Below are 72,089 nucleotides of genomic sequence, written 5' to 3' on the forward strand. Positions count from 1 at the left end.
ACTTTGTGTGGGTTGTCTGTTCATAATCGACTGGTCACTTTTTCTAGGTTATCCTGCTATTGTGAAGTTGTTGCTGTGATTGGCAGCATTGTTTGGGGTGCTTCTCTGTGTTGCACTACCATGTGGCAGGGTATGCTGATTTCAAATAATATCTCTCAGTCCATTTCCATGTCTGTAAATAACTGTCTGTGATGTCCCTTAATGGCAGTGTGGGGTCGATGCATAGTATTGTCCTCCACTCCATTCCTTCCTCGTCTGTGCCTGTTAAGATGACTGTGTCTTTCCTCATGATCACTGCCTCTATGTGTAATGTAAAAATTGCCCCAGGGCTGTCTGATGTGGTACTGCTGGTCTGAATAGGATTTCTGCTGGTAGGCGGAATATTACATTCTGCACGCCTGGTAACCAGCCAATCAAAATAGTCACTGCATATGTGAATAGAGTCTCATGCAATGGCAGGGCTAGGATTGTGTTTGTGCTACAGAGTGCTTGCATTACTGTAGCTTCTCCGGTGTAATGCATGCCTGGTGTAGAGCACATGATTCCCTTGTCAGTAAATAAAGGGTCATATTTATCTTTTGAATGATGTCCCTCATTGAAGGGCATTTTTTCCCATGGTACTTTAATTGCTTGGGATGGAGCATGATGGGTGACATTCTGCTTGATATTTGGAATTAGGTATTTTATGGGTTGTCCCTGCCTCGGTGTGGTTAATTGCACAGGAAATACATTCTAGGGTGGTGCATTTCCTGGGTCATACATCTGTCCTGGGGCTATGGCTTGGTTTGGAATATAGGCTCCCTTTACTGGTCCTCGCTATGATGAGGCTGGTGTATAATACAGAGTCAGGGGTGCTCTTGGATTGTATTGCATGGGAGGTCTGCTTCGGCAATCTCTGGCTATGTGCCCCATCTTTCCACATCTCCAACATGATCCTCCAAATTATGGTCATAACCCCCCAACTCCTTCCCCTTGCCCCTGTTGCTTCTTACTCCTTGGACCCCTCCCCTGTCTCTACAATTGTTATCTGGATTATATGACCATTATTGTGATGATTCTGACTGCTGTAGGGTATCTGTGGTATTGGTTGCTTCTGTGCCTTCCATACTTATCTTTGCCAATTACAACTGCACTAATTTAGCTTCTGTGCGATGCCCCTATTCTTCCACTGCCCTTTCACTCTCACGCTAGCGTTTAAAGAAATGTCCTATGTGCGCCTGTATCTCGCCCCATCCTTTCACTTCCTTACATGCTATTCTATCTAATTCTATTTGCAACTCTGTAGGAAGACCCTTTCGTAGTATATGGTAGAAGAAGGGTAAATGCTGTTCCCATGTATCCCCTGTCTTCGCTCGCCATGGAATGGATATATGAATCTGGGTCCTAACATGTTTCTTTGTACATGCCATGATTGAACCTACGTCAGGTTTATCTGGGTATGCCCTTCTCAATGCATCCCACAAATGTGCTTGACAGCTGTTAAATGAAGCTCCATTGTGTGTATAACTCTCTAGTTAAACCCCTGAATATCTTGCTCTTTCCCAAACAGTATTTGTTGGATCCCCTATTATTCTGGCTAATACACTTTTCATATCTCCTACTGCTAAAGTGAACCCTGCTGTGTGTTTTTCTAATGCATAGATCCACTTGAGAGTGGATAGGGTCTATATCAGATTATTTTTGTCCATGTTGAGACATGGTATGTATTACGATATAACTACCCACTTTTGTATTCCTGGAAATAGCCTCCCCCTTTGTGAGCTACGATGTGTCCTAGCCTTCTTCTTCCCTCCAACTACTGCCATCAATCTGGGGTGAGGGGCGAGCTCTTAATATTCTCTCCCATGCAGTTCTCTTTTCCTGAACCTCCTCGGTTTTCCAATTCTCTTCACTCTCTTCTTGCTTCTCTTCACTCTCTACTACTTAAGAGTCATACTCCACATCCTGTTGCTCTGGCTCTTCTTTTTCCACTTTCACATTTGTTATCACTGCTTTGTTCAATTTCAATCATATTTCTCACACTGCCCAAGTGTCAGCATCTAGGGCAAGGCCCCTCCCTCTTCCTTGTTGCCCTCCGCAATTCCTCTTCTGTTTTATGTATTGCTGCTTCTAATTCTCTATGCGCTTTATTTTCTATTTTCACTGTAGCTGGATTTTGCTTGTCACTTCTCCCCAAAATGTGTTTGTTTCTAAATAGGTTGGGGGTTTGTACCAGGGTTTGTATACCCTGCTGCAGGTTTTAGAGGATAAGTTCCGGGTGTGGGCGGGGCTGTCAGCTGCACAGGTACTGAATCTTGCACTGTAATTGGTGCTTTCTTCTGAAGCTGTCTGAGATGACCACTGTACAGGCATCAAAGCCTGTGTTGTACTTGTGCTGTCTTTTGGAAGGGGCAGGGATGTGGTACTTTCTGTATCCTCTTTTTTCTTTATTCCCACACTCAACTCTGTCATATGACTTCCACAATTCTAGTATACTCTGTCTCTTTTTCAACTTTTTACCCTTCATGTGGACAATAAATGGGTGTACATTGTTACGCTCACCTGGCTCCCACAGGGCGTCAATCTGAACTGGACAGCTGCGGTCTGCACCAATGTGGCACGTAGTGCTGAGATGACGGACTGGACTGGCCCACCTAGCTTCATTTGCTTGGCCCGTAGGAATATTCTTCTGCAAATGGAGAGAGGGAATTAACCACCCGTGGAGTTGAGCGTCACACCCCCCACTCCCGCTGTTCTCCCCACTGATCACCTTTGACGTCCCCTCTTATAGTCTCACCTGATGGTTTGGAAAGATGACCTCTCTATCCTGCATTGAGCGCAGGTGCGCGTAGATAACCAGTATCTTCACTGGCTCGAAGGAATTGGTGAGTTCCAGAACAATATTGACTCAGAGATTCCCGGCAAGACGCCGTAAGTATGCAGTTCGTAAGAGTTCAAATGTCTGACTTTCACTCTTGTCCAATTCCTTGCAGGTTGCAGCTTGACCCTAGCGAAGAGTTCCTTGTGGCAACAGGTAATATTCAGGTAAGGATTTGTATTATCCAACGCAGTTCGATGAAATAATGTCAATATGTAACCTGTTGCTTTCTCCCTTATTCAGGCGCTGAGAGAAAGTATGAAGTCTTGGGGAATAATGCCTCCGGTGGTAAAATCAGGTAATTCTATTGCGGTGAGGAGGTTTCCCCTTGTTTGTCCCTTGGTTAGCCTCTTTTGGCTTGGAGCTCTTGCAGCATGGTCTGCATCAGGTAAGTTTGGAGCATGGTCTGCATCAGGTAAGTTTTAATCTATGAGCCTGGCGCCTATGGCGCCAGGACTGACTCTCCATATGAGCCTGGCACCATAGAGGCCAGGACTGCACCCAAATAGCCCCTAGCAGGGGTTGCTGGGCTTGTTTTGGATAACTTGATGCCTGCTTCCGGGGTTGCTGGACTTGGTCTGGGTCCCCGGGGGTAGGCATCATGACATACATATGATGGATTATATTTTTATCCTGTGTGCCTTCCACAGGCCACGCTGTAAAAATGTTCACTTTGTTTCCCACCACCCACTCTTTATTATACTCAACTGTCTTCTCCTTGAAGCAGAATTAAAAACCAGAGGCTGGCTCGAGGGAAATCACCCGTGCCAAGAACCAGAGGAGCCCAGAAATGTGACAAATCACTTCTTTTATTCTTACATTTTCAAAAGCAGGGATAGGCTCACCGAATACTGCATTTACAATGTATTCACATATCATTACAGTCTGGTAGTGAGGTTTTCTGCTGCTGTGAAATCACAACCAAACGTTACATTGCTGAACGTTAGATGGAATGGGATTGGGTGAACAGTATTGGCATATTTACATCTTATAGGGGACAGAGGATCTGATTGGTCGGGCCATATTCGGTAGCTCCACCCAGTACCACCCACAAGAGGCCAATGTGAGCCTTCTCGACTTGGTACATTTACCAGCATGTGAGCAAAATGATGGTTGGGGAGAATGGCCCCCAGAATACCACCTTCTTCCCACTAAGTTACCCACTTCTCTGACTCCTCTGGCCGTGAGCAAGGACGTTCCCGCCTCCACCTTCATGCTGTGTTACATTATTGCATCTGCTGTCTTCAGTTTGATGGGAACAACAGTTCCTGCCTCCCATGGATGGATGGGCCTTGTTGCCCAGGTTCAAATCACGTGTGTAGAGACAGCAGAATTGTAGTTTCTTTCCTTTCATTCATGAAGAATTACAGCTCCCAGCCCTTGCAAGTGTTTATTTTATCTTTCCTACTGACTGGAACACTTTCTCCCAGCATCCTTGGCAAGGTCCGGCACAGTGACTGCACTGCCAGTTCTGCTTTGCGTTTCTCAGGAAATTCAGTATGTAATGTCTCCCATTCATTTCATTGCAGCTGTGGTTTCCATCTTTATTTTCATAGCCTTTCATGTTAGTTAGTTTTAGGTTTCTGCAAGTAGTTCTTGTGTGCTCTTTTGTACCTGGATAATGTATCTACGTGTGTGTATCTACGTGTGTGTTCAGCAATGTCGCCTCTTCATGATTACTTTGTTGATGTCATCTAGTTATGGTCTCTGTAGCTGCTTCAGTGGGTTGCATCTGTCATCTTGGGAGTATGCTGGGGGGCGTTGAGGTCCCCTCAACATCCCTTTAAGTTGGAACTCCTTGCACATATGCTCTAATGGAGTGCCCATGATCAAAATCATGATCACAACTGGCCAGTAACTACTACTCGCAAGAGACCAAAACAATATCTTCAATAACCCATCCAAGGAATGCCTCCTATGGCGCACCCCTGAGTTACCTTTTAAACACAGAACAAAAAAAGAAGAGGTGGAAAAAACACTGAACACAAGACCACAGTGTGTTTTCGTGCAAGAATAATATCACCAAAACCACGCCCTCACCCAAATATACTCCCTTACCCAACCTTTTCCCCTCACTCAAAACCTTACATTAAATACTTGTGCCTCTGATCACCCAATACCTCTTTTATGTACACTTTATCCAACATAATTAGAAATGACACTTATTTACACAATTTTTTATGTTTTCTGCCTCTTGACCCTTACCGTGGACTGAGGGTACAGTACTCGCTAGTGCAGGACTCACTGTATTTCTCAAGTAGCGCTGCCCTCCCTCCTCTTATTGAGGGATGTGTACACTACACTGACCAATTGCATAACTACTGTGATGTCACCGCTCCTCACAATGGAAGCCCTGTTCAGTTTCTACTAAAAGGAAAAGGGAAAGGCAAAAGACCATGTGGTTCACACTGTCACTCACTCCACTCTCGCATTAATTTGTACTCTCCCACTGTATTTCATGGATCAGGTGCACCGGCTCGCTATGGTCTTCTGAAGTCATGCACTTTTGGGGGCGGGGCAGAGGCCTAGGGCGATCAGGCAAGCCTCTGGTAACTCGGGTGTTTGGTCTTTGCAGTTTTCTGCTCCATGCAGGCGGGCCCCGCTGGCCCAGGGGAGTGCAGTGGAGGAACCAACAACTGTCCAGCTGTCCCATAGAAACCTGAAGTCCCTGTATGGTCCACCCGAAATGCAAGGCAAGTCCCAAATCCAAATAATAAATATGAATCCAATGAGCCAAACATGAATGCATGAGATGTGAGCAAAACAGAAGTTTGATGCACAGCCCAGGCTGGGGAATAATTAAAAAGACATGCAACACTGCATCAAAAAATGGCTGCATTTATAGTATGAATCAGAGGTGAGCTGAAAGTGAATGTTGCCTATGCTTTTGTAAAAGCCTTGCTGATATTTTCTGCTAATTCATGATGATTCTTCTGCTTCTGGGATGGCTGAGTTTGTTTTGAGGCGCACTTCTATGTTGTTTATTAGATTAGTGTAAAAGCCTTCCTTTCAGTTCATATAATTATAAGTACCCATAATGGTTTCCTGGTTAGTGTTAAATGTTAATATACTTATTAGCAATATGCGGGTATACTCATGTACATGGTCTGCACATTATAGCTTACCTTTCCTCAGGGACATGCTTACTGAAGGACGATTGTTGGTGCATTTTGGAATTACAAAAGGAGGTGAGAGGCAGTCTGCCGCAGTCTACCCATCTTTCCACAGTGGTAATTGTGGGTGTTCCCTATTTCTGCACCTCACACCGCGGAGCGGTAAGCGGAGCTGAGAGGCGAGGTGAGAGGCAGTCTGCCGCAGTCTACCAGTCTTTCCACAGTGGTAATTGTGGGAGTTCCCTATTTCTGCACCTTCACACCGCGGAGCGGTGAGCCGAGCTGAGAGGCGAGGTGAGAGGCAGTCTGCTGCAGTCTGTGGCATACGTGGAAGAAATGGAAAGCCCACGTGTACAGAAACCTTGACCCGTCACGGCCAACCCGGCTGTGCAAAAACTCCAAAGGCCTGAGTCAATAATGACGCTTATGGCGGCTAACCAAGCCCAGGAGATCACCCCCAACATCGCCCCAGAAGGGGAAGTGGACTCAGGCCGTCACCGTCTAAGGAGCAACAAAAACACACTGGATCCGGAAGCAAGTCTCCCATAATCTGGGGGAGTAAACGACCTACCTTCAACACCTTCAACACTGCAGGCGCAGGCAGAGCCGGGACCCAATGGTGGAAACTTGAAATACGAGGAGCCAAGGAATGAAGCGAGTCCTCCTGAAGTGACCAGCTTCCCGCATACCGCTGAGGCAAGTGAGTTTCCGGCAGAGGCGGCAGGAGGGCAGCTCCCGCAGGACTCTGCACGGGTTTGCGGTTGCAAGGAGGCAGGAAACAGTGGCTACCGGTTGGCTTTGCCTCGGACTCCGACGGGTGGATCCCTGGGACACGCCACAGACAACACAGATAACAACAATGACAAGGAGCGAGCCCGGGCAGAGACAGGGAAGGTCTGCAGTGGGGGAGCAGACTCCCCATATGCCCAGGAGCATGTCCAGGAGCATGAGCCAGGAAGAGCTGGAGAGGCCCTCACGAAATTAACATCAACACTGGAGGACACTTGTAAACAAATCCCCCCATCAGCGGACAACAAAACAAGTATTAAAGCGATGGTACATCCAAAACCGCAAAATAACAGCAGGGGTGAACATTGTCTGGAAGCCCAAGGAAGTGAGGGGGAAAGAGAAAGTGAAGTGGAAAGGAGTCAAGAGGAAAGAAACCCGAACCCAGACACCGACGTGGATTCGGACATGGACAAGGAAGCGGAGCGCAGCCGTACCCTCCTAAAAACCAATCCACAGGGAGATAAGTCCAAATGCAAACTTCTAACGAAAAAGCAAGCGAAAACTCAAAACCGGTGAACACTAAGCCCAGCAAGCAGAAGCAAACCATGAAAGTTACGGCTCCTAACAAAAGGAAGACAACAATGGTGACATTACAAAAATCCCCCCAAAAAGGTGCAATGATGGGACAGTTCTTACCAAAGCCACTCTTGTACTGTCCTTTGAAGTCTTTTTTCACTAAAATACCAAAAGAGAAAACTGGATACAGACACCGAGTTATCAGATGCGGAGCTGCTGGAAGCCATCCTCGAAATCACGCCTACAAATAAACTCGGCAAAATTGATATTGCAACAGCGAAATCACCAAATAGTGAGAAACAAAACACTACTCTAGAGGTTCCCTTGCCAGTAAAAAAAGCTTGCCAGAACCACCCACAGACGAGGGAAATCCAGCAGGCGAAGGAGTCCCCAACACATTCAAACATAGGCCATTCGTCTGCAGTGGCGGAACCGAGAAAGAAAACGCCTCAACAACAAAAGGACATTCCGCTGCAAAACACAAAGAACACAATAACGCCAAAACAGGCGCCAACGCCACCCAGGCAACCTTTTGCAGAAGAAAGCGCTCCAGCAAATGGAGGGGACCACCCACAAGACCAGCAGGAAAAGGTCCAACGCTGCGCGTGGACAAAAGCTCATATAAATACAGGACAAAATTTGCACCAAAGAGGCAAAAAGGGGGATAGGGAGGCAAGGTCACAAGAGGACCTCATCAATAAGAATTTGATCCCAGCCCAGGTAGCGGAACTCCGCCAGGAACCAAATGCCTCAGTTATTTGGGAAGCTTTGGATTCACCCCGTGGTAGCAACAAACAACCAGATACCTTTACATCTCCAAAGAATCGGCGCTTCAGCGAAATTTCATCAGCAACTCCAAAAGATTCACCATCCAAAAAACCAGATATGTTGATGATAATGTCGGCCATGACAATTGCCTTAGCCCCGTTTGGCAAATTGTATGAGTCGATAAGAGAAAGCGTGCAAGAAAACACTGCAGTCCTCGCTAACATGGACACTAAAATTAAGTTCATAGAAGGATACATAACAGCAACAGAGAGCAAAAACATCAACCAACAAAAAGCCTTGGAACTCAACGTGTCAATGCTTGAAAAATTAGTGGACACGCTACAAGCAGAAATAAAAAATCAGCTCTGCAACGGGGACAAAAATCTGAGGAAAGTTTCTGCTACGGCCTTACACAAAGACAGCACCGACGCCATGAAAATCAAAAAACGACCTAAAGAAGTAGTGGAAATGGACAATACTTTAATAATGGACAAAGCATCCCAAGATTCTGCACAAACAGGGAAACAACAAACAGTTCTGAAACTGTCAAACCAAGTGGAGGAGCCAGCTAAAATCAAAAATGACCAAAAATCAACAGTGACAGGACTTAAAAGTAGTCATGAAGAGGTTGGAGGACAGGACGACACACGGTCCGTCCCCAAAGTTGTAGACCTAACAAGATTGCCCAGATCGTCGGACGAATTCCTGGTCGCAGCATTGGTAAAGCGATCCCAAGATAAGAGAAAAATCAACCCCGATAAGGGAAGAAGAAACTAATTAATCGCTGAAGGACAAAGACAAAACCAGGCATGTACCCGCAAAAGGGCACAGGAGTGAGATAGAAGCAAAGAAAACTCATAACTCCATCTGCCTCCTTGACAACAACACCCGGAGTTGCCAACATGATAAAGACCTGAACAGAGAACACTCAGATTCAAAGCAAACAAAAAAAAATGGGCAACGCATAGCAGCGGAACAACAAAAGACTCCCGCAAAAACTAAGTGTGGATCCCCGAGAAAAAAAAGAAAAAAGGAGCCGTCTGTATATTTAAACTAGAGCAATCTAAACGATCAGAAGGATATATAATCCTCAACAGAAAAAACGTCCTAGCAATAACAAGGAAAACAAACTCCCTAAGACAAATAAGGACTGAAGATCTCAAACTCGTGGAACCTTATCACAGAGGGGACATAGCAAAAGCGTACCTCCATGTGAAATCGAAGAGTATTCAAGACTTGTCGAGTGCAGTGTTCCAAGAAATTGAACAGTTAGGCATTTTTCTATCGGAAATAAGAGATCCAAAGCCACCAGAAAAAAAAGACTCTACAAAGAAAGAAGATGCACTCTCTAAACAGCACTATATTTCAAGAACAGAATACCTCTATAGGCCTTATCGAAGCGGAAAGTGGCAAGGGCGAAACAGACAGTATTTTACCGAGGAGAATATAGACCAAGAAGAGAAACGCCACCGGAAATACAGACCTGAAGTCGAGGATGAAAAGTTCCGGGATCCCTCGGAAGGATATAGAAAGAGCAACAAGCAACAAATGCGTGACTATTCCCACAAAACAGATGATAACCAAAGTAATTACCGACCTATTCACTCTCCAAGCCTGTGCTTACAAGAAACCTGGCTGGCGGATAAACCATCCCTTGATGGCTTTACGGTAGAAATATCACCAGCAACGAAGGTTTTTGGGGCGTCCGTCGGTGGGGCTCTCGACCAAAATTAAAATAGGCTTGGGCTTCACCATGATGGCAACCCTGAAAAAATTATACGGGATTCTGGCTATTCTGGTAAACTGGACTCGAAAAACAACCAGCAAACAAGCAGCTCACCAAACCCAGTTGGCGGTCATAAATATCTACTGGAACCCCCAACTCAAAACAACCAAAGCGTTCTGCTCAGATATGGAGGCAACAATCGACAAGATCTATGAGACATACGAAAACATTGACATTATAATCTGCGGCGACCTGAACGCAAATTGTGGAAGAACCACAGATGATCCTTTGAACCCGTTCCCAAAAGGCCAAACAACAGAAAGAGGAAAGGCCTGGACAAGTCTAACAACTCCAAGAAACCTCCACAATATAGCATCTCTGTTTCCAGAGCAAAACACAATCCTGACGTGGGAACGGTTAAACACTAATGCCACACTGGACCATATCTATGTGAGCCAAGAGTTGCTCCCAATCATAAAAGCCTTCGATGTGCAGAGAACTGTGAACAGTAACCATAATCTTCTCCACTGTGTCTGGCAAGGTAAACGTACATTCAAACGGTTTTACAAACACGATGTTGCAATAAATAATCAGCTATCAAGGCTTCGCCTTACTGCAACAGAAGTAAAAAAGATAAATGCCAAATACAACATCGAGGGTATTCTGGCAACACAATCAGATGGCTATGCAAGACCCAACTATCTACCTTTCCTGTTGGCCCACAGAGTAACAGCGACTGCTCAGAAAAAACAAATAGAACAACCGAAACATGTATATGACAAGTTGGTGGTTGAAAAATGGAAAGCAATGTGTAAACTGAAGCGAATCGCGAAGGAAACAAACACTTCCGAAGCCTGGTGTCATTGGGAAGACGAAGCAAATAAATACTCCAAATGGATTAAACATCGAAGAGCGGCACTGTACCAACACGATTCAGAAGAAATGCTGCAAAGACTGAGTACCAAAATATCAGGCGAATTTTGGTCCTTGATTAAAACGATGACATCTCAATCAGAAAACGAGATCTCTAACTCTGTCTTGGAAGCCCAATGGACATCACATTTTACGTCCCTTTTTTGACTTCCCCAACACTAGGCAATCATTCAGAATACGGGATTCCACCAATCCGTGGGCAGACGTGGCGAGCAGTGATGAGATCGAAAACTTGATCATCAAACTCAAAAACTCAAGAGCACCGGGCCCTGACGGCTTGACAAATATTGATCTGAAACAAGCTCCGAAAGAGTGGGCAGCAGTGATCAGTAAAATCTTTAGCCATTGTGGTAGAAGGAAATCGATCCCTGAAACATGGACAAGGGCCATCCTATTGCCGATCTTCAAGAAACGAAGCAGAGAAAACCCGGAGAGCTACAGGCCCATGGCTCTCTTAGACATCATAAGGAAAATCTACACCTCCAGTCTACTTGAACTCTTTAGAAGGTGGTAATAAAATGCACCATGTAATGATCCCTTCCAGATGGGCTTCCAGAAACATGGCAGTACGGCCGTCAACATTCTGCTACTTAACATCTTAAAGCTCAAAGTGAAGGAAAGGGCACAGAAAGTATATCTTGCTTTTGAGGACCTATCAAAAGCTTTTGATAAAATCAATCGAGCAAAACTGTGGGCTAAACCAGAAAACTGGGATTGCCCAAAAGAGATCCTTGAGCCAATCATCGCCCTCCACGCTGACACGCAAATCAGAGTAAAACTCACCAGAAAAGGCACCCTCTCCGAGGAAATTCCTGTCAACAGAGGAGTCAAACAGGGCTGCCCTCTGACGCTGGTGCTCTTTATTTCCTTCTTAGGTGATTACCAACAGTGGGAAACAAAAGCAAGGCCGTTCCCCCCCTAAATAGAGTCAACACCCATCTCAAGACTGATGTAGGCTGACGACGTGATATTGATCGATCAAACTCAAATTGGGCTACAAAGAAAACTGGACAATCTGGCCAGATACATTGAAGATAATAATTTGGAAATCAACAAAACAAAAACGAAAATCCTTGGTCTGGATAAACTGGGCAAAAAAGCACAAAAAAACAAAACTGGTATTTGGACAAAAGTTGAAGTAGTAAGAAACTTCAAATACTTAGGAGTGACATTCAATAGCTTGGCTAAAGAAACTTCAATGCAAGACACGCTGTGGGAGAAAACTAAGTGGCTGACATCCCCGACTAAGCTAGTCAATAACAAATATGGTACATTTTCACTCCTTCCTGAGATCCAATTTTACAGAACAAAAGTTGTGCCGTCCCTGATCTATGGGATGGACGCATCTGTCAACATGCCTCAAACCATCTGGATCAAACTCGAGGGGTACATCTGGAAGGCTAGTTTAGGACTACTAAATTCAACACAAATGGCAGCAATCAGACGGGAACTGGGGCTAGTCTCCCTGGCACGCTTAGTGGAACAAAGTGCGATGCTACTATATAGAAAAATTCTAGTAGCAGACTCACTACCCATCTACAACATCATTGCGGAAGAACTGAGGAGCGAAAAATGTAAGGGCATATACATATGGGTAGCACGCCAAAAAGAAATATTGAACGAGGTGGCATGTTCGGAGGAGGATTTGAGATATAATCCACAAAGAGTGAAAAAAAAAGATGGAACTGAAAGACTGGATTGCAACCATCGAGAAAGCAAGTGAAAACAAACTTCTGACACACCTTCCCCCAACTTTTAACAAAGTCAAAGAACCGCAACATGTTTGCATCAAATTTCCTAATAAAGTGTTGCGAACGTTATTCATGAAAGCCAGACTCAACTTGCTCCTAACGCGTGAAATTACATCAATCAGATCATCATCAGCAGAAACCGGATGCCGTCTGTGCAAAAAACAAGACTGCCCAGAAACACTCAAACACCTTGTGCTGATGTGTCCAGAGACAACCCAGAATCGCTGCTACTATTTGGCATCGTTACTCACCGATTCTGGAATGGTAGACCTGGATTTGCTCTGGAATAGATTGATATCTGGGGAAACCAGAAAATGCACCATAGCTGCTGTGAAACTTATAGATCTGGCGCTAAAAATTACAATTCAGTCCACAAATGAGATGTCGGGAAATTTACCAGCTCAATAACCCATTTAAACAGTCATCTAGACTTTAGAGACATTTATCCAGTGGAATAACAAATGCAGAAATACACACTGTAAAACAAGTCTGTGTGTCTCCTTTCGGTCCTTCTTAACCTTGTAAAAATCATTTTCTTGTGATTAAATTCAAGTAATAATAAAAACATTTCGAAAAGGAGATCTACATGGGTGGGATTGCTTTTCCTTCAGAGGGACATTCAGAGCTTGTGTGTCCATGCATGTTGGGGGCATTGGACCTACTCCCGGACACAAGTGTGTTGCCACTAAGCTACTTTTCTACCCCCTCCTCCCAGCTATGTTCCCCATAATTAAGCTTGTAGCAGTTCAGGAGGCATCAAGTACAGCAGAGATCATGTCACTCAGCACAGGGTCATGGGCAGCAGAATTTTACAGTCACGTGACTATCATTCAACCTTCTGCACTCAGCTGACCGGCTTCGTCACATAATGCCTCCCACTCTTAGTACACCCACATGTCGACTGAAGCAATGAGAAGGCAAGTCTGTTCAGACTTGCCATGTGTATCCTATTGTAAAGGTTGAGTTGACACAAATGTATGATTTGTAAACCACAACACTAACCACAAAGCTTGAACCCCTTTGAGAAAAAGTGGGCATATGAAGTAAAATTATACAGAATATTAATAAAGGGGGCAATATATTTGCAATAGAGCAAATAAAGACATTACTGGTTTATTTAACAGCACCTTCCTTCCCACGGTCTTTGTGTTTTGTGGGGTCTGGAAGGGAAGCAGAACAAAGTTCTGGGAAGGTTAAGAATTTAACCTGCTGCAATTCAGGCTGATGCCTTGCTGTTTGCATTGCAGCTCACAAAGTATTCAACCTCTCTCACTGGACGGGAGGTCTATATATTTCTCTTAAATAGGTGAATAGACCTCACAAACTATTTGGGCTATGAGATCTACCGCTTGGATCCCAACAGTATTACCCCATGATTAAATAGGAGAAGTTGTAAAATTCCCCAGTAGTAATGATAAACTACTCCTGCACCCACATCAATCCCATGCCTTACGTCCAGACCAGACTTCAGAGTTATCTGCCCATAGGTGCCTTCTGGGAGCTATACTTTTAAGTCAGTGGATAACATATCCCAGACTGATGCTGATATAGCAGTATTCTCAAGAATGTATACCTCAACCGGGGGAGGCCTTGGATGGTAGCATTGCTCATTTGGATTATCTTTGAGCAATTCTGATATAAATGCATTTGCTGGCCTTTCCAGATCCCACTTCTGAGACCATCTATCACAAAGGACAAGTGAATTTCACAAATGACACAACCTATAATGGAAAGTGGAAAGTATTTATTTGGAGTTTTACAAGGTTTTGGAAAAAATTAAAAACATGTGTAACTCATAGCAAAAGTCAGGATAGTTTTGCAATCACAATGATGTAAACGTGTCTCTTAAAACAAAGTCCCTTGTGGGTTACACACCAAATCATGTATGGTCCTAGTTCTCTGTAATCCTTCTGGTTCTTAGTTGGTTCTTGTATATCTAGTGTACACTGTCCACATCTCATTGTTATACAATCTCATTACTGCTGGTTCTTCCAGGGGCACAACCCAGAGTCTCAGCCAAATGGGGGGCTACCTTTGGCCTCCTCAGGGATTCCTTCTATGGTGCTTACAAACTCCCTGTTTTATGGTGATGGCACCCCTGCCCACCAGCCCAATCTCTCTCTCAGCCTCCTAGATACCTCACCCTCTGCTTGTATGGACATTTCTCCTATCCCTTATCAATCCCTTATCAATATTTGTGTGTGCTCTTTCTTGATTCCTTGCCAAGTGCTCATTTGTCCACCCCTCTCAGGTTCCCCCCGGTTTATTTGGGGCTTGACTACTTCCTCTGATGTTCTCTACTTGTTCCTACTTCTTTGGGGTCAGATACATGCCTCACTGCAACCTCTATACTTAAAAGTACAATCCTCCTGTCTTACTCATACAATTTCTTTATGATGTTTTACTTCACCCCGGGGCAGGGGGAAGGGGAAAAAACGCAGACCCAGCCAGATACCAAGTGTGGGGTTTTGGTATTGAGCCGTAGTGGAGAGTTTGAAAGAGGGTGGTGACCTAGTGACATTTTGAGTAGTGAGGAGGTCACATGAGAGAGTTTGAGTTTTGAAGGATGACATTTTTTTGTTGGAGAAGCTGTAGCATCTAAAATGTCTTTTGATTTGTAAGAGAATGGTTACCATCTGCAGAGGTAGTTCCTGGAGTAGCAGTCTAAGGTCCTGCCATTAGTCAGCTAATAAGAGGCAGCTGGGGGAGAGAAGTGCCCCTAATGATATGATATGATATGATAGTTTATTTATATAGCGCCTATACACAATGTGTTTTAAAGCGCTTCAAGGCAAGGGAGGGAACAAGGGAAAATACAATACCATTCTTACAGGCCATGAACAGTAAGGATGTGAAATTAACTATCATACTCGGCCTGATGACATTTCAGATAGTGCAAGAGCTAAGACATAGATAAGGAAGGGAGGGGGAGAGTGGGAAGGAAATGGAAACAGACAGGTGACTACCATACTAGGCCTGACGACATATCTGGTAGAGCCGGAGAAAAACAAAAGGTGATGGAGAGGGATGCAGAAAGGGAGGGGAGGAACAAAACAAGCGACTATCATACTAGGCCTGACAACATTTCAGATAGTGCTGGAGGAGGGGTGGGGAGGAAAAAACAGCAATGGGAGGGTGGAGGAAACAGACAATGTTGCTAGCATATTAGGTCCAGGGAAAAATCTGATAGAGTAAGTGCATAGAAGAAAGTGAGGGGAAGAGATAGGAAAAATGAGAAGGGAAAGGAGGAGAGAACAGAGAGTAAGCAGTCAAAAATAGTGGAGAAGCAAGAGTGGAGAGCGAATACAATTGCAGAAGTCAGTAGTAACACATAATGTTACAATCCAGGATAAAATATGAAGATGGGAACAGCATGATTCAGGGCCACCATGAGTACAAGATGCAAAGGAAGTCCAGCAAGAGAGTTGAGAAAGAGTGACGCACCGTGAACGAATGAAGTCCATAAAAGTCAAATCCAGCATTGGCCACAAGACGGTGATGGTGAAACCAGAATGTGTCAGGACAGACTCCTGCAGAAGTAGGCTGGAGGAGGTTGAGGGGGAGCAGGGTAGAAGAACCAAGCAAAACAGGCAACACCTGTGTGCGAGAGGGGGGGCACATGGGAACATCACATGGGGACTAGAGGGGGTGGGGATGACCTGTGCGGACAGAGGGGGTAACACATGTTGGTGCATGCTTACCTGCTGTCTGAGCAGGGGGTCTCGCCCTTTGTCCTACTGGTCCGAACAGGTCCAAACAGGAATTGCCCTTCTCTTCGTCTGCCCTTCACTGCAGACACCCTGGCAAGAGACGCCCTTGATCTAATAGTTAAGAGCAGGAAGGAAGAGGCAGGACTAAGAAGGTGGGTGATGCTTAGACCAGGTGACCTAGATCCACTTGCACCTGCTCCCCATCTGCCAAGGAAAAGAGGATGGAGGGCTCCTTAAGTAGGGAAACATAGCGGCAAGCAGGAAGGCACCAGGTGGGCGGGGCTTGCTAAGTGGTGAAAAAGAGCGGCAGGCAGAAAGGCACCAAGTGGGCGGGGCTTAGGCCAGGTGGCCTAGACCCACTTGCACCTGCTCCCCATCTAAAAAGGAAAAAAGGCTGGAGGGCTCCTTAAGTAGGGAAACAGAGTGGTAAGCAGGAAGGCACCATGTGGGCGGGGCTTGCTAAGTGGTGAAAAAGAGCGGCAAGCAGGAAGGCACCAGGTGGGCGGGGCTTGCTAAGTGGTGAAAAAGAGCTGCAGGCAGGAAGGCACCAGGTGCGCGGGGCTTAGGCCAGGTGGCCTAGATCCACTTGCACTTGCTCCCCATCTGCAAAGGAAAAGAGGCTGGAGGGTTCCTTAAGTAGGGGAAACAGAGTGGCAAGCAGGAAAGCACCAGGTGGGCGAGACTTGCCAAGTTGTCGAAACTTGACTCGTCGTGAACAATATATGGGCCTCTGTCCCCAAGTTCCACACAGAGAGAAAGAAAAACTACTCCCTGTGCGAGCCTTGAGGCCACAGGTGGTTGTTGTTGTTTCGTAAGACCAGACGCCGCCGAGGACCCCAGAGCTGTGGAATGAATTTAGGTATTAGTACAAACAGGCACAGTACTGTCAACAATATAACTGTTATTGAAATAGGGCTTACCCAAGGGTGATATTCTAACTGCCAGGAACTCTGAGGCTGTGGTGCAGGGAAGCGTTGGTAATCCTTCAAAGCCAAGACGCCAGAAACTCAGCGTTGGCTACCACCTGATGATTCTTGGAAGTATTCTTAACACTGTGGTAACGTAGCAGTTCGAGGAACTCTGGAGAGCGTAGAATACTTGACAAAGCAGAAGGGTAATCTAATCAATCCGTGAAATGTTTAGCTAAAGTCCAAAAAGGTCTGTAAATCCAAACAGAAACCAAACGCCAAATCCAAGGAACAAGAAAAACCAGTCCGTAATCCGTAAGCTTGAGATCTGTAACAAATGAATCCAACGTGAATCGAAAATGTCAAACAGTGTTGCGAAACAGCTGTGAAGCGATGATCCATTCAAAGTGCGCCGCTTTTATACCTGCTGATTCCTGATCACGTGAGCGGAGTTCAGGGCACGTGACCGAGAGTTCGGCCCGGAACCAGGAAGTAGTTGTCGTTGATTACTCCTGCTCCAGCCCTCTGGCAATCTCCATGGCAGTTGCCAGCGGAAACGAGGGAACAAATATTATCGCCCTCTGGCAGAGCCTGGAAGTTGCTGACGCTTCCCTCGCACCACAGGTAGCGTGATCATGTGAAGGGCTGACTGTGACTTGGAGATTCTCGCTGTGTTATGTGTCAGGGAGTGCCTGAGGGTATGAGTGTTCTGTAAGGCGGTGTGCCTGGTGTGCCTGACCTTCCTACTGTGCATGACAGAGCCCCCCCCCAATGGCCCACGACCACGTGGGCCTGCTGGATGGTCCAGTTGAAAACGAGAAACCAGCCGCGGGGCATGGACATCTGCCTCAGGAATCCAACATCGCTCCTCCGGGCCAAAACCCGCCCAGTCCACAAGATACTGGAGACCACCCCTAACCACACGGGACCCCAGAATGTTCGACACCTCATACTCCTCAGAACTACCCACAGAAACGGGTCCCGGGGCAGAGCGAAGACGGGTAGGAGCGGGGCAAGGTTTTAACAAGGAGGTATGAAACACAGGATGGATGCTCCAGGAAGAGGGAACAGAGAGGCGATAAGCCACCGGGTTGATCACTGCAGAAATCCTATAGGGTCGCACAAAACGGGGAAGTAATTTGCGACACCCTGGTAATCGAAGGTGACATGAAGAAAGCCAAACCCTGTCCCCCACAGAATAGGAAGGTGCCACAGCCCTCTGTCTATCAGCCGCAGACTTTGCCGACGCCTGAGCCTCGCGAAGATGAGTGAGTGTCTGGGCATGAATAGCCGATAGGTCACAGGCACAAGCAACCGCAGCAGGATTAACAGAAAGTGTGAAATCAGGAACAGGCAAGGTACGGGGATGTTGACCATAAAGAACATAAAAGGGAGAAGAACCAGTGGAGGCGTGCAAAGAGTTATTGTAAGCGAATTCAGCAAGGTGTAGGACATTTAACCATGATTGTTGGTGCTGTAAGATGAGACAGCGTAAATACTGTTCCATGGCCTGGTTCACCCTCTCAGTCTGGCCATCCGTTTCTGGATGATAGGCGGATGAGAAACGGGACTCAATGCCCAGGAGACCTGTGAGCGCCCGCCAGAACCGAGACGTGAATTGCGGCCCTCTGTCCGAGATGATAACCGTGGGTAGCCCAAAAAGACAGAAGATAGATTTAGGGCCTCATTACAACTCAGGCGGTAAGGGGTTTACGGCAGCGTTAACAGCGCCGACCCTTACCGCCTGATTACGAGGTCCCCTAGCGCCATGGTGCTTTTAACACCTGCTTTTAGCAGGTGTTAAAATCCATGGCGCTAAGGGACCATGGAGTTAATTACGCCACCGTAATTTACGGTGGCGTAATTAACGCCTTCCCCACTCCCATTATGCCCTATGGGGCAAAAATGGGAATGGGGAAGGGTAAATGGGGATTGGGGACTTACCGCCCCGCCTAGGTCGGAATGGGGCGGTAAGTCCGCCAACCACCATGGCATAAACGTAGTTTACGCCATGGTGGTAAAGTCACGGCCCAGGCGGTAACTTACCGCCTGGGTCGTAATGAGGCCCTTAAAGAATAGGTTGGCCAGGGTTGGGGTGGACGGTATGCCAGAACAGGGAATAAATCGAGCTAGCTTAGAAAAAGAATACACCACCACCCAAACTGTGTTGAAGCCCTTGGTTCTTGGTAAATCCATCACAAAATCCATTGACACTGTGTGCCAGGGTCGAAGGGGTACAGGCAAAGGATGTAAAATGCCCACTGGACGCCCTCGACGATGCTTACACTGGGCACATATTGCACATGTGTTCACATAGCCCTCAACATCGTGTTTCATGGATGGCCACCAACACCAGCGTTTAAGGAGATCCAACGTTCTCTTTTGTCCAGGATGTCCATTGATAGCACTGTCATGGGACCATTCCAGAGCAAAGTTGCGGGTCTCTGCTGTTGGTAACTATAATTTATTCTGGATGAAAGCTAAACCATCATGAAACACTGGATTCCACTCTGAGACTTGTTCAGGATGTAGTGGAACCCATGTTCGAATCAATTTCAGTAGTGGTAAAGGAGGTGTACACAGACAAATGACATGTTGGTCTAATAGAGTTTCCGGAAAAACATGTAGGGAGACTCCGCCAGGAGAACGTGATAGTGCATCTGCCTTTCCATGGGACAAGCATGATCTATGTTTGATCTGGAAGTCGAAGGCCGCAAAGAATAAATGCCACCGCACCTGCCGGCTATTGATACACTTGAGTGAGGCTAAGTCCTGGATATTACGGTGATCTGTGAATAACGTGATAGGATGTCTGGCCCCTAATAGATGATGTCACCAAACTTGAAAGGCATCTTTGGTGGCTAATAATTATTTTTCCGTGACAGTGTAATGGCTTTCGGTAGGGGAACATTTTTGGGAATGAAAAGCCACTGGATGTAATTGACCTGAATAAGGGCAATGCTGGGATAACACTGTGCCAAGGGCAAATGAGGATGCGTCTGCTTCCCCTATGAAAGGGAGTTCTGGATTGGGATGTTTCAGAACGGGGGCAGTGGTAAACGCTGTCTTTAATGCGTCAAAAGCTGTCTGATGTTCTTCTAGCCATACAAAAGGTACTTTGGGGCTGGTTAGTGCAGTCAGGGGTGTTACAATGGAGGAAAAATCCTGAATAAAACGCCTGTAATAATTTGAGAAACCCAGAAATGATTGTAATGCCTTAAGATTACTGGGCTTCGACCAATCCAACACAGCACGAACTTTAGAATAATTCATGGATAGACCCCCGGGCGTAATATGGAATCCCAAGAACTCCACACTGTCAGTAGGAAACTGACACTTCTCAGGTTTAGCAAAAAGTGAATTTTGGCGAAGACGGGACAAAACCTTGTGGACGTGTGTCACATGTTCCTTTAGGTTTTGTGAAAAAATGAGAATATCATCAAGATATACCGCTACACATACATCCAGCAAATCATGTAATATCTCGTTCATGAACCGTTGAAATGTGGCGGGGGTGTTACAGAGCCCAAAGGGCATAACCACATACTCGAACAGCCCATACCGAGTACAAAAAGCAGTTTTGCATTCGTCTCTGGGGCGAATCCTAAGCAAGTTATATGCTACCACGGAGATTGAGTTTTGTAAAGACAGTGGCGTGACTTAATCTATCCAACAATGGAGTGATCAAAGGGATAGGATACCATTTTTTTATGGTGATGGAATTCAAGCGGCGGTAATCCACACAAGGACGTAAATCGCCCTCCTTTTTGGGAACAAAAAAAATAGGGCTGGCCGCTGGAGAGGTAGAAGGGCGTATGTGACCAATTTTTAGGGCCTTTTGGATGTAATCCTTGAGAGCTTGGTCCTCCGAGGGAGATAGTGAATAAATGTGCCCCGAAAGAATGATGGAATCAGGAATTATGTCAATAGGACAATCATAAGGGTGATGCGGAGGAAGAATTTCAGAAGAACCCTTATTGAAAACTTCCTGAAAATCTTGGTATTCAGAAGGAATGCCAGTTACAACCGCCCCCTCCAAGTGTGGCTCTGATAATGAAGAAGAAGTGTCATCGTTCAACGTGAGTTGTGCTATGGCCCCCAAAGCACGTGGGGGTGAATCAATGCCTTCAGGTGCGGTGAGGCAAATATTTTGACATATTTCTGACTCAAAATGAACATGTCCAGACTTCCAGTCAATCAGTGGATTATGTTGTTTCAACCACGGAATACCCAATATCAACCCGAACTGTGGTGTCGAGATCAAGTCAAAGGAAATCACTTCCTGATGGGTGTTCTGTATATTCATGGTGATTGGGGCAGTTTGTTGTCTGATCGGACTGGAAATCAATGCCGTGCCGTCAACTGCATGTACAGGTTCTGGGTGTTGCTTGGTAACCAGGGGTAGATTCAATGACTTAGCCAATATTATATCAACATAATTGCCTGTGGCACCTGAATCAATAACAATAGAAACTGTGTGAATAACATCTGGAGTGGGTTTCAAAGTAGCCTGTACCACCACTGGCCTAACCCTCCCAAAAGCAGGTATCATTTCCGAGGGAGTGGATGAACTGCTCGATCCGGCCCTCGAATCTAGGGTCGAGCAGTCCGAAAAACCGAATTTTTAGTCTTGGGACGCCGAGGACAGGTCTTTACAAAATGACCGTTTAAGCCCCAATAATAGCCTACTTATTTGTCAGCCCGCATTAGCATTAAATCCAACGCGAGGAACCTTTGTTCATCCTCTGCCACTATTCTCAAGCATCCAAAATACAGGACAGCCAAATTTGGAGGTATCACTCTTGACGCTCAAGGTCCCCTTCTATGGAACAAACTCCCAGCCCAGATGCAGCAGATCCAGGACTACACTGTATTCAAACGTGCTGTAAAAACCCACTTCTTCAATCTGGAATAACTCTTTGACCCTTCTTCTTTCTCTGCCATGTGTGTCTGTTTGTTTTGTCCAGTTTTATGTGCGCCCTGAGGCCTACGGGCATGTTGGCGCATTACAAGAATTAAAATAAATAAATAAATAAATAATAACAGGCGTTGTCTGTTCTACGGCGTTCTCGCTCGATTTGGGAAATCGGACTGCGGATTCCACCTATTTGCATGGGTGTACCACCTGTATCTGTGGAAGAGGAGGTCTGAACTATATTAGGAAACCCTGCTTCATTTTCACATTCAGAACGCCGTGCGTCTATCTGTAGGGCGAGGTCAACTAGTTCAACATGTTGTGTGGGCGGGTATGACAGACATAGCGTCCTTCATGGAATTACTGAGTCCTCTATAAAACACCACTGCTTTCTTTGCTTCAGGCCAAGAGGTCTCAGCGGCCAATTGATTGAATCGGGCAATATATTCTATGAGTGAGCCCTTTCCTTGAGATAATTCCAATAACTCAAGATCCCAGGACTGGGCCTTGTGACATGTGTCAAATACCTGAGACATTTCTGTGACTAGTAAGTCAAAATCATAAAGAACAGGACTGTTGTTTTCCAGTAACGGGTTTGCCCAGGCGGCAGCTGTGCCAGCTAGATGAGATAATGTAAATGCTGCCTTTGTGGTGGAATCAGGAAAAGCCTGAGGTCTACAGAGAAAATGCAATTTGCATTGGTTTATGAATGTACGAAACTTTCGGGGATCCCCCTGAAATCTTTCTGGAGCAGCCAAAGGAAAGGGCGTGGGCACCAATACGGGAACTTGAGGTGCTGCCGTGGGAACGATAGGTGGCGCTACTGCTGGTGGGACCGCTGCCAAATCGCCAAACTCTGCATCAGTGGGTAAGGGAATGTGAGTACTTTGGATGAGGTCTAACCGCTGATGTATGGTGGTATTGGCAGCTGTCATATCCGCCCTCAACACTGTGATTGCCTGTACCAATGCAGCCACGGGGTCGTCGGCTGTGGCCTCCATATTCAACACAACCCGCGGCTTCACAGTCTGTCGTAACTTGACTCGTCATGAAGAATATATGGGCCTCTGTCCCCAAGTTCCACACAGAGAGAAAGAAAAACTACTCCCTGTGAGAGCCTTGAGGCCACAGGAGGTTGTTGTTGTTTAGCAGGACCAGACGCCGCCGAGGACCCCAGAGCTATGGAATGAATTTAGGTATTAGTACAAACAGGCACAGTACTGTCAACAACATAACTGTTATTGAAATAGGGCTTACCCAAGGGTGATATTCTAACTGCCAGGAACTCTGAGGCTGTGGTGCAGGGAAGCGTCGGTAATTCTTCAAAGCCAAGACGCCAGAAACTCAGCGTTGGCTACCACCTGATGATTCTTGGAAGTATTCTTAACACTGTGGTAACGTAGCAGTTCGAGGAACTCTGGAGAGCGTAGAATACTTGACAAAGCAGAAGGGTAATCTAATAAATCCGTGAAACGTTTAGCTAAAGTCCAAAAAGGTCCGTAAATCCAAACAGAAACCAAACGCCAAATCCATGGAACAAGAAAAACCAGTCCGTAATCCGTAAGCTTGAGATCTGTAACTAAATGAATCCAACGTGAATCGAAAACGCCAAACAGTGTCGCGAAACAGCTGTGAAGCGACGAGTGATTCAAAGTGCGCCGCTTTTATATCTGCCGACTCCTGATCACATGAGCGGAGTTCAGGGCAAGTGACCGAGAGTTCGGCCTTGAACCTTGAAGTAGTTGTCGTCGATTACTCCTGCTCCAGCCCTCTCGCAATCTCCATGGCAGTTGCCAGCGGAAACGAGGGAACAAATAATATCGCCCTCTGACAGAGCCTGGAAGTTGGTGACGCTTCCCTCGCACCACAGGTAGCGTGATCATGTGAAGGGCTGACTGTGACTTGGAGATTCTCGCTGCGTTATGTGTCAGGGAGTCCCCGAGGGTATGAGTGTTCTGTAAGGTGGTGTGCCTGGTGTGCCTGACCTTCCTACTGCGCATGACAGAAGTGGTGAAAAAGAGCAGCAAGCAGGAAGGCACCAGGTGGGCGGGGCTTGCTAAGTGGTGAAAAAGAGCGACAGGCAGGAAGGCACCAGGTCGGCGGGGCTTAGGCCAGGTGACCTAGATCCACTTGCATCTGCTCCCCATCTGCAAAGGAAAAGAGGCTGGAGGGCTCCTTAAGTAGGGAAACAGAGCGGCAAGCAGGAAGGCACCAGGTGGGCGAGGCTTGCCAAGTGGTGAAAAAGAGCGGCAAGCAGGAAGGCACCAGGTGGGCGGGGCTTGCTAAGTGGTGATAAAGAGTGGCAGGCAGAAAGGCACCAGGTGGGCGGGGCTTAGGCCAGGTGACCTAGATCCACTTGCACCTGCTCCCCATCTGCCTAAGAGGGGAAGACCATTACATCAAGCCTGAGGAGGCGGCTAAAGGACAGGTGAACCCAATAACCCGAGTTAATAGGGAAGTTCCAGCTGGCCAGATTGGTCCAGGGTAGACATTCATTGTGGGTGGAGGATTAAGTAGGACTAACATCATCAGAGGAGAGGGAACTTTTATGCTTCCATGTGAGGGTGACTGCTGAGAGTAAGTTCCAACTACAGAAAGAGGAGGGGTCTGGTAACCCTTTTTCTATGACTATCCAGCAATCATGCCTGTTTGAGATGATGGGCAACTGCCTGGAGTTACTGGACACCAGCTGTGCCCGGTGCTAGAGCATCAATACAATTAAGACCCCAGAGTATTCAGGCCCACTGAAGTGGCGCTTGGAACCACAAGGGACTGGAAGAGGGTTTGGTAACCCCAGGAAAACTGAAACAAAAGGTAGAAATTGGAGTTCTTAATTGGACCTTCAACCAGGCTTGAAGGCGAGCCTTGTAAAAACATTTCAACAAGTGTTGTTTTGTACCCACTGAAAGGATTGGCAGACTGCAATTTTGTGGGACAATAGAATACATTTCTTGTTTGTCTAAGCCCTTTAACTCCCATCCTCATCTTGTGTCCCTCTCCCATGACATTGGCCTCATGTTGAAAACTAAACAGAGATTAACAGTTTTATTCTTGGCCTGTTGTCATTATTGACAATCCAGTGACAAATGTGTACTTTGCAATAAAAAAAGCACATAATTGGCAAGAAATAAAAAGCTACTCGTGACTGTAGACAAACATTGACACAGACTGTTGAAAGGATTTGGGAATGAAGAATAAAGAAACACGTGTAAACAGAAGCCTTTAAGATGGTAATTCAAATGTAGGTTTCTTGCTATATATATGTGCCAAGCAAGTGTGGTCATTATAGCTCTCAAGATGGAGAAGAACCTACTAGAGCAGAAGTCTTCCGGCTTGAGCCTCAAAGAATTCCTCGACAAAAACCTTGATGGAAAGTTGACATTTGAAACATTCTTTGGCAAAGGATCTGGATTCTGTGATGATACTATAGACCAGCTATTTCCTTATTTGATCAAACTCTTCTCTTCAGGTACGTTTGGTGGACATTTCTCTTGACCCATGCATGATGTATGCTGTCATTTCTAGGTCTGGCTTCACAAATCCAGAGCCTCACACAGCAGTGACAGTGGGTAGCATGCTAGATGAGGGAGGACCTCCCGATCATATTTGAGCACCAGACATTTCTTGGTAAAGTGCATCTAAAACCTGTGTCAATGTAAAGACAACCCTGTTAGTGCAATCTGGTGGCTTGAAAAAAAGAGAACGGGGTGAAGGAGGTCTAAAAGGTTGCTTTATATTTATTTTAACAGTTATGAAAATGATGTTATTTGGAAGAAGGCGATGACACTGACAAATTGTCTGCCAATCACTGCACTTCGCCTAGAATTGGGGCTGAATTAATTAGCATGCACGTTTAAGTGGAAAGTGCTGGCTCAATGCAAGCTTATATTGAGCCCATTACTTAATAGCCTGTATAATGGTCTGAGTGCCGCTCTTGAAAGGGGTAAGTGCGCCTAGTTGGTAGCCTTTGTGGGAGGGGCTGAGCATAGCCTTGGAGAATGTAATGTAAGCAGGGCATTGCTGATCTCTAACCCTGGGAAGGCAAAGTTGAAGTTGGGAGAGCTAGACTGGTGTAACACATCAGATAAAGTTGGCGCATACAATCTATGTAAGCCCGTCCCGAACATCCCAAAGCCCATGGGATATGTTTCCATGTACCTGAGAAGATTCCCCAACCCATGCTGGCGAGAAGAATTTCTCAGATACCGCCAAAGTGTGTTATTAACTGATGAGATTAAGAAGGTGAGAAACTTAATGGTGACAGGAGAGGTAGAGTTAACGTGAATTAGTGAATTGTGAGGGTCCCTTAACGATCTGCAGACTCAACAGCACATTTTGATTCAATGTGAAGCACTCTGGGCGAAGAGATGGGATTTGATAGCGTTGTCTGGAATGCGGATTGTGTGAACAATGCTACAGTATTTTTGAGGTTGTTAGTGGAGAGGAAACACTCCTAACAATAGCAGCATTGAAGTTCTTTTGGTTGGCATAGTGCAATCCAGCTAAATATTCCATTCGGGTAAACTGTGTGGTCGTTTGCACTCTGCACTGAAAGAAATTGTTAAAGGACTGTATAATTGAATGGAGAATAAATTGGGATTTGGGCATTTACTTCATTTTAGTTGTTTTAATCCGATTAATCCGAATCTAATTTTACCCTGCGTGTGTTTTCTATTTTAAGTGCGTGTTTCAACCAATTTCACAATAAATAAATACATAAAACGATATGTATATTAACAGTTATGAAAAATGTTGTCATTTCCATTTCAGTATCTACACTAATGGCGAATGATAGGCCAATCTTCATGCTGATGTCATTGCTGTGAAATGCCGTATCACGGGCCAAATTGCTGGGAAATTCCAACCAACTGATTTCAAACAAAAGAGGTTGCGTACTTCAAGGGTCAATTGTTACTATGGGGTTGTATAGACTTGATGTACTCAAATGCACTGGAGTGTAATGACACACAAAGGTTGTGAGCACCATTAACAAACATGAGCCCATGTCAGTGATTGAAACAGAGGGAAGCACCTACTCTATGAATGGAGAAGACATTCAGATTCAAATTCTACAATCGTTATATCACTGTAGGGGACCTGCAGCTGCATGACTTCAGAATAGTGTGGACCAAGGAAATAACAAGAGCATGGGAAGACCCCCAGAGACACTCATAGGCAGTGGCCCTAGAGGACAGTATCACCTACAGGGGTACTCATGGGCAGTGACCCTAGAGGATAGGAATGCCTCCAGGGGCATTCATGGGCAATGACCGTAGGGCAGAGGTATGCCTGCCGGGGCAATCAAGGGCAGTGACCCTGAGCATAGGAATGTCTTCTGGGGCACTCATGGGCAGTGGCCCTTGAGGATAGGAATACATTCAGGGGCACTTATGGACAATGAGACTGGAACTTAGGAATGCCTCTAGGGGCATTCATGGGCAATGACCGTAGGGCAGAGGTATGCCTGCAGGGGCAATCAAGGGCAGTGACCCTAGAGGATAGGGATGCCTTCAGGGGCACTCATGGGCAGTGGCCCTAGAGGATAGGGATGCCTTCAGGGGCACTCATGGGCAGTGGCCTTAGAGAATGGGGATGCCTCCAGGGGCACTCATGTGTAGTGACCCTAAAGGACAGCAAAACCTCCAGGGGTACTCATGGGCAGTGGCCCTAGACAATGGGGATGCCTCCAGGGGCACTCATGTGTAGTGACCCTAAGGACAGCAACACCTCCAGGGGTACTCATGGGCAGTGACCCTAGAGGATAGGAATGCCTCCATGGGTACTCATGGGCAATGACTCTAGAGGACAGGAATGCCTCCAGGGTCACTCAAGGACAATGATCCTGAGCATAGGAAGCCTCCAGGAGCAATCAAGGGCAATGACCCTAGAGTATAAGTTTAATTTAATTTAATATTTATTGTGCTATAGTTTAAACAATAAACTTTACACAAATTTAGCAATTTAACATTAAATAGCATAATAAAATACTAACATGATTCAAATATAATTTTTAAATACACATAATTTACAATACAAAATTCTAAAAAAACAAATGATTCATGTTATTCACAGATATATATACATTTCATACCTTCCATCTAAGAATTACCTTCATAGAACCTATTCCTCTACAGAGTTATACCCAGTCTTCTTTCAATTTGTAACCAGATAGTATACAGAGCTATTAATAAACGTAGACCATTAGAGTTGAGGCAATGGTGCCAAAACAGGGCTTCCCCAATATGTGTGGTTTCATGCACATAGCTACCAAGAAGGGGAATAAAAGTACCAGCCATCTCCGAGCACTCAGTTAACAAATGTTTTGCAGTCTCCAACTGCTTATGTGCTTTACATAATCGGCAGATACGTTCCTCGACGGCCATCCTATCTTTTCTCCCCGTGTTGTTTAAGGTAGGTAGCTGTTCTAGGCGAAGCAGTAATATGAACCGTCTAAGTCTAATAGATGGACAGATATTCAAGTATCTCTGGGGTTTCCTAAATTCAAATAGTCTATATTGCACAAACTGGTAGCTGCTCAGACTCTTAAGATGTTCAAAATTCTCCAACCAATCCCAGAGATCAATGCGTTTGCTCAATGCTCTATTTACTTTGTCTGAGTATTTACCATCTCTGAATTGCCAGCCTATTTCAGAGAGCAAATTGTTCATCTGATCTATAATTGAGCTGGTCGAGCCTTCTTTTTTTATTTCTCGGCGTACCGCAGTTAATATATCATTACTAGTATCACAAGTCATTCTGAGATATAACGCGGCTCTCTTCTTTAACACCAATGCCTTTAGGGAGGTTAAACCCAATTCTAATCTAATAATGGCCACCGGAATAGAGGGAGATAGACCAAGCACACGTCGCCAAAATTTACCCTCTAAGATCTGTAGCCATCTAAGGTCAGTCTCTAATAGAGCTTCCAGGCCATATATTATCGCCGGGGCGAACACCTGTATATAGAGTTGCCTTATACCCCATAAAGTGAAACCGCTGTGGCTGATCGTAAATCTATAAAATAAGGCAGTCAACTGTGCAGCTTTAATACAGCGTGTTTGTTTACATGCCAAGTAATCCCCAGTATTTTCAAAGTCAATGCCTAAATAGCAATATCGAGGGACATATGAGATGTTCACTATCCCTACTGTGAGTTGCACGCGGGAGACCTTTTTTTTTGTATATCTCATAATTTTTGTTTTCCCTAAGTTAATGCTTAGGCCATTCTCTTCGGCGTATTTCCATAATGCAACCGCAGATCTTCGCATCCCGCCGATGGTATGGTCAAATATCACCAAATCGTCGGCGTATGCTAGTACTGGGCAGCTAGCTTCCCCAATTTTCGGCGGGCAGTTTCTCACCTTATTTAAAACATCAGGGATGTCATAAGTATATAGATTATATATTAAAGGAGCCGTTACGCATCCTTGCTTGACACCCCTGTTTTGTATAACCTTTTGGGTTGTGTGGCCTTCTTGGTCTAATTTCAATTTAACTGAATTATTTGAATGTAAAAGTTTTAGATAGTATATTAGGCCATCAGGGCAGCCCATTGTATACAGTTTGTTCCATAACCGACTACGGGGTATGGAATCAAACGCCGCTGTAAAGTCTATATATAATGCATAGAGCGGGGCCGATCCAGTACATAAGGCTCTGGTTTGCAGAATATCCATGATCATGATGTTATGGGCAGTGGAGTAACCTTGTCTAAACCCACTTTGGAATCTAGACAATAATCCTTTGCCTTCTGCCCAAGATTGTAACTCATTGAGCAAAAGTGAGGCAAATATCTTTCCAGTAACATCAAGCATAGAAAGCAACCTATAGTTGCCTGGGTCGAGTCTATCACCCTTTTTAAAGACTGGAATTAATATTGCCGTCTGCCATGAACAGGGTATTTTACCTGTCTTTAATATTTTCTGAAACAGGATATTTAGCAAACTTGCCCAAAACTCTGGGTATACTTTCATGGCAGCATTAGCCAAACCATTGGGTCCCGGTGCTCTTGATGATTTTAACTCTTTGATTTTATTCAAGATGAGCTCGTACGTTACGGAGAAAGGGGCCTCACAAGGCGGCCTGCCTAGTATTGTTACTTCCTCACCCACCATATTTCTGTTTTCTAGAAATGTGACCCACACTCTTGCTTCAATGGGGTTAACCAATGTTCCTCTCTGTGTACCCTGAGCCTCACTCAAGAGAGACCAGATGTTTCGGGTCTTCTTTTCACATATGGTCTTCACTAATTTTTGCCAATTAAGAACCTTGTCCGCCCTTTTTTTCTCCTTAATGGTCGATTTATATCTATTTTTAATCGCTCTAATTGTCCGATAGTAGGCTTCCCCGGGGGCCATTGATTTCTTAGCTCTGCGAAGCTCAGCTCTACAATTACGCTTCATGTCTCTAATTATTTTATCGAATGGTAGTTTATTCCCCACACTGCTTGTCATACACCCCATAGGGGCCACAGCATGTTTGCCTGAGAAATCATAGATCCAGTCTTCTATGGAGTTGATAGACATATCATTAAATTTGTGTAGCTCTTTAAGCACTACTCTTCCCAGAGTTTCTGCCGCAAGAGCGATATTCTTATCTGACCAGGAAATCCTGGTTCCTGTCTTATTGACTTTTACAATACCCATATTGCTAACTGAGGGCTGTTTTCGAGGAATATTCATCGTACATTTTAATGCAGCATGATCGCTCCACACATTGGGCATAACTATCAAGTCAACAATCAGCTCTTGAAACTCTGGACATGTATATATGTAGTCCAACGTGCTGCAAGCAGCACCGTTGGACCAAGTGTATTGTCCAGGATAATCACTAACTGTTCTGCCATTAAGCATTATCATGTCCCAAGATTCAAACAGGGATTCCCAGGTACTGCCCTCAATATCTTTTTTGTTGTGAACCATGATACCCTTCTCTTTCAATTTAGAATTCTGCATTTTACACACCCGTCCTCTCATATGGCAATTGAAATCACCCACAACCATTACTCCCAAATTAGTAGCTACAGGTGTCCAATTTGCCAACACATCCTGCAATGAGTCTTGCAAATGTTCGCTTAATATTGCTCCAGGTGGGTTGTAAAGATTTACCAACAAGAAAGAAAACAAAGAATCTATATCATCAAGTATCACTTCGACTGCGAGTAAGTTGCTTTCACAGTTCGAGCCAATCTTCCTGGAGCCCAAGGTATTAGCCACTCCTGTCACCAATCCACCAAATGGCCTGCCTTTGTCACCTCTTTTGGCAGCAGCGTGAAACAGCCTACACCCATCTAATACCAAAGGGTCCAATGTCCAAGTCTCTTGTAGGCAGAAACAGCTAGATTTATCAAACAATTTCGTAGAGCCCTCTGGTGTGAGTAAATGCATAAAACCCTGACAATTCCAGGATACAACAGATAGATCTCATGGTTTCCTTAAGATCTCAGGAAGGGCGTCAGCCAACCATTTCAAAACCTGTTGGACATCAGACGCTTCTATTTTTTTATCATTCTGTACGTTGGGGCAGGGTACTGTATCCAGAATAACGGCAACCTCTTCCTCCCGGCAGCTGGGATCTATTTCATTTAAGTCAACATCCACTTCCACGTCAACTGATTTTAATTCCAATTTGTACTTTCTTAACAGATCCGCCGTGGCTACAAATTTACAGTGAATGGCTGAGACATTAGGGTTCGGTCCTTTCAAAGGTTCGACAAATTGAAAGTCATCTGAAATTAGTACCCGCAGTTGAGGGACAGAATATAATTGTGTCAAAAACTCTTATCGCGATAGCCATTTATTAGCCTTACTCTGATATAGATTTTTAATCAGGCATATTCGACTGCCTTTCTTCTCATTCTTATTGTCCGAAGTGACCCTTACTTCAAGAGGTAGATCTTCCTGTATTATCGGTTGACTAGTTACCGTGGCTGTATCTATTACACTGCTATGGCTCGCCTCCATCTCTTCCACAATCTCTATGCTTTCTTCATGTTCCACTGACCGTCCCTGTTCGGGGAGTAGCCAGCTGGTCAAATATCCATCTCGAGCTGCCTTTCTTTTCTTGGCTCTTGCAACTCTTTTCCTACTCTTCTTGGTAGTTATTCCCCTCTCATTCTTCTCTGTCGGTGTTAGTTTTGTGGCTTTGGCTCTTTTGCCCTTGTTTGTTTTTCTTGCTAAACGCTTCTGTTTTTTGGAGAAGAATGGATCGACTCTATCTGATTCCACATTGATCTCCAAATCTTGTTGCTTATCAATCTCACTTGTTACATGAATTGCCTCAGATAGATTTGCCTCCACATCTTCGACCAAAATCGTTCTCTCCTTATTTCCCCTGAGGAGGATGTCCATATTGGCTAGAATCCGCCCCGACATTTTCAGCAAGATCTTAAGTGCAAACTGCAGCGAGGCTACCGATGCCTGATTCTCCACAATTTCGGCTAGCCCTGTACTAGATTTATCTATACGGTCAATTATTTCATCAGGATCATCTTCCATTGAGGCTAACGCCAGGTTAGGAGATGCGTAGAGTCTCTCTAATCGATCTCTGACCGTAGGAGTCCCTGAAAGTATGTTCATAGGATTATCTATCGGTAGACTGCTGTTATTATTGAATCTTACTTCAGGTTGTGGTGTCATGTTTCTCTGAATATTTAGACATAAGTCTAATAGTGAGTTATTGTCAATATCTTCAAAATTGGATATACTCAGTAAAGGATTTTCTCGTTGGTCAGGTGTAACTTCTTCAATTGTAGTAGAGTTTATTTCTCGTGGGGGAAAGAAGGAAGTAATCACACCTTGATTGTTCGAAGAGCTTTTATTTGCTTTTACTTTGGGCATCGGATTATCCATCTCAGCCTTCTTGTTAGCGGGACCCCAAGCAACTGTTCTTGACTTGGTCTTCCTTAAGTTGTACACAGGATGGTTCAGGTTCCTATCTGATTGCATTAGAGATGTCTCAAGAGGACTCTCTACGAGTACCCAAACCACTCGCTTCGACAACTCACAATTAGCAGGGTTCAATCCACTTTATTTTCCAGCAAGTATACTAATGTTGTTCTATCTCTGGATCAAAGGCTACAGCCCACAATCTCCAGATATTATCCGTTAGGGTTAATAATAGTGCGCTAACTGTTCCGGTAGATACACCTAGCTCCGCACTGTTAGTGTATTGCACTATTTATTTGCTATATTGGGCTAGATAGCCTCAATCGGTTAGGATCGATGTTACTATCTACCCCCTATTCATCTCCAAGGCTGTGGACAGACAGACCCTGTGCACCAAAGTTTCACCAGTGGGAAGTTACTCGGGACCACCAACAATCACTCAGCCAACCGGGCAAACGGCCAGGACTCAGATCGCGTTTTGTAGTTATAGTCCTGTACTTAAGGCTACGCCAAATATTAGTCCCGGCACTTGAGTACTTCCTCTCCCGTGTCTAGTGTCCGTTCTTCATGGCACTGATTAGCTTCACCTATATCTCATGTGTAAACAAGACACTACAGAGGTGCACGCCGCTACTAAATAGGGGCAAGGAGAACAAACAGCCGTGTCAGACCGTACCTCCACCCGGCGTGTGCAATATTTCGCTGCGCGAGACCACCTCCGGCACCCCAAAGAGTATATTTATGTGCCAGACAACTGGCGTTTGAAAAAGAGTCTTAGGGAGCAGTAATTTGTAGCCACGACCGGAGTGGCCTGTAACCCAACCAGCCACAGTCCGGCCACGGGATTCCACCCCCGAGGTCAACCCGGGCTCATAAACTCCCTACGCCCCGTCTGGTCTACTGCCTGGTAGGGCCGGCCACAACACTGTTCCCCAGTATATTTAGGGAACTCACCCACCGCTCAACTGCGGCTCAACTGCGTCCTCGCGGTTCTGCAGCCCCGCTCCACTGCAGTGTTCGCCAAGCAACCAGAACAGCACCTTAGAGGATCCACACGAGCCCCGAATCCAAGCCGTATCGGCCACCTGGCCACATTCAGCTCCACGCTTGCTCCACGCTCACTCGGCTACCACCTCGCTCCACTGAGGTTTAGAGAAAAGGAGCTACAGGGGTGTGTCAAGCCGCACCTCACGTACGTGCTCGCGTATGAACGTATGAGCGTATGGAGGCCGCTTCCGACACAACTGCCTACTGCCTAGAGTATAAGAACGCCTTCAGGGGCACTCATGGATAGTGATGGTAATGCATAGTAATGCTTCCACGGGCACTACTGTCCAGTGACCCTCTGCGCAGAGTTGAGCAGTTTTCCTGGCTTTGAACCTCTTAGTGATTTGGACATTGTCAAATGGGATTCTGGCACAAATTCAGTCTATGGGAATGTTTGCAAAGTCAGTAAAGTTGAGCTTTTCCAAATATTGCATACTGGGGGTACACTCAATTATAGAGAATTGACCATCTGTAAAATAAACTAGTCAACAGCTAGTCAATCAGCTTTGAGAAGTAAGGACAATTGACAAGGCATGGGGTACAGAGAACAGGGAATGCAGCTTCCTCCGACCATTTAGATCTTGATTAAAAGACGCAAGTGACAATATTATCTATCCTAAATCACAAACCATTGGTCCACACCATTACATAATGCCAGATGATTTTTTAAGGGAATACTGCTCATGCTATTTGATCTAAACAGGCCTTTTAGGAGTTTTATAAATTGAGCTCAAAGTGAATCTATTGACCTAAATTCAATGCCTGCAATTGGCCCCATACATTTACAGAATCAAATGTGTTAGAGCCTAAGATATGCGTGTAGGTCACCCGAGAACCAGCATAGCCCTATTGTCATGCAGAGGGCCTCTAACGCTGTTGAAATTACCATGTCAAAAGTGGCTGCTATATTTTAGAACTCTCTCACCTGAGCATGCACATCAGAGACATCTTTATGAAAGGGCAAAGGCGCACTTACCCCAGATGCCCACTTTGGCTTGGTTATCCACAAAGCTGCCTGATCTAAAGAAATCCTTTGCTATTTGTTCACCAAACAAAATTGGCACACATCAGGATATTTCATGGCATGGTGCTGAGGCAAACACTATGTCTTCTCTGTTGTTGACAAGTACATTCTGCTCCGATTAATTTATCCTGTAATGGTTTCTGTGTTCATTGTGGTATACACAGTTTGTGTGTTCACTACGGCATAAATCCTTTAGCATTCTCCCCTTTCTGTTGGGATCCTATTGATCATGTGCAATAGCCAACGTTCAAATGCATACTGATAAATGTGAGTGCTGCTGCAATGGTTCAGAAGATAGCTCAGCTTTTAAGAACTTATTGCAGAGATCTGTGATCATATGCAAGATTGCAAAATCAAATTCCAGCAAGGTTGACGCAGCACTTCCTATGTCTGAAGTTGATGGACCGGCATGAATATGCACTTTGTGTTGTAGCACATGAGGTGCTAATTAGCAGTAATGCACCTGCACCAGATAGCAGCTGCTATAATAACCAACATATCATCAGTACCGCGGAGGTCGAGTAATCGGTTTCTACAGCAGGGTGCTTGTAAAACCTGGGAAGCCACCCCTGATGATGAGAATAAAGTGCTCCTCTGAAGAGGTGATTAGGTAACTAAATTCAAGACTGTGGAACAAAAGCATTCATTGACGTGTCCTGGCTTTGCTAACAGACGATACTGTGATCCTGGACAAATCATCTCCTCACTGACAGTACTGTGCTGTCTTCTGTAAAAAAGATTTGCCTTCTCACACGCTGGTGGCATTGTGTAGCCCATTACCTGATCTTTCTTATTACATAGGCCTTTTGAGTGGAAGGCGTTCCAGACAGAAGAAAGCAGACCAGATATTGCAGGCCTCTGGCAAGCACAATTTAATGCCTGCATATTTGAAAAAAATATGGTTTGCTTTTTTGTACAATTCAAAGGTTTATCTGCACATTTATGGAAAACAATTTCACATTGCCATTTTTTGGGCATCTTTAAAGCTTTAAAATACAAAGGAGAAGCCCAGATACAATTTTCTAAGATCCCATCAATTATATGGGTGTGCTTTCCATATCAGTTATGTTAAATTGGCTTTTTTGGTCCATGGCAAGAACTGGAAAAGAAAGTGGTTTAGTGTAGAAATTGCTTAGTGGGCACAACGCCTAGTGTGACCTCATAACAAATGATTGATCCTCATCTCATTTAATCTTGTACTGCCTAAACTGCCAAAATGACCATTCCCTAAACATTTAAAAATTGTCACCCTTCAGAGTGATTTCGTTCTCAGGTTATGATCTTCAAAAAAGCATCACTCATGGTGTCACTGGCTATAGAGTTACTTCTTTAATAATGGTCATAATTTCTATATTGCACACTATAACCACTTGTCTTTGCTTTCTAATGGCAACACTACTTCTAATCTCACTGAATATGGACACTTACATGGCAGTTTCTAATCTTCATCCACTATCTATGCTATGGTATATGTAGCATTATCCTTGTATGCAACTGATCTCCTGTATCCTGCTTGGCTGCTAATGATAAAACGTGTCTTGTACCTATGTTGGAACTCAAGTACCCTTGTAGTGGACTGCTCATGTTGCCCTTAAAATGCTACACTGCTTATAATTGTGTTTACAGCAAGAATAAAGAGGGTCATGGCACACAAGTAATGGGACCCATGCTTATTTTGATCGATGCCAGGAAGCTAAAGGAGTGATTGTGATGAGGTGGGTGCAACTGGATATTCGGATCCCAAAATGTATTTTGTTGAGTGGAGGGAGTCCCCAAGTTGCCCGTGCCCAAGGGCCCAACATTGCTTGAAATGGCCCGGCAAGGACTGATATTGCTTGAGTGATCTTTCTACTGTATATGAAAGATCCTCTATCGCTGTTAAGCTTCCTCTTAAAGACCTTCTGCAGCTGTTCTATGAGAAGGGGGTAAGGATGCCTGTTGGGGTCAAAGAAAGCTGACACCGAGGAATGTCTTTATGAGGAGGACACCCCTTTAAGATGCTCATGATTTTGGAGATGGGGGAGCAACTGAGGGTCTTGCGTCCAACATTGGAAATATTAGGCCTTAAAAGGTGCGCCCCCAGGACATTAACAACTCTCCACACTATAACTTAAGATTGGCCTGAATGTTGTGTTCTGCTGCATGTATCAAAAGTTGTATTTATTTAATGTTCTTTGGTTTACATTTTGGATTTACAAGTAGATTAATTACAGGCAAAAGTCTGATTTTTTAATATGGTATGGTAACACATGTGAGGCAATCTTCAATGTAATCAATTATTTATTAAACTCTGTCTGTTATGTAATTAATCCCAATTTATATATTTATTACATAGCTAATAAAAAAGATACTCTACGAAAAGAGACTTTTACAATTTGTATTTATACATATTTATTTATATTATGTTATATCATTTTATTTTCCATATTTGAACTATGTCCCTTTAATTGTGTATTCCACTACGTAATAGTCCACTTGCATGATGTGAAGCAATGTGTGATATGTTGGTGGATATAGGAAGTGGAATTGAATATGAGAGAACCAGGCAATATGCTTCATGCTTTAGGCTTTTAACATATTCCGGTCTGATTTCTTTTCTTTTTAACCAGGTCACGTGAAAGGAAACACCTTGATTCAAATGGCTTTGGCCCCCTACATCCATTACATTATTCCAGCCTGTGAATATTTCACAGAAATCATTGTTGGAACTGCGAATGACAGCGGTTTACGGGAGCTAGAGAAATGGCGGACGAACGATGCCAATACCGTAGACATGATGCATATATTTCAGTTTGTTTGTGACCGCGAAGGCAACAGGTATGCAATCAGTGGTGCACCTATCTGCATGTATGTAATACATCAAATCACCAAAGATGGACCATATTTATTCCAACTTCGCCATTTAGTGCCTTTCGGGTTTGCCCGCTCTCTCTTTTTCATGTACCATGGCTGCAATCATTCCAAATGATTTCTATGCAAAGAGACACACGATTCTATTTCGTAGAGCCGTACTACACTGCAATACCAAAAAATATAACATAATACAAATTACCTGCACGTCTACATGATCAAATTGACAGCTCTCATAAAATAACATTTACATACACTATGATGTTATTGCATGTCCTCTGCATGCACTTTGCTAACTCTCCTACTGCCTCTCAGCAGTTTTTTTTATAAAATCCTATGTCTTGATGAGAGGGCAAGTAAATTATGAGCATTTGCCCACAATGTGGCAAGAGAGTTTGCAATCCTGGAAACTGGTGCAGTTATTTTCCCATGTATGTGGCTGCTTTTCAGGGCACAAGTTCAGGACACATGTGGGTGCACAGCGTAACCTTTCTTCAGAGGGCGAACACAACCCCTTGTTTTTTTTTTTTTAGTTTGGAAAGCTTGCTCAAGTATTTGGCTACCAGGATTGTATTCAGGTTGCCAAATTCCCAGTGCAGATGCTTACTCACAAGACAAAAGACACTTATTTCATATTGGGATTTAGTTTTATATTTTGCCAGCATATTTATTGGAACATTTCCTCTCTCACCTTACTTTTCTGTTGGTCATTACTTTTTTAAAAATTCCAATGCTATTTTGTCTTGCACACTTTTGTCTAAGGAGTAGGTGTTTTGATTTTCGCTAGGAGGGCAAAAGTACCTGGGCATATGTTATTTTTGCAGCTGGTCATTTTTTCATTTTTATGTGCTTCTTAATTGAAGTTAGCTGGGTTGCTCTGATGTATCACAACAGTCACCAAGAGACTGGCCATAAAATAAGGGGCTTTTAGCACGCTGCTTAACCAAAGTGTGCGATCTTCAGCAAGTTATTTAATCACACAGGGCATTAACTAAACACATTTGGAGTTCTCAAAGCCTGCAATATTTTATACATAGTAACACAGAATAGATATTTTTACAGCTACAGTGGCATTGTGGGTGAACAATCTCTGGTGACCCTGGTCTTCATCCATGCAGTAACCACAACTGACCAACCCTGCTTAGCTTTAAAGCGAGGAAAAGGCCAGCCCCGTCAGGCCATGGTGCCTAATAAGTGAGGCAAAATTACTAGACCGGTTAGAGCAACATGGCTAGAGGGGACCAGCCCCTTCCTCACTTTGAAGCTAATAAGGGTTGGTCCCATTACTGCATGGATGGGAGACAGTCCACAGTCTAGTGGGGTGTGTGTTCTTTGCTTTAAATATCTCATAATGCACTAAGAAAAACACATGGCATCTGATTTTTAAACAAAACTGTGCTACTGTCAGTCCTTGAAAGTGTTACACTCAGAGGCCATTTATTTGCCTTTTGCTGAATTGCATTCTGGTATTTGTAGTCTAGCAGACTGGGGGAATGGGGGGTGCTAATGGCACAATTGTACACATTTTGCCTAACATAGTTCAATAATGATTTACATATTTGAGTGACACTATGGTATGTTTACTTTTCAAGTTATCTTTATGAGCAGAATATTGTTGAAAGCCATACATGAGGATGAGGAGGGGAAATGATGAGAAGGCAAGTAAGTCATGAGTATTTGCTCACAATGTGGCAAGAGAGTTTGTAATCCTGGACAATGGTGCAGTTATTCTCCCCTGATTGTGGCTGTTTGACAGGGCACAAGTAAAGGACAAATGTGGGTGAAGAGTATAACTTTTTTTCTGAGGCTGAACGCAACACATGTTTTTTTTTTGTTTAGGGTTGGAAGCTTGCTCATGTATTTGGCTAGGATTATACTCATGGTGTCATGTTCTCAGTGCAGACACTTACCCACAAGACCACAAGCACTTGCTTCTTATTGGGATTTTGTTTACCAGGGAATATTTCACGACAGATTGCTGGGTTTAAAAGGTGAGCACCTTTTATACTTTGGCAGCATATTTATTGGAACATTTCTTTATTTATTTAACATTTACAGAGCGCGCAAAACTCATGGGTATCTGGGCGCTGGAAAACAGATAATGCGGTACAGTCAACAATAGAAAGCATACGTTTGTCATATATTATATTGAACATATTTACAGACATAGGATAATTTACAGCTGCATAGAATCTGTAGGTATAATAATCAGTGATATTTAGTCCAATCTTATTCACATAAGTAGTGTACTGATGAAGTAGTGTAGAAGTGTTTACAGAGGCATATTGTATAGTGAATATACTGTAGGCATTCAAGCAACAAGGGTTACACATTGGAAGTGAAGAACCAGGCCTTGAGTTTTCTACGAAATGAGATGTGGGAAGGGTTGGTTCTGATGTCTAGGTGCAGGGCGTTCCAGCCTTTGTCACAAATGGGAAGCTGCGTCCCCCCGCCTTGGTTCTTTTGAATTTTGGAACTGTGAGAAGGAATGCTGAAGCGGAGTGTGTGGGCTTGATGGTTTGGGTTGGAGTAAGCAGATTAGTATTTAGGAGCAATGTTGGTGAGGCATTTGTGGGAAATTGCCAAGGTTTTGAATTTGATCCGGTCCTGAACTGGTAGCCAACGCACTTTGTGTCTGATTTCAGACATATGTTCTCTTCTTGGTATGTTCAGTGCTGCCCATAAGGCGTTACTTTGAGTGACCTGTAGTTTTTTGATACTGTTGGTTGCTTTGCCCGCCAGGAGGATATTGCAATAGTCAAGTTTTGACAGAATGAGGGCTCTAGCTAAGGTTAGGCAACTGTCTGCTGATAAATAGGGTCTGCAGGCGTTAATGAGTTTGGCAGTGTAGGCTGCTGACTAGATTATGGAATTAACTTGCCTGGAGAAGGTTAAGGAGGATTCTAGATAAACATCCAGAATTTTAACTTCTTTACAGACGGTAATGGTGTTTCCAACAATTATGAAGTGTTTGTATTTGGGGTCAAGTTTCTTGAGGTGCGTTTGGGTTCCGACCAGGAGTAGCTCTGTTTTGTCGTCGTTTAGACAAAGCTCATTTTGGGCCATCCAGGATTGGATCAGCTGGTAAATGTCGTTGGGGATGGAAGAGTCTGTATCGTAGTCTCAGCTTAAGTGTATGAGAATTTGCATGTCGTCTGCATAGTTTGTATAGGACACTCCACGTTCATCAAGGCGGTCAAATAGCAGCTAGGTGAATATGTTGCAGAGCGCGGGGGACATGCATTATCCTTGAGGTAGGCCCCAAGGAACAGGGGCAGGGGTGGCATTGGCTAGGTTTGAAAAAACTCTCATAGTGCGCTCAGAGAGGAATGATTTTATCCAGGCGATAGCATTAGGTTAGATGTGAGCAGCGCTGTCAAGGTGGTAACATAGTATTTTGTGATTTATGAAGTCAAATGCTGCAGAGAGGTCTAGGAGAAGTAGTTTGGCTAATTTTCCGTTGTCAATATGCTGTCCGTTTGTTTTTTTCCTCTCCAAGGTTATTTTTTTGTTGTTCATTATTTTTTGAAAGGTCCAATGCTATTTTGTCTTTCCCACTTTCTTCTAAGGGTAAGGTGAAATGAACTACATTTGTATATTTCACTTTAAGATATATGTTCATGTACTGTGCATCTAGCATATATTCATGGGTGCCAGCTTTCGATTTTCGTTATGGGTGCAGAAAGTACCTGGGCATATGTTATTCTTGCAGCTGGTCATTTTATTCCCGTTTCCGTGCTGCTTAAATGTGGTCAATTGGGGTCGTACAGTGCATCACAACAGTCACCAAGAGACAAGCCATAAAACAAGGGGCTTGGAGCATGCTGCTTAACCAAAGTGTGTGGTCCATGGCAAATAATTTAATCTCACTCCACATTGCCTAAACACATTGTGAGTTCTCAAAGCCTGCATTCTTTTATACATAGCAATGCCACCGTCAAAACAGGACAAAATCAGTTTGTGATTGATGAACGTCTTTGAGCAATGGGTTGCAAGTGTTTTCAAATAGAGAGTGGCCGTGCTTGTGGGCTGGAAGCATTCTTAAATTATTTGGAATAGCAAAGCACTTGAAATTCAAGGAACATTTTTAGTTACAGAGATGTTAAGGTGAGCAATACATTGTAACGAAACCATTGAGATTCAATGAAAACACTTTAGTTGCATGGACGGTAAGGTGAGAACTTTACACAACAAAACCCCTGAAATTCAGCTAAAGCCACCTTAACTTCGCGCCCTCTGTTGCACAGGCTGTGATGACATCATTGTGGTCATAGGCTGCGCAACAGGAGGTGCAAAGTTAAGGTGGCTTTAACTGAATTGAGGGGTTTTGTTGCGTTAAGTTCTCATCTTAACATCCACGCAACTACATTTTCTTCCTTGAATATAGATATATACACATAATTAAGCATGCACACACGCATACACACATACACATTTATACGTTGGAGAAAACAATGTCAAGCAAGTTAAAAATATTCCACCAAAGTAAATATATATGAAAAAAAAAACACAGTCTTGTGTGAAGACATAAATTCCAACTCACGCCATGAAGCACATTAAAGTGGACTATCTAAACGGGGAAGTACTAGATGTGTGTGGAAAATAAATTAGGGAAGAAAGTGTTAAATCAGTGCAGAAAACAGACCTCCTAAGAAAAACCACAAATTATTTAGAAACAAAATGTAAAAGTTGAATGATTGCAGTCGCATCATTATACCCTTTGCCGGAAAGAGTGAACTTCAATGATTTATTATACACAGATCTATATAAAATCACTTCTACAAGCAAACATTCTACTTTCGGTTCCAAAATCCACAGGTCCTCAAGTGGGTGAGGAGCAGGGAAAACGTCTTAGTGCAGATGAGTATCTTTAAAAGTCACTGTTTAAGATTTTGCAATATTTCCAGAATGTTCAACTACAATAATTACTGGAATGAAGTCAAGAGGCCTGCGATGGTTATGGTGAAAAGTTAGGTATGTTCTTGTTTTACTGTTGAGGTGCTGCAGAAGAGGCAACCAGGAATAGGGGTGTGGGGGGCTCACGGGAACACCCAAGGAGTGTTCCAGCTAATGTTCAAGATCCAGCAGGCCTGGAAGTATTAAACGCACTCAAGCCAATGGAGACCAACGATAGATGGGAGGCTGGATAGCCACACTGATCCCAGTCCTTGGTGACCCTTGATAATGAAACCATTTGTAGGGCCAGAGCTAAGGACCCTGGAACAGGTACTCCCAGTATTGATAGCTTTGAATTTACCCCATGACTGACTAATCATGGTTGGGGGATTCGGTTGATACAACTTGGACCTATAACACATTATGTACCCAGACAAGGTTAGACTAATGACGATGAAACCTGGAGATATGGCCCACAACATGAAGCCCTCAGCAGCAGATGGAGCACACCAGCCAGCCAGCCCACCAGCCATCAAGGAGATGGCCGCATGATGGAGGATATGGCCAAAGATGACCCCAGGTCTCCCACAAAGAAGCTGTGGTAGGGCAGAAGAAATAAACTCTGATTCCCAGTCAACTATGATCCCCTAGCTTTAGGATCTTGGGCCAAAAGGATGTTACCAGGAATGCACAACTGCAGACAAGGAAGTGTCCAGCATAAGCAACCAATCCAACCAGCAAGGAAAACTGGAGGAAGTTAAGAAAAAGCCCAGCAAGAGATCCAACAGCCAGGAGAGACAGGGCAGGGGTGGAAGACCAAAGGAGCCAGGGACTAGCCATTATTACCAAACCAGAATCATCCACAGCTGCCCTTCTCAGAAGCAGATTCAGGTAAGAATATGAGAAAAGGCACGGTCTACTACTGAGAACACATTCACTCAGAGGCTGTCCAGATACCGTCCACAAATCATGCTACAGGCAGCATTAAAAGGTGTTGGTTGCAAACCAGTTGAGTCAGGCCCTAAAAACTGCCAAACCCACAGGTGTCCTCACATAGAACATAGATTGGGATGTCTGGTGGTCTTTAAAACAGTTTTGACTAGTCAAAGCTTTAACCGAGGGTTGTTTTGTGGACTTGATTTGAGCCTTCATTAGCAAAACAGCCATTATGGCCATACCACATGATCCACCCAGACAAAGAAAGACCACATAACAAAATGGGCAGGAAGTGGGTATAATCATACGTTAAGACCCACCGACTACCACGTAGGTGCATTGGGCTTCTAATGCTTTAGAAGTAGCTTCAACCCTGATGAAGCAAATGCTAAGTTAAATATGTCACTGGCCTATTCCACAAGACAATTTTAGGGTGATTGAATCTCCCAGGGACGAAATGCATTAAAAAGATGTATGTCTTATTACATGCTGGTTGCAGGTCACCGTTCTGCTTCTTTTGAGTTGACTGTGCTTTTCACTGTTTCCAAATGAATAGTTTGTCCCTTCTGTATTATACAAAATAAATCAGAATGTTTGGAATGATATCAATAATTGAGATTAGCACCCCGGAGAGCTGGCCGGGCAGGGGTATCAGAATGTGAGCTGCATTCAAAGGTGCAAGACAGAGTACCAAGTGCTGTGTGGCCTGCACCCCTGTCTCCCTTTATTTTGATGGACCACACAGCACTGTCAGCACATCAGCTAGGGCCTGCAAAGACCACACACGTGTGCTAAGGGCTCTTTTTTTGTAGCAAAACATAAAAATAAATCTTATTTGATGGATCACTGAATCTGTGATTATATTCCAAAGACCCTCTTGCTCCTCCAAAGACGCCATGGTAAGCAACATGGAAAACGGACTTCAGGATTGAACACAAGTTCTGGGATCCTGCACAGATGTTTTCTTTCTTTCTAATGAGCCTTAGCACCTGCATGTTATTTTTCTCGGGTCCCAGTGGTAATACACCCCATGGGTTGATTGATTGTTTATTTGTATAGCGCCTATACACAATGTGTTTCAAAGCACTTCAAGGAGGGAGGGAACATGGGAGAATACAGTTGCATTCTTACAGGTCCTTGAAACAAATCAGAATGTGAGAATAACGATCATATCATAACAGATAGTACAAGTGCATGGAACAATAAGGGAGAGGTGAGGAAGGAAAAAAGGCGACAATACTAGCAGTAACATTACTATGCCTGACGACAATTGTTGCAGTTCAAGAGTGACACGAGGAGGGGGAGGAGCGGAGGTGTGGGGGAGGGGAGAGAAGGGGAGAGGAGATGAACAAAACAAGTGACTATATTAAAGGGTTGGCGACTGATCAAGATAGTGCTGGGTAGGGAGAGGGAGGAGAAAACAAGGAGGCACGGGGGACAGACAAGCTATTATCAGAGTTCAAAGGACCCTGATAAGAGTAAGCGCTTAGATAATAGAAATGACCCTTTTTTGGGCTGACCCTATCTTTAACAGCACCATAAACCTTGTTAAACACCTTTGAGTCACTAAAGGCTTTAACACAAATTCTGAGCCATTACTGGTGGGGTTGACCTTCCAGGGTTGATATCACCTCCTTATTCAATGCATTCTTAGCATTCCAATTGGTGTAGAGGACGTAAATAATGACTTTCATATGCAATGCTTGCTATAGCTTCATTAGTCAGTCAAATATCTTTATTTCAGTTAACCAGTGCCAACAAAAGCAAAATAAATACAAATTGCAGACACATTTATAACAGTTGGCACATACAATACTATCGCTAATGCAATTATTTAAAAAGAGTTATATATTACCCACATACATGCCACTTCGCAATTTATGTCAAGACAGTAATTATCTCACTGATTTAGTTACTATTACTAAAATACACAAAACTAAGCACCAGATAAAAAAGGCCTAATCCTCTATCTTCCATTTCTTTTCTCGAACTTGTCATGCTCCTGGTATATAAAGTGACACAGTCCATGCCTTAAAGGGGGTTCCACATTCAAGAAATAAAACAATGCCGGATGGTACTGTACACATCTATTTTCTTTTTAAATAAGGGACCCATAAACCTCTTTCTTAGTAAGGACAAAAAAAGAAAGAATGTGCCATGTCTTCTAAATCTGTTTGGCACATCAGGCATCTTGCCTCAAGGCTCCATCCCGATCTCTTGCTGAGAGTTTCCTCCAGGAATAGGAACTCGAAGCAAGCTCTTGTTATCTGGCATCTTAGTACTTTACTGTTAGTCCACATCAGATAGTTTTTATTGCATTATTTGAATTATGATACATCACCTATTGGCGATTTTTGGATTTTGTTTTGCTCCCTGGCATCCATTACCCACACTTTTAACCTTTTCTTCATTTGTTGGCTTGCCTTAGCGTTTAGCAATGCTGGGGAGTCGAAGTAAATATTAACATTAATACTTCCTAGTGTCTGTCGTATGTTTGAAAGCCATTTAGTATCTTTGACTCCCTTTCTGGAAAGCAGATATGTCATAATATGGTGGGTAAGAGCAGCATTTGTATCAGACCAGAACTTAAGCCATGATAAGGTTGGTTTCAAGGCCAATTTGTTCTGAATAAAACTTAAGCCCATCTGATCATGGGTCGCAAAGTTTGGAGCTGAACTTGGGAGAACCAACAATTTCTTCTGAAAATAATGTTCTTCTCGTTGGCTGATAGCTTGGTTGGCGAAGCCCCATAATGCTGCACCATATCTTACAGCCCCTAATGTGTGAGCTAAATAAAAAGACTTGATAATACTAATCAGCTGTTGTGTGTACTGTGTTATTTAGTCGGAAAAGACTAAAAGACCCCAAAAGACTGTCTCATCAATGATAACTGCTTGGCAAGATGGTCCTCTGCCGTAAAAGATTCTGAGAAATGAATCCTGAGATAGTCAAAATTACGTACCATTTCAGGTTAGAAATGGGGCTGGTGCCACATCACATAGGACATTTTATCTTCTTTTTTTGTGAGGTGACAGACCATTACTGTGGATTTTTTAGAGTTTGCATGTAAATCTAATTCTTCCATATGAGGCATGTATTTATTAATTAGGAGTTGTAAGGCTCTTGGAGTACGAGCAAAAAGGTCTGAATCGTCGGCGTGCATCAATGCAGAATGATCAACCCCCCTATCTTAGAAATATCTGCATTACAACCAACCAGTTCTTTTTGCAAGTCATTGATATACAAAGAAAGCAGTAATGGGGCTAAAATGCATCCCTGTCTGACCCCTGAATGGGGAACCAAGAAGGGTAATGCCAGCGGAAAAGGTCACTGACAAGCATCTCTGCCGGTCTCCGGAGGGACCACCATACCACTACCACATGGGCTGCGCAAGCTCTCCCCTTCTGCAATTACCTGCCTTGCACACCTGCTAAGGTAAGCCTGATCACCTGCCTCCTCTGGTGTATCACTATTAGCATGTGTTATACCAGGAATGTACCACTGTACCACCTGTTTGGTGTGTTACCGCACCATCTACCGCCCCCTGACCTCCATGCAGCACGCTCTGATGCACTTACAAGTGTTGCTGTCACACCCCGTTTCCATTAAATGAGATCCATCTGCACCCTCCATTGACAGCTGTCTGCACTATGCGATCAGGCCGCCTCCACCGACTCTATAAGCAGACGCCAATCCTTTACAGTTTACTCTCACTCCTGTGCTCTCTGGCCACCTCATCACTATGGAGTTTTTCATGCTCCTTCACACTTGGCTCATACCCGGTATCTTTAGTTTATACCTACTGATGCAGCCTCTCAGGCAGGATCTGTTGTGAGTAAGACCTCCCTGGACTGATTGTCTTAGCACACCAATGTCACAGCCATCAGGCTGTTCACTTTAACTGAACGTCAGACTCACTTGTGCCCTGCAGCGCCCATCTCATACTATTGTCCCACCTTGTAAGGGCCTCACATCTATGCAACCTATAAGTATTTTTCTGCAAATTGTATCTCTCTCTCAATCACAAATCTTCCTATCCTTTCCCGTCAACATCCCACTGCATTTATATCACATGATAGCATTTTGCTGCAGACGAACCTCACGCACAACCTACCTACTATGGCATGTTGACCTGATCTTGACTTTTAGCCTTGGGCTAAATATTTTACATGTTGAAAACATACCGATCTTGTCTCTCAGCCTAATCCTATAATTGTAACATATCTGTATAACAGCTTAGCTTGTCTCCTAGCCTAATGCTAACATGCCTGCAATGACTATATTTTGTCTTGTGCAATGCCACTCAAGCTAGCAGGCAAATTGCAGTAGCCCACTGTACCACGAGCTGTGGCTTTGCCAGATTGTGCTCTCACAGTTATTTCAATATTCATATTTCCTTACATCCCTGAAGTAGCCCCCGGTACCATGAGGTGTGGCTTTGCCAGATTGTGCTCTTACACCTATTTTGCCATTCCTGTTTGCTTACATACCTGAAGTAGCCCTGAGTACCATGAGGTGTGGCTTTTCCACATTGTGCACTCACACCTATTTTGCCTTTCATGTTTGCTTGCATACCTGAAGTAGCCCCCGTACCATGAGACAGGACTTCAGTGGAGTGTATTATTAAGTTACACCCTCTGTTTGTTACCCTACTGGTCTTGCATTTGGCGGACCATGCAATTGACCTACTGTATGTAAGCATTTGCTGCTATCTACTGTCTTTGACTGTCGGCTCTCACAATTCCTGTACAAACACCATGATATCTCTGGGCCTGTGTGCTATAGAAATGTAAAATAAAATTAATCATATAAAATGCCCCCCTCGCCACTGGATTTAACACAGGTTTCATTGTCATTATGTAAAAGCATACAGTTAAGGGTTAGAGGCCTAGCCAAACTACACACAAACACCCCCTCAATATACCTAACATTTGCATACAACAAACAATCCCAGACACTGGACCTTACCCTTACGGATACAACAAGCCAGTGTGCACAACCACAACCACCCGCAACAAACAAAACACATGGCCAACTTAACAAACACCCACACACAACAAACAATCCAGACACTGGACCTCCCCCTTATGGATACAACAAGCCAATGAGCATGATCAAAAACTGACAGCCAAACTACACACACAAAACACAAACATACACTCAACAAAACAAACATTTGCACACAACAAACAACCCATGCATTGGGCCTAACCCTTACAGATACAACAAGCCAGTGCAGGCAATCGACTCATCAGCAAGCCCACACACACACACACATCACAGTTTCTCCTGGTTCTGAATCTATCCTATTATTCTACTGTAGAGGAGTAGTTGAATGCCTTTGCAGGAAGTCGTTCCCCCCCTACTACCTGTATGCTGGTAGCCTGAAATTGTGCCATGCTTGATATCTTCGAGAAAAGGTATCCAGTAAAAAACCCACACATGATGTATCCCTCTGGAAGAGGTCCCTGAAGGCATATGAAAATGAGAAAAAGAGAAGCTGGTGATGTCACAAGAAATAAGTGTGACACACTGTTAAGACTGGCTGAAGAACAAAATGTATGGACCTTATAGAAACTGATGACGAAGTAAAGAATCGAGTATGCTTTCATGTGCGAAACAAAATTGGATGTGTAAAAGGCACTGAAGAAAATGCAATTTATTCAATAACTGTACAGATTCAGCAACGCAAGCAGATCAAGTAATCATAGAAGCTGGCTACACATGAATAGAGTGCAGGCAAAGCCTCCATTATATAGAAACTGGACATCGGTGACACAATTTTAGTAAACTCATACCTACGGGGAAAGAAGGATCAAAAGCTGTGTCACAGCAAAGAATTTGCTGGGAGCATGGAGGAATCGAGAAGGGCTGTCAGACCTGATGACAAGACTGAAAGCAGCCAAGACTGGTTATCTATTCTCAAAGGCAGAGAACGTGAGAAGCTGGATCATACCTTATTAAGGTGCAAAAAAAAAGAACACCATGAGTTCTAAGTGTTATTAATTCAAGGCAATTAAATGCTGCGAAATGGGCTGAATTGTGGTCTCCTGTCACGTGAGCCCAGGATAAAAATAGAGTTGGGCACCCAGTTGCAGAACTATGATAAGTGTGTGCCCATACTCCCTTATATTACCAGATAAGAGAATCCATTGCAAGGCCAAGTTCAAAGACAATCTGCATGGCAGGAGGCATAGGTGATGATAGATGTTGGGTTTATTGGGTCGGGAGGTGAAGTCAAGTTCACCCCTTGGTACCTGGGGTATGAGCTTATGTGCTGCTAGTGAACCAAATGTTCTAGAAATTGCACGAGCGTGTCAACCAATTCTAGAGGGCCATATAACAAAGAGCCTTATAGTTTGTAAGCGAATGAGGTTTAGTGTTTCTAATAACTGTTGGAGATGACTTGCACTAGGGGCCGGCATGAGTTGTCCACCTCATCACAGATACCATATCACAACCCAGTCCCTTATAGAAAGTGTACTTAGATGTTCATCTTGAACCAACCACAATGCCCATAGGTTTTTGTTATTTGCCACTTTATATGACATCACGTATGATGAGTTTTTATTATAAAAGTGTTGTTTTTTATGAAATGCTTTGAGAGAATGCTGTGCGACCTTGCCATCTTCCTGAGTTGGTCTGATTATTGGTGTTAGCATTACTTTGTATCACATCCAACTGCATAACGCGCTACCCGCTTGGGCCATAAGTTCACTACTCTCACTAACCCACTCCTCCCCCTTTCTTGCAGAGGCACATGAACACCTGGAGACCACCCCATGGAGACCCCCCCCATAGTAGTAATGGTGCACGATATAAGACACCATAACATTACATAAGTATATCAATGATACTTGCTGGACAACCATGTGACCTAAGCACCCATCATAATTTATTCTGATTAACTTAATCAAAGGCGGTGCTTAGATCCACGAATGCCAGATAGACAGGTTCCTGCTTTATAAACAGACAGTGGGCAATCAGCCAGATCTATGTTTAGTCCTTACTCCATTGTTCATAGTGACAGACGGAAACCCTGATTGAATCAGTGCAAGGATTGACTCTGTGTTTATCCAATCCCCCAAGATGTGTGAAAGGCATCTCCCAAATAAATTAAAACTTGTTGACATCATCATATATAAACCACAGGTTACCATTCATGATCGTCAAATGGGGATCAGTGATATCACTTGTTGGGCTAACCAGCACATTAGGTCTTTTCTCCTCCCTTCTATCAACACTACTGTTACATAAACTCTTGTCGAGATCCCAGTTTCCAACCCAGACATCTGCATTTCATATATCCGGGTGAAATTAATTGCCTGCCAAAATGTCTTAGAATTTTTTTCCAAACTTGCAAACTGCTAGGTGTTGAATAATATTATCTCTAGCACAGGCTCCACCCCAATACAAACTCAAAACCAGAGCATGATGATCACTAAATAAGCCTATATGTATACAGAATGTCTCAATAGCTTCATTAGTTAAGGACTAGAGATACAGGAGGAGATATGAAGTTGTAATGGCCCTGATTGCAATGCTTGATTCACCGCGTGAGACCTTTCCGAGCTCCATAGTAGAGGGGGCCTTTCTTATTAATACTTTCCACAGGGGAGAAACTGGTAGGATTGGGGAACAATGCGGCTCAATATTGATGGGTGGACTGTGTGATGGGGAACAAAGGATTGATGCAAGACTGTCATTGGCTGCATGATGTGACTGAAATTACTGCTTTTAAATATGCAATACACAGGGGAAGCTTGAAGTCAATTAAGGTGCTTTATGAAACCTTTCATGCGGGCCATTGTAAAACCTTGCATGATGGGGCCATTATGGAAATTTGCATGGGGGGCCATTATGAACACTTGGTATGCATTGCAACATGATTGTTGACTTCACATTGAAAACAGCAGGTCTTATTGAATATATCCAAAATCATGATAATGATGTCATGAATCCTTTATTGCAGAATAACGGCGATCGAGAAGCACAATATGTTGCAGAGTAAGATGAAACAAGTTCTCATATACGATGTCACCAAAAGTAATCCATTCTCTCCAGTTGTCCTGCCTCAAGTGGACTGCCTGCTGCTGTCACACTGCTTAGAGATCCATGCCCTGGACAACGAGGGCTTCTGCAGTGCCCTGAAAAATGTATCATTGCTGTTAAAACCTGGGGGGAATCTAATTATGATTGTTGACACTGGAGCAACATTTTACATGGTCGGCAAGTTCAAATTTCCTCACATGTGTTTTGATGTTGATTATCTAAGGAAAACACTCACCGACGAAGGGTTTTGTGTTGGAGAACTAAAGGAGTTTCCACGGAAGGCAGTAGGTTTGATGGATGTTTGCGATTATAGCGCTATAATAATTTTAAATGCACGCAAAGAAGCTGGGCGATAATCACCTGACAAGAGAACATCTGTGAGGGAGAACTCTGAGGGTCTAGGTCATGGATCCGGTTCTTTCCTTTACACCTTTTCCCTCCCCGATATTGAACATTCCTTTAAGGAAGTAAATGGGTCACTATAGATGGAATTCAAAAATATGCTTTGCATCCATGATTGGGCTACAAAAATAATTAAAATGATAGTGACTAGCCACACAGTTCAGAAATAGATAATTATGTTCTTACTTGCCTCTCTCTGCTTTCATTCTAAGAACCTTAATTACATAAGATGTCTTCCTGTTAAGCAAAACCAGAACGGTTCCTCTTTTCATCTCAGAATTAAGAGGCTCTGGTAAGCATCCGTGAGTCCATTTAACCAAAGTCTAAATACCAAATGTCTTTCCGGGTTTCAAGTTTCACATACTGGGCTTTCACAGATGGAGTCTTGCTGCCGGCCGCAAACAATCATATGATAATAATACCACCTTCATTAGTACTCGTGTAAGTAACAGCTGAAGGATAAATGACTGCATTGTGCATGACTGAGATGTACGGCCTTCCATCCAGATGTGTACAAGCTGGTTTTATCACTATTGCCTTCCATGTAAACACAAATCGCAGACCGATGGGTCTGAGGCGATGTTCCCCCACCACTTTCACCTCAACCCACTGAAAGTTCCTCTGCTACTTCATTGTGCAGTACCCTAAACTCTTATACAACACACCAATGCTTACTTGCAGGTTTGTGCTACATGAATCTTCTTGCATACATACATGCAATGAAATAAATCTTTTCAATTCAATTCATTGTATTAGATATACATATAGCAACAAGGCTTTGTATAACACAATACAATTCACCTTTTGCTAACTCAAAAATCTTGATGGGACTAATTTAAAAAACATCAGAATATGAAAGGTTGAATCATGTGTGCTTGCCATATGACTGATCCTGCCCTAGTCCTAATAGCCATTTAGAAGTAAATGCCTGCTGTGAACCCTCCCTCTAATACTTTCCCCAAACTCAGTTATTCTCATATGAACATTCTATTAACTCCTCTCGGTATTATTACCAATCTCGATGGGAAACACTCAACAGTCCTCAGAAAGATACACTTGACATACTGGATGCTTGTAATGTGACTGCCGAGTACTGCAGGCCTTTTACATGTACATGTATGTCATGCAGACTCTCCGATTATAATACGACCAAATTCAATTGTTCTCTGCTATTACCTCTCACTATTGTATTACTGTCACTCTCAATGATACTCATATAAGCAACCTCAGAAGGTCTATAAACGAATACTTGACCTATTTTAGAGACTTCAGAAAAGGGAAAGCCTGAATGATCCCACACACTCTTTGCAACAGGGACATGCACCCAGTGAGATGTCCTAGTGCATTATTAAATGTGCTGTTATTTGGATGCCTTTTAGCAGATATTCTGGTCATATGCCACATCCCTTCTTAATAAAACAGCCTCCAACCACTGGAGCCAGCCCTAAAGAGAAGTTGCATACCACCCCCTTTTACTCCCAGAAAACAGGCGAGTGGTCCCGACTAGAAGAAACAGCGAGTAATAACCCTCCCAACAAAGAATAGCAATAAAGGATGCATAGATCCTGCCCCCCAACTTTTACCCGCGCAGTCCAGCATATGCTTGGACCAGTGGTGCGAGCAGAGAAGTGCACCAGAAAGGGCGCTATTATTTTTAGTACCTAATCCAAAGAGGACCTTTAAGGAAAAAATTGATGTTTTTCTTTGCATAAAGTAACAGCTGTAAAGAAATATGAATCTCAAATAGATATCTGTTCAAATATATGCAAACGGATCTTAAAAATATGTTTGACTCCTGATAAATAACTTTACACCCACGGTAAAATAAATAGGGTTTAAAATACTTGTGCTTCACAAACTTCTCTGGAACCCTGACACCATCCACAAGATAAGCTTTATTTTAGAGTGTATTTATTTTCTCACACATATATGTACACACAAGGAGATTATAGAGTATCCCTAATGTGTAATCATATTATATTTATAATGAGTTATTTCTAGACTCCCACCACTTCTTCGCCTCTTGCCAAAAACAAGTAATAGCTTAATGCAAACACAACGTACCGATACTCGTCATTTCATAATACATTCCCCTCAATTATACCCACTCATTTCAAGCCTTCAGGCCACATTTCAAACTAAGTTCTCCTGTCGGCCTCCATGTCCTCCTTCTCAGCAGTCATACTTAAGCACTCACTACACAATTAAGTGATCCCTAGTGGCCGCTCAACAACTGCCGGAGAGGACACTCATTCTTAATATCCGACACTGATACAACGAATGCTGTTGCGATTGTTGTGATTTTGGTTCGATGTGATCAGAAACCGGAAGAATCTTACAGCAACCAATGACTTAATGATCTGCGTCATTATGATATATTATTGATGTACGAAAAGAATGGCTCTTTGCAAATGTACAGAATACAGAATTAGGCTATGGGTCACGTTGTGTAGGATGGCGATGGCTTTCATACTCTATGCAGAGACGTCCAGATTTAGGTTCTCTAACAGGGAACTAGTACAAAAAAGCAAAATGCAATTCAGTGTTTAATCAGTGTATGCTTATGGGGGAACAGTTAGTGATACATGTGCCAGCCTTTGCTTCATGATTACCATTGGCCTGTTCAAGAAACGTGTGTGATATAAAGTGCAAACCAGAAATCACTGCAGGGACCATTGTGAAGCTTTGTATTACTCTTTATATTCATAGCAACAATGCTTGTTATCTTCGCTTTGTAAGCAGCTCTTAATAAATGATTGGACTCATGTAAATGTTGTGACATCTCTATTTTAGGGCGACATGGCTCAAGAATCAAAACATTTTACAAAGCGAGGTCAGACAAGTTTTTATATTCAACATCACCAAAAGTAACCCATTCTACACAATTATACTGCCTGAGACTCGGTGTCTGCTCCTGCCACATTGCTTAAAGCTCCAGAGCAATGACAAAGAGACCTACCTCTAGTCCCTCAAATGCCCTTATCACTATATACACCTGAAGGACATCTAATAAGGACTTGTCCTCCCTCAGGTTCTCTTGTTAGTACCTTATTGACATGGCATGCCCTCCTTTCAAGCTCAGTCCTAGAGGTCCATCTTCTCATCTCTCTCACCATAGCCACTTGACCTGAGCAAACTTATTAAACTATACATCTCTGCAAACCCCATACTTATCATGCACAGAGTTTAATGACAATCTCAAACTTTTATGAGGTTTGGTGTTTTACAGTCGGGCTACACTCATGATCATCACACATATGACTATTGACCTCAGGCACGACACATGGTCATAGAATATGTAACCCTGTGCCTATGTCCGTACACGTCCAGTCCAGCTAGAATTGTATTCTTTTATTCTAGTTTCTAAAGGTGAACAGGCACCTCAACCTCCTTATTATGCAAGCTGCACGGTTGCATCTCAGTGTCAGCCCTTTTTTGTCAAGTGACTATCTATAATAAGCCTGCCAGACCAATTCACTCTAATGGCTCCCAGATGTGCAAGTTGCCACATCCACCCTAAAGAAGGCAAGCAATGGTATCATTGGTATCAATGCAACACTGAAGGTTCAGAGGACTAACTTAATTACCTTGCACCCTGCTGTGTGGCCTGCCACCTGTACATGGCCATTACTCTGGTTGCAAATGGTGTCTTGTCCTTTGACCGGACAATTTAGCAGATTAGAATAGGGTCATTTGGTTTAAAATGCAAACTGCAGAGTGGACTACTCATATTGGTACTCAAGTGAAAAAAGGTCTCATTTTGCGATTTGTACATTTTCTAAAAGCAGGAGTAAAATATAAGTGCAATCGCCTTTACTCTTCACTTTTCCATTACATTGATACAATACTGCAAACGCCTCTCATAATTAATGATTGCTGCAGGCATTTACAATGCATTCCTATGGAATCTGGCTGCTTACACCAGGTGGTAATTTCAGGCAGGGTCCACAGGAATCCACTGATTTTTCGGCCAGAACGAAAAAAAATAAGTTTGGTGGAAAGTATGCGGATTCGACAGGCGGACCTGGACGGGCAGAGCAAGGGTAATTTTTAAGCCCTCTCTGATCTCCAAATCAACCTGCTGAATCAAAGAAAATCCCATAGATTGGTAAAAATGGCAGTACTATATTACTGTCATTTTTATAGATTAGCAGTATTTAGAAAATTACTTTTATATTAACTGTAATTTCACAAATCTCATCTACCTTTTCACACTTGAAATGATATATGGAGATTATTATGACACTAGATGGGCTGGTATCGAACAGGTTCAGGTGAGCAACCATGAACCGCAGGGCTGGCAACATTGCCCATCGCTTGCACAAACAGTAGCCGACATGCAGTATTGTTACATGTTTCTAGAAGTAATTGAAGGATACATAATATGTATTGAATTTGGATGTCTGGTCAAATTATGAAACTCCATCAATATTATGGTGGTTATTGAACATACAAAAACAATTCTCCCATGTGAGGTGAGGGTAGAATATCCAATTCACCTAGTAGACATCCTTGGACATTTTCCTCTAATTAATAGCCGCACAGCAAGTCATTGTGGGTATGCAAATACAATGGAATGCTTGCATTTTGGCTCCATTGGACATCATTGTAATTACCTTATGTATCTATCAGCCTAAGACTGACATTTGTCCAGGATGGAGCCACCACATGGGCATTTTTTTTCTTCTTTCGGGCTCATCTATAGTAATATGTTCACACCATGGACAATATGGCTGCTCTGTTTGTGCCCAGGGTTACAGCAATATCTTTCTAGTGTTGTTCACTCTAGAGTTTGTCTGCTGCAGACACCCTTATGATCTAAGAGACAGTGCTTAGGTGTGCCTCCCTTCTGTGTCATTAGATGTATATTTGTCTCAACATAGACACGTAATCAGTGATGTAAATGCCCTAAAATGTGCCGAATACTAGATATGAATTCAAATTTGATACATTGTATCCTGAAAGTGAGAGTTCCTCTGGTTCTACAGTGCTTCCTGGGGAGGCATTTTGCACCGATCGTCAGGCATTTTGCACCGATCGTCATGAAAACAGCAGCAGAGATATACGATTAGCAGGATGAAATCCAATGGTTCTTTTAGTAACATAGCAAAAAAAACAGATACATACATGACATTATAGTTTTCTGCCTGTCATAAAATGTTGTCTGTGAAGTCCAACATACACATCAGTAGCATGACAACCATTTTTAAGTCGATTGCTTGCTTTATTTAGTATGTGTGTGCCGCTTCAATTATCAATTCATTTGACTTTGTTGCACATTTTTGGCAATTTCTTCTAGATACAGATTTTAAAAATAGTTTCAGCATGTCTTAACATACATACTAATTTGCTTTCAACATGTGTGGTTCAGGGCTTTTCCCCTAGGAGTAGCCAAGAGCTCACACTTAGCACCCATGCCAACATGAGCAGTGACATGTGAACATCACCACTCAGTAAATAAAGGTCCCGGCACTGCGCACGAGCGGTGGAACCAAGAATGTGCAGCAAATGTAACGCAGTCTTCTGTGCTCTTACTCAACAGAGCTATTCTGCTTGTGCTCCAGGAATGGACCTGGCTACACCATGCAACAATTGGTGATGAGGTGGTCATCCTCATACCACATACTCACCTTGTGCTCTACGTACAGTGCAGCATCTGTGCAACACAGGAGAAGTAACAAGAAGGTCACATTGATGATTTTTGCCCTGCTCACACATTCCTGCTCCTGGCTGTAGCACACTTTGATCCACAGCACCTTGCTATCCTTACAAGTCCAGTGATTTGGCTACCACTCTAATGCAGCCAACAGTTTTGCAGGCAGTTATCCAGTGATGATGGCCTCTGTCAGTATGGCTGCTGCATCCCCGACCTCCATGCAAAGGGGTCTTGGCTTTGAACTGTCTGTCCTACCTCCAATTGACATATTCGATGCGCCTTCACCTCAAGGCTCAAGGTGTGTGCTGTAACTAGGCCCAATAAAAATGTACTTTAATGTCACCAGAGGGAATCATCGAAGTGCAAAGCACTCTCATCTATTACACCTGTTTGGGGGCAATGATCAGGACATTTTTCAATGCACTTCCCACCAGTGCCGATCAAAAGAACTACATAGCTGGGACAACTGCTCTCTCAGCATTTCTGGCCACAAGTTGATCTTGAGTATGACCCATTTAATCTGTAACATTGCAGGCAACACCCAGGTTAATCCTTTCATGCATGCATATGACACAGGCATCACACACAAGGCAAGATCATGTTGGATGGTTGATTCCAATGATGAAATGTGCACGCAAATGATCCAAGTCTATATGCTATTGTACTGTATTTTCCCCCTAACAGCAGAATATCGAAAGCCTCGATATGAGGTCAGGTAAAGGAAAGAACAATCGTAATGTATCAAAGGAAGTGCAGGGCTGACATGCCCCTAGAGCACCTGTGTAAGACCCACCACCTTTACAAAGACCTGATCTGTAAATATAGCATAGAATGGACCAAAGCACAGAGGGGAAAATGTGTAAAACCATGGCCACCATGCATACGTTTCTCCAAAGATGTGCAGCATTCACTTCTGACACACGTACAGGGTACATGCAAGTGGAAGAAGCTAGTAAGCCGTAGTGCAGTATTCAAATTATGGAGAATGTTTCAGGAGTCCGAGGGGGATGCAGCAAGGCGTCAGTGGATGCTGAGCCAGCAGGAGGGACAGGGGCCCGCGGCCTCATCCACTGACCCCCCACCCGCTCCTCCAAGTGAGGTCACCAAAGACACAGATGATGAGCAAGGGATGTAGCCACTATCGGAGTTATAGGCAGCAGAGAGATATTCAAACCCTGTGTATAAACCACCACCATATACCAAGGAAGAGAGACAGAAGGGTATGGGACAGCAGGTCGGCGAAAATGGAGCAAGCAGTGAGGCACAGACAGGCACAAAGGAGGGGTTAGAAGGCATAGCCACAAACGAGTGGGTAGGGGGACAGATTCTCTTAGAGCTAGAAGGGAAGACAACAGGAGAGGCATAGGGAGTGACTAAAGAAATAGAGGGCCTTAAGGGAAGCAGTGAAGCCAAGGACTTGGCAGAGATAACGGAAGAAGTTGACAAAAAGGAGAGGGAGAGAGAGGGAGACTAGAGAGGGAGTGCAGAGAGATGACAAGTGAGGAAGAGAAGGAACAGGATTGGAGGTAAAGGAGGAGAAGGGAGCAACAAGAGATCGAGAGATGAAGGGAATGTAATAAAGTCTCTTATTAGTCACAAGGGACACACAGACCAGCTGTGGAGACTGATGTTGGTCCAGGTATGCTTTATTGGTACAATATGTACAGTTCCAGTTACTCTCAGGTATTTACAGTAGTCTGGATGACAGGACAAGGACAGGGATAGGTAGTACAGTACACATGAAGGAGAAGACCCACCGGCCATCCACTCACTCCAGCTCAGGCCCCCAACTGACTCACCCAGAACATTCATACACTGATGCACTCAACATTCTCCTGGCTGCATCATACATCACATTCTATTGGCAATCACTCCAGGCCAGTGACAATGTACAAGACTATATATAACATCTCCCTTTCTTACCAGATTCAACCACAACATAACATCTCCCTTTCATACCGGAAGTACCCACGCGTGACATCTCCCTTTCATATCAGGTTCATACACCCAAACATCATCCTTTCATTCGGGTGGAGGAAGGTCAGCCAAATACACATCACTCGCCCACTCATGAATCTAAACACAACCAGAATCTCACACGGATGAACTACATGTAACAGATGAGGTGCTCCTGGCAGCACCGGAGGTCTTAAGCTTAAAACTATTACTAAACGAACAATGGTGAATGCTTAACAGTAACTAATGCAAAAGTGCGCACTATATATATACAGAATGTACATTTGCCGGCAATAAAAAAAAAAGATTTTTCTTTTTTTTTTAGGCACAACCCTTGTTCAGTCAGTTGGCCAAACTCTTTATGGTGCAACCCTTATTCAGTCAGCTGCCCAAACTCTTTCATGACGCAACCCTTATGCAGTCGGTTGGCCACTTAATCATCTCACATTGGAGCGTACGCATATAACATATACCTCAAAAAAGAGTATACATACCGCCACATTTTCCTTTGTGGCTATGGTGGCATTTTAAAATTCTCACCTGGCTTCAAATATCTCCAACACTATTTGATTAGTACACATTGACAGGAATACCCTGCACCGCGACCATGAACTACAACGCGTGTGTCATGGCCGGGATGGAACACATAACAGTGGGCCACAACATCACACAAACTGAGCAAGTCAATGGCCCAAAGTCAATTGCAGGGTATCCAATGTAACTAATGTTTTGTTCAACAACTCTCCAAAGGGTAAATCAGACCCTTAACACCATAACCATAACATACATTATTCAGTATATAAACATTTCTTGATGATGGTGGAAATTTGAGAAAATAAAAAAATATATATTATTATTACTTTGTGCTTAAAAAAAAAATTATATTCGTTTTTTCATTTATATTGATAAGTGTTGCAAAAGTCCTTGGTGGCTTTTGCAGATTCGTTAAGAAAAAAAAATTAAAATAAAGAAAAAAATGTAAATTGTCACGTTTGCATTATTGCCAAACATAATTCAATCCAAAATAATGATGCCAAGGGAAGGGGTATCCCGTATCTTATTTCACAACATGCTCATTGCTCACGTTGTGCCTTTAGTTCCGTTGATGTATATAATGATAAAGAAAATGTCGTGCAAAATGTTCCTTTCAGCGCCCCATCTGAATCTTTATTAAGGTACGCACACGGCAGCAAGTGTTTGCATATTTGCCAAAAACCATTAAATCCATTATTTTGGAGCCAACAGAAAATATATTTTCTTGAACCTTATTTTACTTATTTCCCCCACGTTGTAATTTCAGTTCTGTTGATAAAATAACATTTTGTCTTGCAAGTGTTCCTTCCTGCACCCAATACCTCCAGTTTGTTTAAGGCAATCATTGAAATTATTCATTTCCCGGACATTTTTGCACGTCACGATGGCGAACACAGCATCTTTTTTCTCCATTAACCCATATAAAGTTAAAGGAACGAAATTGCCACTCATCACAGGCTTCCATTGTTTGCTCCGCATTCCATGGATCACCATCACCCACTGAATGTTTACACACGTCATCATTCACTCGAAGGGCTGGAGGAGAACAGACCTTGCTGGGCCTCTGATGTAACTGTATTACACGGAGCATTTTTTGAAATTCAGGCAGGATCTTTGATAAAATCAAACTCCAAACTTTATCCATGTTCATTCCACATGGGAGACATTGTTTAATACACACAAAAACTTGGCACAACAAAAATGTCTTTCATTACGGGTTGTGCACTGCCTTTATGTATTATTTTCACAGTTAATATTCTGAGTGCATGGAGCTCTGGCGCCACCCAGTGGTTTGCAGAATGTACAGGGTGGTCAATGAAACTGTAAAATGCTCCCATGAAGTTATTGCATTTCATTGACACACACTGCCCCCAACTCCTACGCTGAGAGTTATCTTTTTACTTATTAATTTGAACGGGGCTCCTGCAAAAGGCCAATCCTCAGCTAGCAGGACCCTTTTGTCCCCACTAAGATCTCTGGGGCATATTCTTCCTTTTAGTGCACATTTATATGAGGGAACTCTGGGGAAATTATTGGTTGCTGGGGACCTTCCTCCCAGAGTCCAGTGGCACATATACATTTTCAACCCTGGAGCTGGCAGGATGTTTATTTTAGCGTCTTTGGGGGAACGGTGGGTCACTCTTAGGCTGCTTCCCCCCCACAGCTCTCCTTACTGTACATTTTTGTAGCTGCAGCTCCTCAGTTGCACTCTGTCCTTTTAAGTTGTATTTGTCCATATTCCTGGGTTCTTTAACTCTCGTCGCCAATGTAATAAAGTCTCTTATTAGTCACAAGGGACACACAGACCAGCTGTGGAGACTGATGTTGTTCCAGGTATGCTTTATTGGTACAATATGTACAGTTCCAGTTACTCTCAGGTATTTACAGTAGTCTGGATGACAGGACAAGGACAGGGATAGGTAGTACAGTACACATGAAGGAGAAGACCCACCGGCCATCCACTCACTCCAGCTCAGGCCCCCAACTGACTCACTCAGAACATTCATACACTGATGCACTCAACATTCTCCTGGCTGCATCATACATCACATTCTATTGGCAATCACTCCAGGCCAGTGACAAAGTACCAGACTATATATAACAGGGAAGCAGATGAAAAGGAAATGCAAATATTGGTAGACAGGGAACAAAGGAAGTGGCAGATAGAACGAATAGTATGGGAGTGCACGTGACAGAAGGAGGAGGAGGAGCAGCGCGTGATTAGAGACATAAAGACACAATGGACAGTGAGCAGGGGGAATGACAGAGCAGGAGGGAGGGAATGAGCAGCACCAGACAGCACGACCACACATGACAGGACTACCACATCATCAGACAGAGCTGGCCCGGGGTCCAGTGGAGGAGGGGGCATGCATGACTTGCAATAAATCGACTACAGCATGAAGCTTAACACAGACACCACTACTAGGAGACTGAGCTTTGTTGATGACTATTGTAATAACATGGGCTGAGACTCAGAAAACAAAGCCAGAGACATTGAGGACAAGGGGAGGAAACCAAACCCCCATCCAGGGGGACGAGTGTGCATAAATGTGTGACATGGGAAGGGGGGACCAGTACAGAGGGAGCTAAGGGAAGTAGGGATGACTGGACACCCTGGTCGGTGAACGAGTTATGCAACATAGATGACCTAGTCCAATATGTTGAGAGACTCAGGGATCTCCCAGGATGAAGGAATGGGGATACAGCTATAATATGTTCTAGAGAAAGAATCACGGGGGGTCTGACAACTGTGCTCGAATACCCATAGAAGAACTAAACGATGTGTACACCAACATTTTGGACACAGACAGGCAGATAAGGTTGACTTGAGGAACGAAGGGGGAGGTAGGATTCAACCAACTGACGCTACTGGAGAAGGGAGGGGGTGACCTCAATATATACCATGGAAACACACGGAGAAGGAAAACTTGAGATATAGGCTACCTTTGTTAACCGCAGGTGCAGGAAAATGGATATACAAAATGAAAAGAATGACAGCAGGGCAGAGATTAGCTGTGGAGGAAATAAAGGGACTATTAGTGGTTTACCTCGGAGAAGCCACTGGAAAAGGGAGGGGTTCCCTGGAGAGACAATGGTTCACCATTTGCAAATTACAGAGCAGTTGTATGGCAAAGCTTTAAGGACACAACAACCATACGAGACATTCTTTGGTGTAATTATATCCCGCAAGATGGGGCCCGCTGAAGACTCTTTACACTATAATCAGGAGATCCAAGAGCTTAGGAGCCTTGAAACATGAGCACCATAGGACAAAACAGTAGCAGTATTTTCCCACATATTTTCTCACATATTATCCCAGGGACTACCAGAACCGGCTCAGAAATAGCTGAAGACGTTAGTAGGCATGGAAAGAAAGCTAGAGGAAGCAAAATAAGTACAGAAGAAACTATCAAAGTATTCATTGGGCGGGGCGTTATTGACACGCACAGGTGCACAGGGGACACAGCAGCAGCAGTACACACCACCGCCCGTGGGAAGGATTCATGGTTGGGGGAAACATGCAGAATGGGGTTCGAGGGAGAGGGAGGTCACCCAGAGGCCAGGATATGGGCCACAGATACATCACAATCAAGAGGGTACTCCGGGGGGGGTTGAGGATATGGGCCTCAGGTGAAGCAGGTACCAGGGGACTATGCAGGGGGTTTCAAGGGGCAAGGGAAGGAGCCACCACAGTGCTGATCATGCCGGCAGATGGGGCATGTTTCATGAGTGTGTAGAAACAAGGGAATGCAGAAGAATTGGGCAGCACAGTACCAGCAAGGGGGACCAAGATGACTATTACACTCAGGACTGTCACAGTGGATGAGGAGGGGCTTCAGGAAGGCTGATGTGGTACAATATCCCGCGCAGATAGCCATAGTGAAAAGCAAAATGCACATGCGAGGGGAAGACTCTATTTCAAGGGGAAACAAAGCAGCAGACTCAGAAGCAAAGTGTGCCGCATATTTTGGAACGCTACTAGAAATTGAGTCCTCATCACATGTCCGTGACTATACAAGGATGATGGTACTAAATGAAGGCTATAATGTATTACCAGGAACATAAATAATGGAGCTGCAGGGAGCTGCCCCAGGGAGGAGAATGACTTGAGGACTAGGAGTGATGTACAGTTTCTCCCATAGGTGTCCTATGGCAGCAGTACAACACAGGGAAAGTGGTCACGCCATTAGCATTATTGCACACTGAACTGACACAGTTACATTATCCAACATGCACAGGGAAGGAGGTAATTGCCACCCATACTGGAGATGGTTCTGTCCTAACTTGGCAGAACATGTAGCCGAATTTGTGAGTAATTACTTGACATGTAAGCAGTTTACTGCAGGGCATACGCTGAGAGTGTGAGAAGAGCCATACCTCGCCCAGCTGGTCCATTTCAACATCTCCATGTTGACTATGTTGACATGATCCAAGTCTGCCGAAGATACCACTACATGATAGTGGTTGTTTGTCCATTCTCTTGGTGGATTGAGGCTGGCCCCTGTTCACATCCTGATGCCCTCAGTGCAGCGAAATTCTTGGTTCGGGAAGTATTCCCACGATGGGGCATGTTTGAGGTCCTGTGGTCTGACAAAGGCCTTCACTTTGCCAATGAAATGTTCAAGCACATTACAACGATGCTGGGCATTCCGCATAAATTCTCCTGTGCATACCACCTGCAAGTAAATTGGGTGTTTAAATGCCTCAAAGGTCTCTTGAAGGCGAGCTTAGCCAAAACCAAAAAGAGTACAAACAAAAACTGGCTCCATTGCTTGCCATTGGCACTATTGGCACTGCACAATAAGCCTGAGTCCGACCACTATTTAACGCCACATGAGGTGTTGACAGGATGGCTCATGCAACGTTCCCGGCTCCTCCCATTAGGGCATTAAAAGATGCTGAGAGTAGTCCAGCTGTGTTAAGCCAGGAAATGTTTGTTTACATTACTTCCTTGATTGTTAGTGCCTCTTTTATATCTCACCAGATACAAGGATACCAGGGAGGCCATGAAGACAGCGTAGAAAGCAAAAGTGGCCACAAACCAAGGAACTCTCTGACAGAATGGCTTGGTCATCCCAGTGACACTGTACTTTTGAGGAATTTCATCAGGTGGTGAGACGTACCCAGATTTACCGGACCGTATATTGTCGAGAGAGTGCACAAAAACTAGAAGGAAAAACTGTCTGTAACCACCTCTCAGACATCAAGCCCTACAAAGCTGATGCCTCACCTGACAACGAGATCGACAGGGCCAACGATCAACAGCAAGAGGAGCAAAACGATCATTCTGAACTTACACTGTCGAGTGGAGGACACCTGATGGTCACTCGCTCAAGGGCAGCAGAGCTAGGGCAAAAACTTCCTACACATCTAGAGTGGGGATACACTGTGTGTTTGTTATTTTATTCTATATACATTCTTCGTGAAAGACGATTGCGTCATTGTATGTTACCCATTGATTTCCACCCTGATACTTTTTCAAGCCAATTTGTTAGAAAAGCCAGGCGGTTTCAAGCATGCCAAGACATGGATTATACTAAATAGGTCTCTGCGAATGCAAGAAAATGGTACCAAGCTGATTAGCAGATTAAGAGTTGAACTGGATGGAGCAAGTGAAAAAGAGGAAAAGTTAAGAGCAGAATTGGAGGTATGTCAACAGGACATGCAGTGAAAATTTAAAGATCTCGACACTCAATTGTCTTTAAGAAAGAAACAGTTTGAGGATAGTGAGCAAGAATTAAAGCACTTGAAAGCGTTGGTAGATCATATTCGACAAGATAAAGATGAAGCTGTTTTGGAAATGCAGGTTTTACAAAAAGAACATTTTGCGAAAGAAAGTGATCTCCAAAATGCTGAACAGGAAATGGTTAAAATGTTTTAAGAAAGAGACAAGAGAAACAAAGAATTCAATGAATGCCAAATGCAAATGGGCGATATGCAAGAGGTAATTAATAAGATGAGTGATGAAAACAACTATTTGCGTAAAGAGGCAGATAGGCTCCTTAAAAAGTGCAAGGATTTGGAACAGCAAATATGCATTTCCAGGTCCCAGGACAGACAGCAGGGCACCACATTCGATGGAGTTGAGGTGAATTCTATTTCTGCACAGAGAACTAGTGACCCAGTGGCTGGGCCGGTGACTGAATTTGGTTGCAGCGCTCTTGTTGGATTTGATACACCCATTGGGGGCAGCCACCAATCCCATACGCCTGAAACAAGGGTTGAATCATAGAATAGTGCAATTCCATGCATGACAACGAGTAGCTCAATTAAAATAATGAAATCAATCAAGGATCTGATCAAACCATTTAAAAAAGGAGTGGAGTGCTGTATAGAGGATCACTTAGAGACGGTGCACGATATATTTAAAGCCCTCCAGATACCTAAGGAACAATACAGACAATACTTTCACTTAACTCTGGATGCTCCCAAAGCCAGTATCATTAGAGGGATAAATGAACAGCAGAACATGACATGGGCCGAGTTTGAAAAAGAAATTAGACGTCATTTCTCTTCTTTCCAATCATTACAAGAGGCAGAAAAGGTTGCTTACACAATTATGGCTGGGCCTAATACGTCACCTCACCAATTTTTGCAAGACTTAAAAGAGCTTTTTCTCGCTTTGATGTATTTTTTTACTCCAATTCCAATGATTTCAAAACTGCCTACTTTTATGGGCTACAGAAAGACATCATATCACGGTTAGTCTGCGAATTTGACCGTGACAAGTCCCTTGATTGGATTGTGCACCAAAGTACAATACTATATGAGGTGCTATATTGTCAGGGTAGAGAAATTGATAAAATGAAAGACACTAGACCAACATCTAAAGAATCCTCAGCAACAGTGATGGAGATCAGGTCAGCCAAAATGTCCCTTGAGTGTGCTCAAAGTCCAGGTAAAAATAATGTGACACCTGAACAAAGGGGTAATTAACAGAGGTTGTCACTCCATGCACCAATGTTTCAATCACATGATCATGATAATAGGGAGAGCTACATTAGACCTAGGTACTAAGGAGACAGGCCCCGAGCAGGATATCGGCCTGATATGTCAGGTAAGAACAATAATCAGAGACAAAGTCAGGATCAAAGAAATAATGGTCCCTACCAGACACTGGGGACACACAGTGGACTTGATCCTAATACCATGATATATGGTAATTAGGATAGACCCGGATACGTGGATCGATTTACTGAAAATGGGAATCAGCATAGGGGACAATACTCACAAAATGAGAGACAAGACATGAGGCAGAGTATGAATTATGCCGCACGTCAATACAATGAATCCCCACCACCAGGGGACTACAACCAAAGGATGGGTGTACCTCGCTCCCCTCCACATATGAATCAAGAGTTCAGAAACAACCCCTATAGAAATCATTCTCCTGAGAGATATCACAATAGATTCAATCAGGGGGAAAACAACCAATATCGACCTAGGCCGCAGAGAGAAGATTCTAGAGAAATGGAAAGATTCCAGTGTCTCGAGGCCCAAGTGAAAATGTGAAAATGTTGGCTGAACAAATAGGAAACTATGTACGGTTCAAAAACAGTCATAAAATTAGGAGGCAGAAGGCCATAGCAATGACCGGGTGGTTTCCGGTAATAAGTGACTAAAAATTAATGATACCTGTAATGCTAAAAAGACAGATTGCCCTGATTTAGTTTTGCATAATGACTCTGTGATGCTTAATGATTTAAAAAGGAAAATACCGACAAATGAACATGTGACAGAAGTTCGGTTTAACCTGGAGTTAATTCAAACGTTGGAGATTTGTACAAATGAAAAAGGAAAACCTGAAATTCCAAAAGAACAAAGGGACAGATTTACGAGAGACAACTCATGCATGGGTAATACAATTGAACAGGGAGTAAGTGGGGATGCTAGAACGCTCCGTAGATAATCAAAAGCACTAACCAAATACAGGAAGAAAGAATAAATACTCAAAAGGAAGGTACAAGGAATCACCTGAAGAGATCTTTGAGCCACAGATTGTTGAGGAAGTTCAAAAGATTGGTACCATGCCAAATATCCACAAATGGCCAGAATTAGAAAATGACAAATCATCAAGTAATATCCTACACATATTCAGTTGAAGGATTATAGTGTGAACTCTGATGATTCCCGGATGGAAGGGCGAACAGTGGTCACACTCCAAGGGACCTCTGAATATAGGGAAATGAGTAAGGTTTCTCACACGGAAATGGACAAAAAGGAGGGAAAATGTCCTTTCATTTACCCATGTGTTGAGCCAAAAGTGAGTCCTGAAATTAGTAAGAATTCACACTTTCTGTGTGTATTAGAGGAAGTTGAAGACAGGTATTATGCTCCCATCACTGTGGAAGAGAAATGCAATATGTTTGCAATGATTGACACGGGCGCACAGGCCACAATTATGTCCAAAAATATGGTAAAAAGTATCAATGAAGAGAGATTTCCACGGAACCAGATCACAGTGAGGCAGAGTGAAGGCCCAGTACATAACTTTAACGTTGAGGAGATACCTACTGTGGGTGTCACTGAGGTTGACATAAAAATAGGAAAACATAGAATGAAACAAGAAGTATTGATCACATCTATTTGTGAAATTCCATTTTGATGGGGACACTTGCCTGAAAAGATTGTCTCCTCTCATAGATGGGGTGAATGGAGCACTGTGGTCCTTAACCAAAAAACCATTAATACCTAAGAAAATAAAATCACAAAACAGCAGTAATGAATGCCACACTGTTGCCAAAACAAATGATGCAGTGGAGGTATACCTCCAGAATAGCTGTGTACCTAGCATCAGTGTCATGTTGATGTGTCAGGATAAAATTCAAGATGAAAAAGAAAAATAATCTGTGCAGATTTATTTGTATCCCAGGAAGAAATGAACACCCATTGCGTTTCTATTTAAATGAAAAGAAATGCAAACAGAATACTATTCCTAAAACAGACACAGAAAAACACATCACCACCCTTGCTGAAATACACATGGAAGATGAACAACCATGGGTTCACATTGGTATAAACGACCATTCTAAAATGATAAAAGCCACTTTGGCGCTTGAACAGGAAAGGAGCTTTATTAATGATCAATTACTGCAGAAAATAATGGAAAGGGAGGAGATCCCAACATGTAGAATTAAAAACCTATATGTCTCCGGTTTGGACAATCCGGACTTTGAAAACCGAATTGCAGGAAGATGCATGCTAAAGATTAATATTGGACAGAAAACCATCTACCACAATGTGTGGATAGTGAGTGGAACACAAAATGATTTTTACATGGGCAATGATATCATGCACAGAATGTGTATGGTGTTAGATTTCCTTAATCAAAATATATGGTCCCGGCTATGTGGGCCTGCACCTGAATTGAAAGACAAGAGAAAGGCTTATCATTGCGCACAACTGGTCCCATATGGAATTGAATTACAGGTGAAGAAGGATATTGCCATTCTTGCATTCACCAAGCAGGTTGCTATAACACTAAGGTGCAAAAATGGACAGCAAATGAAAGATTCTGATGCATTTGTTTGCCTGAATCAATCCATAAAACAGCAAGGCCTGGATTATGAATACATCCCATTGATAGATGTTGGAGAAGGGTCTGTCAAAAGTATGGTGAACAATAAAGGGTGTCAGGATATTCATTTAGACGAGAATTCTTCATTAGGAATGGCCATACAAAAATCACATTATACTGCAGATTTCAATAACATGGTAATTGGGAATATCCCTGAGAGATATGTAGATGCACAGGGTGTGTTGCCAGAATATCTGGATTCTCAGCCTAAAGGGATCTTTAAAATTCAATCTGTGTACCCTTATGATTCAAATGAGACAGGGTGCTGTCACCAAGAGAATCGTATAGTATTTGACTTAAATGAAAATGAAATAGAAAATCAGCACATTGAAGTGGAGGCTAATATGCCAAAATATTTCAAAGTGGCAGCTTTACAGAGACACAGCCACACAGTTGGAAGAAAGGACAGAGATTCCTCCACTGGAGGATTTTTCAGAATTTTATGTGGATGATGTCCTGATAAAAAATGTAAACGTAAAAAGACATTTTGATGAAATTAGACATGTTCTTGGCCAATTACAAAAGGCGGGTGCCAAAGTATCTTTACAGAAAGCACAATGGTGCAAGAAAAAGGTGAATTTCCTAGGCCATGAAGTAACTGAACATGGACTAAACACACAAAAGAAAAAGGTGGAGGCCATACAGAAATTGAAAGATCCTAGAAATGTGAAAGGTTTAAAAAGTTTATTAGGAATGATGGGACATAACAGGAAATGTATTGAAAATTATGCTGAAATTACTCAACCATTAACTAAACTATTGAAGCTGATTATGCCCTGGAAATGGGAAAAGGAGCAATCTGATGCAGTTGTTAAATTAAAAGAATGTCTCATAAAGGCACCATGTTTAGCATACCCCATAAAACACAGAGATTTCTTTATAGAAATAGGCTTCACTGAACAATGTATGTCAGCATTGTTATCTCAAACATGATTTGAATCACAAAGCCATTGCTTATGCAAGTAAGGCATTTTCTCAAGTTGAAATTAAATTCAGTGAATGTGAAAAAGCACTTTTGACCACAGTGTAGGTGTTGCAGCATTCCCACCCCATTGTACAAGGAGAAAAGGTAATCATTTGGACAAATCATCAACCATTGCAGTTTTTACAAATTAAAAGGATTAGGTCAGGCAATCTAGCACAGTCCAGAATTACTTGGACATTGGCATTGCAAGGCTTTCCTGTAGAAGTGAGGTATGGCCAAAATAAAAATAGCAGATTTACATGACTGTGCAGCTGAATGTATATCAGATGACGTAGAGGTGGAATCTAGTTTGTGGGAGTTTGAACAATCACCACACAAAGCGCTTGATGAAAAGAAATGCACAAATTAACCAACTGTATATGTTGATGGTTGTGCTTTTCACATTGAAAATGACAGTAATAAACAGTTGGATAGGAAATGTCTGGTTGAAATGTGAAGGAATTCCTAGTATAGGGATGAGAATTGGAGCTAGGAGTAGTGAGGTAGCGGAATTAGCAGCCATTTATAAAGCAATTACTACTGCAATTGATAATAAATTCAATGAAATTGTCCTGGTGACTGATTCTGATTATGCACGAAATAGTTTTGTAGAGTATTTGCATGGCTGGAAAACAAGAGACATGCTTACATATAATAAAAGGCTACTCAAACATGGAAAAATGATACAGGCCATAGATAAATTAGTGTCAGAGAATGATTTAACAATATACTGGAGGAAAATTCTTGGACATTTAAAAACTCCAGGAGAAGATAAGGAGGGAAATGATAAAGCAGATCATTTAGCCAAAATTGGGGCTGTGATGGGGGAATTGCAACAAATTGAACATTTAATTGGTGAAATAAAGATAGATGAAGTTACACGCTCTAAGGCTCCAAAAGAGGTAGAACAACCAGTAGTGCAATGGAGTTATGATACCCCAGATCAAGATCAAGATCTGATTAAAGTGCAAAATAATGATCCAATATTGGGGATCTATTATTATCATTTGATGGATCCCGAACAAAATCCTTTAACTGAGAATGATTGTACAGGAAAAGAAGAGTTGAGGGTATTTTTAAAGAATAAAAAACGAATTAGACTATAGGATGATCAGGGAATCCATAACAGGACAAATACAGTGGGTGATACCCCTTTCATTCAGAGGGCTAATGTTACACCATGCACATGATGCAATAACTGCAGGACACAGAGATTCACAGAAAACATTAGAGATCCTAAAAGATTATGATTATTGTCCACATATGTTCCAAGATGTTGAATCTATACTAGGGGGTGCCTATTATGTGCCCAATTTAAAC

At 43.4% G+C, this 72,089-nt stretch overlaps 1 protein-coding gene across 1 annotated transcript; it reads left to right on the forward strand.

Annotated features, from left to right (window-relative positions):
• The first annotated feature begins 25,283 nt into the window (after window positions 1-25,283).
• On the forward strand, window positions 25,284-54,835 carry LOC138487263 (nicotinamide N-methyltransferase-like). The gene is made up of 3 exons (XM_069613889.1): window positions 25,284-25,455; window positions 37,553-37,760; window positions 51,598-54,835. Exons 1-3 carry the CDS (start codon window positions 25,284-25,286, stop codon window positions 52,031-52,033), a joined length of 816 nt encoding a protein of 271 aa, XP_069469990.1. The 3' UTR covers window positions 52,034-54,835.
• The last annotated feature ends 17,254 nt before the right edge of the window (window positions 54,836-72,089 follow it).

The sequence above is a fragment of the Ambystoma mexicanum genome, chromosome 9 (genome assembly GCF_040938575.1).
Source record: "Ambystoma mexicanum isolate Mex_15411 chromosome 9, UKY_AmexF1_1, whole genome shotgun sequence".
Taxonomy (NCBI): domain Eukaryota; kingdom Metazoa; phylum Chordata; class Amphibia; order Caudata; family Ambystomatidae; genus Ambystoma; species Ambystoma mexicanum.

Coding starts and splice junctions, on each gene's coding strand:
- LOC138487263 (XM_069613889.1), top strand. CDS start 25,284: ATGGAGAAGAACCTACTAGAGCAGAAGTCTTCCGGCTTGAGCCTCAAA. Junction 25,456..37,552: donor GATCAAACTCTTCTCTTCAG/GTACGTTTGGTG, acceptor CTTTTTAACCAG/GTCACGTGAAAGGAAACACC. Junction 37,761..51,597: donor TGTGACCGCGAAGGCAACAG/GTATGCAATCAG, acceptor CCTTTATTGCAG/AATAACGGCGATCGAGAAGC.